At 42.9% G+C, this 63,866-nt stretch overlaps 1 protein-coding gene across 1 annotated transcript; it reads left to right on the forward strand.

Moving 5' to 3' along the window:
- Positions 13,665 to 34,715, forward strand: DHRS9 (dehydrogenase/reductase 9). Its single transcript, XM_005676006.3, has 5 exons — positions 13,665 to 13,839; positions 27,820 to 28,191; positions 29,391 to 29,649; positions 31,503 to 31,666; positions 34,094 to 34,715. The coding sequence occupies exons 2-5, from the start codon at positions 27,879 to 27,881 to the stop codon at positions 34,315 to 34,317; spliced, it is 960 nt and encodes a 319-aa protein (XP_005676063.1). The 5' UTR covers positions 13,665 to 13,839; positions 27,820 to 27,878; the 3' UTR covers positions 34,318 to 34,715.

A 63,866-nucleotide genomic window follows, 5' to 3' on the forward strand; every position in this document is an offset into this window, starting at 1 on the left:
GGCCTCCCTGTCCACCACCAACTCCCGAAGTTCACTCAAACTCATGTCCATCGAGTCAGTGATGCTATCCAGCCATATCATCCTCTGTCATTCCCTTCTCCTCCTGCCCCCAATCCCTCCCAGCATCAGAGTCTTTTCCAGTGAGTCACCTCTTCCCATCAGGTGACCAAAGTATTGGAGTTACAGCTTCAGCATCAGTCCTTCCAAAGAACACCCAGGACTGATCTCCTTTAGGATGGACTGGTTGGACCTCTTTGCAGTCCAAGGGACTCTCAAGAGTCTTCTCCAACACCACAGTTCAAAAGCATCAATTCTTTGGCACTCAGCTTTCTTCATAGTCCAACTCTCACATCCATACGTGACCACTGGAAACACCATAGCCTTGACTAGACGGACCTTTGTTGGCCAAGTAATGTCTCTGCTTTTGAATATGCTATCTAGGTTGGTCATAACTTTCCTTCCAAGGAGAAGGCGTCTTTTAATTTCATGGCTGCAATCACCATCTGCAGTGATTTTGGAGCCCCCCAAAATAAAGTCAGCCACTGTTTCCTCTGTTTCCCCATCTATTTGCCATGAGGTGATGGGACCAGATGTCATGATCTTAGTTTTCTGAATGTTGAGCTTTAAGCCAACTTTTTCAGTCTCCTCTTTCACTTTCATCAAGAGGCTTTTTAGTTCCTCTTCACTTTCTGCCATGGGCTTCCCTGGTGGCTCAGAGGTTAAAGCGTCTACCTGCAAGGTGGGAGACCCAGGTTCAATCTCTGGGTTGGGAAAAATCGCCTGGAGAAGGAAATGGCAACCCACTCCAGTATTCTTGCCTGGAGAATCCCATGGACGGAGGAGCCTGGTAGGTTACAGTCCATGGGGTCACAAAGAGTCAGACATGACTTCACTTTCACTTTCACTTTTCACTTTCTGCCATAAGGGTGGTGTCATCTGCATATCTGAGGTTATTGAGATTTCTCCCGGCAATCTCCATTCCAGCTTGTGCTTCTTCCAGCCCAGTGTTTCTCTGCATATAAGTATGTACTCTGCATATATGATGTACTCTGCATATAAGTTAAATAAGCAGGATGACAATATACAGCCTTGACGTACACCTTTTCCTATTTGGAACCAGTCTGTTGTTCCATGTCCAGTTCTAACTGTTGCTTCCTGACCTGCATACAGATTTCTCAAGAGGCAGGTCAGGTGGTCTGGTATTCCCATCTCCTGAAGAATTTTCGACAGTCTATTGTGATCCACATAGCCAAAGGCTTTGGCATAGTCAAGAAAGCAGAAATAGATGTTTTTCTGGAACTCTCTTGCTTTTTCCATGATCCAGTGGATGCTGGCAATTTGATCTCTGGTTCCTCTGCCTTTTCTAAAACCAGCTTGAACATCAGGAAGTTCACGGTTCACGTATTGCTGAAGCCTGGCTTGGAGAATTTTGAGCATTACTTTACTAGTGTGTGAGATGAGTGCAATTGTGCGGTAGTTTGAGCATTCTTTGTCGTTGCCTTTCTTTGGAATTGGAATGAAAACTGACCTTTTCCAGTCCTGTGGCCACTGCTGAGTTTTCCAAATATGCTGGCATATTGAGTGCAGCACTTTCATAGCATCATCTTTCAGGATTTGAAAGAGCTCAACTGGAATTCCATCACCTCCACTAGCTTTGTTCATAGTGATGCTTTCTAAGGCCCACTTGACTTCACATTCCAAGATGTCTGGCTCTAGGTGAGTGATCACACCATCATGATTATCTTGGTCATGAAGATCTTTTTTGTACAGTTCTTCTGTGTATTCTTGCCACCTCTTCTTAGTATCTTCTGCTTCTGTTAGGTCCATACCATTTCTGTTCTTTATCGAGCCCATCTTTGCATGAAATGTTCCCTTGGTATCTCTAATTTTCTTGAAGAGATCTCTAGTCCTTCCCATTCTGTTGTTTTCCTCTATTTCTTTGCATTGATCACTGAGGAAGTCTTTCTTATCTCTCCTTGCTATTCTCTGGAACTACGAATGTCACAATTTTAAACAGAAACGATGAAGAGTGATTAACTAGGGGCCCCTGGTCATGATCATCAAACCTCAAACTGAGATGTGGCCAAATAGAAGACTTGCAGCCGAGTTCAACTTGTAGCCAACTCTGACGGAGAAGTCGAGTCAGCTGCCATCACTGTAGAGACTGTCTTCTCATCCAGCCCAAGGGTTTCAGCAGACAGTATGTCAGAGCCCATCCTGGGCTCCCAGAGCCCTCTTCTATCCTGGGCTGTAGTCAGGTGTCCTTCTCTTTAAACCACAGCCCACCCCATACTTGCTGGTGTGCCACGTCCTCATTTCTTTATCCCCTGGACTGGGAATGGCACCCCACTCCAGTATTCTTGCTAGGAGAATGCCATGGACAGAAGAGCCTTGTGGGCTACAGCACATGGGGTCACAAAGAGATGGACACAACTGAAATGACTGAGCATGAACTTCTTTATCGGGATCCCCACGTGGCTCAGTTGTAAAGATTCCGCCTGCCAGTGCAGGAGACGTGGGTTCGATCCCTGGATTGAGAAGGTCCCCTGGAGAAGGAAGTGGCAACCCACTCCAGTATTCTTGCCTGGGAAATCCCATGGACAGAGGAGCCTGGCAGGCTATAGTCCATGGGCTTGCAAAGAGTCAGACGTGACTGAGCGTGCACATACTTCTTTATTGGGCGTGGAAGGGTGATTGCTTGCATTCTCAGGAATTCATTTCAAGATTTCACATGTTCCTTATGGGCATATTCTAAGGACAGTCACTAGTTGTTTCCACCACCACCCCTCCATGGACTGCTCTTTAAGTCTTTATTTTTGGTATAAATGAATGTATGTGTGTGTGCCTACACACATATATACCAAGCAGAAACAAATCTCACAATGTATCTATCATATTCTAAGTTGGAGCTTTTGCCTCTAAGTCGGAACTTAAGAAATTATATCTGGTGATCATGAGATACATGACATACTTTAAAAAAATGAAGAGTCACATGCTGGGACAACAGGGTGGAGAGATAAAGAGTCTGGGCTTTGATGACATAATTGAACCACTGAACCAACCCTGGAACCAAATACCTCCAGATTTCATGTACTGTGACATCATTGCTCTTATTATTTAAGCCACTACTACCAGGATATTCTTTCACATCCAGCTGGACACAAGCTAACAGATCCTCTTACATTCCTAGATAGCTCCAGAAATTAAATTGCATTATTATTTCTCAAGGAGATATAGGCAACTACACATAGACACAGGTATACCACTTTATACATTCTGAAGATTTGATCAGAGGGAATTCAGAAAATGGCACAAGAAAATAAGAAGAAAAAAAAAGAGGAAGAGACAGCCCGACTAAGTGACTCTGCAATGATTCACCTCAAATCTTCATTCCAACAACGTCTCATGGCCTCTCTGAGTGAGCCCCCACCTGAATGATTACTGACTTCCCTCTCCTCCCTCAGCCCTATTCCTGATGTGTCACTGCCAGCTCAGATACACTGGCAAAACATTAAGCTCTGCTCTCCTCCACACTCCTGCTTCCTGGATCCCCTTATTCCTATCAGCCTTGTAAACTACCTATACCTAGTTGAGTCAACTGTTAAAGGTGACAGTTTGTCCGTAATCTCACTGAGAAGGCTCTAGTGCTAATAAATGGTGCTATGACTTACTCAAAGCCTGGGTTAGCCACATCTTGGCCTCAGACCTTACGATGAAGCTGGCTTCTCCAACCTCTGCTGAGACTTCTACAACTACTTCGAACCTGAAAAAAATCATCAGCAGTGCTCAAACTGGTCGCTGCAAATAGCTCACAGTTAGGAAGACTGTGCCAAATAGTGCAGTGGCTAGTGAGGTATGGCCATGGCTTTATATAAGTGAAATCACAGATAAGCCTGGCACGATTGGCTACAATGTTTAAGGACTGATCTTTAACATCTGATTATATTTGGTTTATTATTTGAATATTCTTGGGTCATGTGTGATCGGACTGGTATTTCAATAAAAAGATAATGTATAGAAATGGCAACCCACTCCAGTATTCTTGCCAGGAAATCCCGTGGAGGAGCCTGGTGGGCTACAGCCCATGGGGAAGCAAAGAGTCAGATGTGACTTAGCAACTAACAACAACTAAACAATGATTAAAAACACCTACACCCTTTCCAAGCATGAAACTCCATTTGTTTCTCCTACAATATCCTAAGTTTCATAACATTCGTATTTAACTTTTATAATCAGACTAAAATTCACATCAATCTTAAAGTATATATATCTTTCTTCATTATTTCCAATGTTGCCTCTCAATTTTCACCTTCAAATCTTTAAGCCCCTTAACTACTTTTAACTCCCAACAGTGAGAACCTGCTTCCCCTTTTCTTCACACTCCACTGGATTCACATTTTTAAATTTCCCCTTGGAAGGGCCTGCAGCTGTGTTTTTTGACACAGCTGTTAGATTTTACCATAACTCCAATGTCTTTTGCCCTCATTTTTGTTTTATGTATATCATCATAACATTGATGAGAAATATGTCTTCATAAACTAATGGCCTTTTGAACTTCAAAGAGGAAAGATGGGGGAAGGGATAAATTAGGAGTTTGAGATTAATACACACACTACTGAGTATAGCAGTGTGTAAGGTGGCCAACAAGGACCTACTATATAGCATAGGGAACTATACTATTTTGTAATAGCCTATAAGGGGAAAGAATCTGTAAAAGAATATATATATATACATACATACACACACACACACATATATATATACCTACATATACATATATATGTGTGTGTATATAAATAGAACTGAATCACTTTGCTGTGATTAACCCAACATTGTAAATCAACTTCAACTGTAAATACTTTAATAATAGAAATTTTTTTTTTTAATCTAATGGGTTTAGCTTCTCTCCTTCTTCACTGGTAATTCCTAGTTCATCTTGAACACAAAAATTCTGCTCTTGCCCCTGGCTCATCTTGGCATTCAGTTCCTCCATCCCAGAGCAGTCCTTGAACAAACTGGATCATACTCCTGACACATATAAGGGGGCAAAGAACAGGGGAAAATGAGAGTCTGCTCCCATTGCTAGCATGCAGACAGGTGCCCAGGAAACACTTAATGCTGTTGCCCCCTGGGAAAAATCACAATAGACTGCTTCTGATCCCAAATCTGCTCTTTCTTTCATTTATTAACTCAACAAATATTCATTTATCATTGACTATTAGCTCAGTATCATGATAGGCACTATGGATAGAGATGACGAGCAAAATAGACATAGTCTTGTCAGGGAAAGCACACTGATTGAAACCGCCCACCCTGGCCAGGCACCATAGTAACCATTTGCATGAGTTGTTTTATGACAGGAGATCCTGGTAAGGAATACAGAACTAATAAGCCACCACCAACCGGAAGAGTTCGGGAAAGGTCGAAAGGAAACATCACGTGTCTGTCCACTTCCCAGAATCCCTCTCGCTAGCATCCATCATGGCTGAGCGATGTGTGTGCCACCAGGAAAGACTGAACTAGAATGATTGGCCAAAGACCACCCAGAAACTAATCCCATCACCATAAAACTCGAGACTGCGAGCCACACGGCACAGCTGTTCTCCTGGGTTCCCTCACCCTACTGCTCTCCACCCGGGTGCCCTTTCCCAATAAAATCTCTTGCTTTGTCAGCACATGTGTCTCCTCGGACAATTCATTTCTGAGTGTTAGACAAGAGCCCAGTTTCGGGCCCTGGAAGGGGTCTGCCTTCCTGCAACAGTCTCATGAAATTTATAATCCAAAGGAGAACCAATAATAAATAAATAATTATACAAGTAACCATAGAAATGATGACAAATTTCATAAAGTCTATTAAGAAAATGTTCAAGAGGTTTTTGAGAAGTGGGATTTAACTTAGACTGAGGCTTTGGAGAGGCTGGCCTAAGAAAGGGAGAGAGTGGTGTGGCCTGTGGCTGGATGGGTAGGGGAAGGTTGATCGTGCAGGACCTTGAAAACCACATTCATGAGTTCTGGCCCAGCAAAGGTATAATGGGATCTAATTTTCATTTTTAAACATTTACTCTTTTACTCGGGGGTCAGAGGAGTAGAGAGTAAGGGTCCTGTAAGGATCAACCTTATTGGAACACTGGAAGATAAGCAAAGCTTTACAGTAACCCACTAAACATTTAAGCAGAAGAAGGCCACTAAAACATGGTAAGAGAATCTGTAACATTTTAACTTAGCTTTACCCCCTCACACATGGTATTCTTCAAGATGGCAATTTGAATTCCAAGTATGAATGCATGATATTGGAGAGAGTAGAAAAAACCTTGTTCCCAAGGATTCACACTTGTTTTGACATGTCTGTGAGTTCCCTGAAGAACCACCACAAGGAGCTTGCCTTTGTTTCACCTGTCTTGCAATGCCCTCAGGGTGAAGGATGTTCCTCAAAAATACTGGCAGCCAAAGGAACAAGCTGCTGCCACCTGGGATGAAAATCAACAGTTGAAGGAAGCAATAAACATGATAAAAGGGAAAAAAGGCTGTGTAGTGAGATTCTGGGGAATAAAGGCTTTGAAAAACTCCTAAGGGTACCAGGGAATCTAGAAAGCCGAGCACATGCCCAGAGCAGCATCAATGCTCAGAAAAGATTTAAAGACTATAAGCTTTCACTTTTTTTTTTTTTTTTTTTTTTGGCCCTGTCAAGGCATATGGGCTCTTAGGTCCACAACCAGGGATCAAAGCCATGCCCACTGCAGAGAAAGCCCAGAGTCCTAAACACATTAGTCCTAATCACTACAGGCTCTGCATAAGCAGGTCGGCTTCATTAACAATATTGCCATTCCCATCACGTGATGCTTTGAATTCCAATTAGTTTATCAGCAGTTTGCTTTCAAGCTAATAATTCACGTTTTAAAATAAGCAACCATCAAAATGCCAGGTTTACTTCATTGCATTCAAGCGGGACATGAACATTACATTCAGAAAAGCAGAAAGGCTAGCAAACATTTCACAGATTTCAGTCAATGTAATGGTGTCAATATATATTGCAAACTAAATGAATCCAGATGCATCTAGATGATAAAGATATTTATGTTTAAAAACAATGATTGTTCCAGACATCGCAAACTTGTTGATGGTCAAGTTTGTGTTCCATATTATTAATATTTGTATTTCCCATAACAGCTGGGAAAGCATTTTGGATAAGAAATACATGAGGCCAGATTGATTTCCTTGATTAATATCAAAAACATTTGAATTGACATTGGGTGCTGTTGGCTAGCAAATACAGGCTCAATTCCATTATAGGGAAAGCTTTTGATGCATTTTGTAAAATAGTAATGAGGTATCTTACTTTTTAACATTATGACAAAGGAGCAGAGAAAATTTGAAATCACATTTAGAATGTAAAAAGCCTACAACAAAACTATGCTTTCCAATAGGTGGGCAGTCTGTTCTTAACAAGATATTCATCTCAGGCACAGGTTATAAGACCAGAAGCTAATCTCAGTATGGTCCCGTTTTCTGCAATGCTTTATTTCAGTATTGAGCTTTAATTCATGGAAACACTGATAAAAGAGATATGTTATATATCTCAAAGTAAGTCTTGCTTTTTAATTTGCTTAATTTAAAAATTTGCCAAAAAACTTTATATAAATAACAAAACGTGGTTATATCATGGTTTCAACTTTTTATAATGGGATATTTCAAACATACATAAAAGTAGATAAATTAGTATCCTAAAGGCCCACGTACCCATCACTCACTCCACCATCAACTTACAACTACTGGCCCGGCCACACCCTCATTCACTCCTTCCATGGTATTTTGAAACAACTCCCAGATATCATATTATTTCATCCATTAAAATTCAGTAATTAACATAAATGATATGAGCTCCTTTATTGATAACTCTAATACCATATCATATCTGCAAGATTAATAAAAACTATTTATCATAATCAACTATCCATTATTTAAATTTCCAACTGGTCCATAAAAATTGCCATAAATGGATTTATTATTGTTTTAAACTGTGTTCCTTCAGGATACAAATAAGGCCTGCATACTACAGATGGTTATATCTTTTAAATCTCCTTTCATCAGTAGATTCCTTCTCCATTGTTTTGTGTGTGATTTATTTTTATTGAATAATCAAGTTGTTTGCCCTTAGGAGTCCATCATTGGTTTATTGATTATAGCCCCTAGGATATAGTTTGACTGTTTCCTCTTTTCTCTATATTGCCTATAAATTGGTAATTGGATGTAAAGTCTCTATAAGAATCAGGGTTTTTGTGGGGTTTTTTTGGTTTTGATGTTTGGTTTTGCGGGGGGAAGTAGACATATTGTTGTAGGAAGGGGGAGGCCTCCCTTCAGGGCCCAGGAGTGGGCTCTTGTCTAACACTCGGAAAAGAATTGTCTGAGGAGACACATGCTGACAAAGCAAGAGACTTTATTGGGAAAGGGCACCCGGGTGGAGAGCACTAGGGTGAGGGAACCCAGGAGAACTGCTCTGCCACATGGCTCACAGTCTCGGGTTTTATGGTGATGGGATTAGTTTCTGGGTGGTCTTTGGCCGATCATTCTACTTCAGAGTCCTTCCTGGTGGTGCACAAATAGCTCAGCCAAAATGGATGCTAGCGAGACGGATTCTGGGAAGTGGACGGACACGCGGTGTCTCCTTTTGACCTTTCCCGAACTCTTCCGGTTGGTGGTGGCTTATTAGTTCTGTATTCCTTACCAGGATCTCCTGTCATAAAGCAACTCATGTAAATGGTTACTAAAGGGCCTGGCCAGGGTGGGCGGCTTCAGTCCATGTGCGTCCCCTAACAGTATGACAGGACTTTATCTTAGTTAGCACTGTGTTGAGTCAAATCATTTTCAGTCCAGTCTTTTAAAAATATCTTTCCCTGGAGGTCCAGTGGTCAGGACACTGAGCTTTCACTGCGAAGGGCCTGGGTTCAGTCCCTGGTTAGAGAATTCCCACAAGTCATTCAACACAACAACAATAACAAAATCTTTTCCTTTCTCTCTTGCTTTATCCCATTGTTGATTCACCTACACCACCCATCTACAAGTGACCAATAGTAACAACCCAGGGCATATCCCTCCATATTTTCTCCCTGTTCACTTAAATATCTTTATGTACATGCATATAGAGATTCCTGTCTGCCTTACAAAAAGGAGGTCATGGGAAACCTTCTGCACCAAATGGCAGAGCCATAATTTGTTATATTTCACGGCTTCAAAATAATATTCCATATACATATCTACCACAATTTACTTAGCCATACCACTCTTAGTGGCCACCACTTTGTTCCTGGATCTTGTTGCCACATCTTGTTCATAAGTTCATATTGGCTCTGTTTTTATAGAATGGATTCCCAGGACTGGGACTGCTGGCTCAAAAAGTAATTCATATTTTTTACTTTAATGAATGTTTCCAGACAGCTTTCAAAAAAGGCTGTAGTGGTTCACATGTCCACCAGCAAGGGATGAACTCACCCTTTCTCTGACAATCTAAAACAGTCTCAAGGAATGAAAAATAGTCACAGATGAGGGTCACATGTTGGGAGCCAGCAAGGGGCATTCAAGAAGAAGAAGAAGCTCTATGAGCTTCCTTAATCCACAATTAACCAATGAATGATGAGTGATTCCTCAATAGGAAAGGCCCTACTCAGTCATCCTTGCACCTCATGAGCCTAACACAGGCTGGCACAGAACAAACATTCCAGAAGACCTTAAAACAGGGTTCGAGTCCAGTTATCTCTAACTGCTGAAGGTTGTCTTTACCTCTTCTCCATTTCCTGGCTCCTAGTGAGTTCTTTCCTACTGGATGGTACTTGCATATTACACAATAGGATTTATGAAGCATCTGCTCTTGATTTCATTTGATTCTTTATCATCTCAGTTAAGATTCTGGGAAAAGGAAGTTGTCTTCGATAGGAAGAAACCAGTAAACTTAGTAAGAGGATCATTCGTAAGCCAGGGAATAAAAACAGTGTAATGCTCTACATGTGTTGGTCATACGAGAAGGAGTAACCACTTTCTACCCTCTGTGAGAGCCACATTTTTCTTACTAAACTTCCATGTTATTTCCCTCAAGTCTCTGTGTCGCTGGGAATCCCCAGTTCTTCCGTTCCTTTCCCTCCATTCTCGCCCATCTTCTCTTGCTCTTGAAGGACAATACTCACCAATATAATACTCCTCACCCCACATTTCAAACAAAGACCTCTTGTTTCAGTTGAAATGATGTGTTCTGCAAATAAGAATCTTTTTTCAAAGAATCTACCAAATGTACCCATGACTCCGTCCCTTATTATTATTATACCTAAGGATCTTACAGTGTAGGGAAACAAATGATTACCCCAGCTTCATCTTATTGTTGGGACAGTCAGGAAATGCCAGATGAAAAACAGAGTTCCTGGTTTTGACCAAGCCTAGCTATGCTTTATGAACAACATTTGGAATTAAGCTCCTCGGCATTAATTCCCTTGCTGGGAGTTCATCCCTTGCTGGTGGACAGGTGAACCACTACAGCCTTTTTTGAAAGCTGTGTCAGAAGCATTGTTGATATAGTAAGGGGAACCTATACAGTGAAACTACGAACCTGTTGACAAAGGGAGGAGGTAGAAATTTCAAAGTGTACTTTTTAAAATAGGAAGCCATAAATTCAATTCATAGTTATTCAGAGAAACACTCTGCTAGAGTGACCTTGGAGAGAAGACTATATTATTATTCAGGAAGAAGTTGGTCAACACGCAAACTCCATGAACAGCCTTGCCCCTCTGACAACTCTTACAAGAGTGACGCCAGCCATACTCCAGGAATTCGTTCTGCTATAGCCCACAGCACTGGGATTAGTCATTTTCTCCATTTGACTCCCATTTCAGGATTACCTGTGGCTTGGACCACCCCAGCACAGTGCAAGGACAATGAGCCTGATGGATATCACTTGAGACAGCCTCAGGTCTGGATAGTCTCCTTGTGTTTTGGTGTCTGGAGAAGAGTAGAGAAGGCATCCTTGGGCAGAAATCAGAGGGAAATATGGGGGACATACACATTTAGAAGAAAAAGGAGAGTCATATGTTTAGTGTTTTTTCTATGGCAGTATCTAGCTTTACCCCCATATAATTACATCCCAATTATCAACATTGACATTTACATTTGAATGAAGTTCACAATGCAGTCTTCTTTTTTAAAAGGAAATTGGAAAGAAAATAGAATGGCAATTTGGCTCTGGATTTTTTATATCACCTTTGATGACCAGAAATCTAACATAAGGAGAGTTCTGAATGAAAGAAACACCCTCATAGCCTTATTAAGGAATGAGAATGAAGCAAGTTTAGCACTTAAGTGAACTTGATGCAGATATGTTGCCAGTCCAGATAACACACTGCTAATAAATGATCACTTTAACTGAACACCTAAATAGGATCATTTGACAGAGGAAGCAAGTGTTCCAACCCTGGTGCCAGTGCTACAGAAGCCAAACTCCTAAATTGGGTCCACTGGAACTGAGGAATCCAGACACATGTCCAGAATTCTGCTTTATAACATGCAAATTAGTCAAAACCTCTGATTGTTTTAAAAGTCTATTTGGAAAGTTTTTAAAATGGGGCTGCACTAAAGATGACTGAGTCAGTGAAACCTACTAGTGTTTTCTTGGTCCTTCTTGAGTCTCTAGCTCATTACCACCCAGGTGCCTATGGCTGTCTCCACCTCTCAGGAACAGTAACTTGCTCGCATCAAGGGTCAGATGTTAATTGGTTGTATCTTTCTTCATGTGGATGTAAGTCAATGTACTATCTCTCAAAAAAGTTTCCAATTTAAGGCCTACTCTGACTTATGGAATGTCAAAGGGGAAGAACTATATTTGGACATTTTGGACACTCTAAATCTTTCAGTTCAGTTCAGCCACTCAGTTGTGTCCAACTCTTTGCCACCCCATGGACTGCAGCACGCCAGGCTTCCCTGTCCATCACCAACTCCCGGAGCTTACTCAAACTCATGTCCATTGCATCGGTGATGCCATCCAGCCATCTCATCCTCTGTCATCCCCCTCTCCTCCTGCTTTCAATCTTACTCCCAGCACCAGGGTCTTTTCCAGTGAGTCAGTTCTTCACATCAGGTGGCCAATGGACTGGAGTTTCAGCTTCAGCATCAGTCTTCCAATGAATATTCAGGACTGATTTCCTTTAAGATTGATTGGTTGGATCTCCTTGCACTCCAAGGGATTCTCAAGAGTCTTCTCCAACACCACAGTTCAAAACCATCAGTTCTTTGGTGCTCAGCTTTCTTTATGAGTCCAACTCTCACATCCATACGTGACTATTGGAAAAACCATAGCTTTGACTAGACTGACCTTTGTTGGCAAAGTCATGTCTCTGCTTTTAATATCCTGTCTAGGTTGGTCGTATCTTTTCTTCCAAGGAGCAAGCATCTTAATTTCATGGCTGCAGTCACCATCTACAGTTATTTTGGAGTCCCCCAATATAGTCTCTCACTGTTTCCATTCTTTCCCCGTTCATTTGCCATGAAGTGATGACAAAAATTTACCTAAGTAAATTTCAGTTTTAATGTTTGTTCACTTGGAGAAAAAAGGTCCCTGTGTAATCTGAAGAGTGATAGCAGTTATCTAGACTCTACCTAGACAAGTAAGTTCATTCATCCACCCAGCCCAATCACAAGAAACTGCCCTTTTCAAAGAAGGAACACAGAAGCTTGGGGAATCTGACACATGTAGCAATAAAGCAGTACGTAAAGGGACTGAAACTAAACGATCAGAGGCGTTTGTACCAGCCTGTGTGCCTAAGATATAGGTGGTCAGCTTCGGGGGCAGGGGAGAGGAGGTGGTGGTACATATTAGCGCCTGCAGCCTCAGCACTTCCCACTGCATTTCAGGATATGCCAGGTCAGCTGTGATCGTTTCTAAAATAGACCAATGCTGGGAAAGAAGGGGCATCCTTTCCCATTCCCAGTGGTCTCAGTATCTCCTTGAAAGTGAAAGTGAAATTATTCAGTCGTGTCTGACTCTTTGCGACCCCATGACCAGGCTCCTCCATCCATGGGATTTTCTAGGCAAGAGTACTGGAGTGGGTTGCCATTTCCTTCTCCAGGGGATCTTCCCAACCCAGGGATTGAACCCAGGCCTCCCACATTGTAGGCAGACATTTTACCATCTGAGCCACCAGGGTCAGTATCTCCTTGTCGTACCTTAAGATACAAATTAAGACTTATAAGTCCACTCTCCCATTACACTAGTTTTGATCTTCTTGCTTATCAGGGTGTTTTTTTAGGTGGTAAAAAGAACCATCAGGGACTGAGTCCCCCTACCTATTCTCTTAGAGAGGAAGGAGTACCATTAACAGGATGAAAAAAATAACTAGAGATCATGAACAAGAATCATAACTCAAAAGTTAAATAATTGAAACAACGTATCAGGCAATTTACAAAATGTCTCCATGTTAATTGTTCCAGTACTCACAATGAAAAAGGTGTCACTGATCATTTTTAAGTCCCTTCTAAAAGCTACTACATTTTATTTGCTAAAGATACTGCAGATTCCTTTGGAAACACATGACCCAGAGCTTCTTGGCTTCCTCCATCTGAAGAAGACAAATTTAGTCATCAACTCGAGTCACAGTGACTCACAGAGCGAGGAGGGAACCTGCAGACTCCTCACACACTTAAGTACTTTGAGCTTGACGGAAGCCCAGGCATCTCTACCTTAAGAGGATCTGCGAGGTCAGGGTGACACAATCCTTCCTTCCCCCAGCACAGCGGCCAGATCAGGCAGATTACAAGCAGCCCAGCAAGGTCACAACAGCTTCTGTGTCCCAGTTCATCTTAAATAAGGTAACCGTTGATGGAGTTCTGTCACTCACTCCTTCATTTCTCATGTCAGTCTTCAAACTGTCTTGATTTTCCTCACTCTTACATAATAAATCAAGTTGTCTTTCATGCTGTGGTCAGCAGTTGCTATTTTTTTTTTAATGATATGTTAGAAGGCTGTGATGGCCACTGGGTTCACCTCATCACAGAAAAAATCTCAATGCCACCAGAAACCTTGCCTTGAACTTCCTTCCCCAGGTTTCTCTTTGAATGTTCTTTGTCACCCTAGAGTTACAATTACATCTCCCTCTAGTTCATCTTTCTGTACCTATTTGACACCATCTATGAATCTTATAATTAATTGGAAACTGGAGTGGGGATGAGCTCTAAAAAGAGTGGGAATCTCAGCTGAGTTCCTGGTTGGAACAACAGATTTGCTACCAACTGCAGGTCAGGTCTGTTTGTCTACCTGCTTTACCAACACTTTCAGAGGGCAATTTAGGCAAATATACACACACACACTAAGCTGAGTGAGAAAGATGCTGTTTAGTCCAGGAGAAAGCAGGGATATTCCTCAATGCACATTTGATTCCTGGACACTGGGATGACAATAAGTCTGCTTCAGATATTCACTCTGTTTTATTATTCAGGGGTTGGAATTTTACCTGAAACTTCCAACATACAAATAACAGAGGGAGGAAGTCAGTTTAGTGGCTTCAAGGGCAATCCTTGTTAAAGGCTTTATGATCCAAGTGGTGGTGTGGTCTTTCTCAATGGATTGATTTTTAACAGCTGGGGGAAAAGTTTTTTAAAAAACACATTTTTAAATTAAAATTCAATTTAAGTTTGAACAAAGAGTTCTGAAATGTCCTGCTATACTCTTAGTTCCAGGGTAAGGACTGTGCTTGATTTAGCTTAGTAGGTGCCCTAAAAATATCCTTGGCTAGATGCTGCATAAAATGAGAATTAAATGTTGTATCATCTTTGCTTTATTTGTGATATTTGAAAAGTGTCCCCAATTTTTAGAACAAAGTTCAATATCTGAATTCAAGGAAACTTTATTATTTCATATATCAAATGGAAAATAATGGGAACTGGATTTAAAACTCTTACAATGAATGTCACTTTCTCAAGGTGTTGCCATTAAAAACTGCTCGAAGATAACTGAGATGAAAAGAAATATACTGAAGATTTCAACACACTTTCTGCAACTCTACATAACATTCTCTCTATATTGCAAGCTTCCTTGAAGCTTTGCATAACTGTAAACTATAATAACATTTAATATATCATGTGTTCCAGTTAGCAGTGCTTACTCCGCAACATAAATAAGGTAACCATGGCTTTAGCAATAATTCTTAACCTGCCAATAATATCAGAAAGTGTATTGGCAAAACAATAAACCTAGAAGAGACTGAGAATACTAAGTATTATTGCAGATGATTTGATGAATTATAATTTTAAAGTTTTGAGAGAAGTAAAAAGAAAATCGGAGATAGGTTTTTTCTTTAGAACTAAAAATACAAAACATAAACTCATCAGGTCTTCCCTACAAAAGAGTGGGCTGGCACACCTCCAGGCTCAGCCAGGAGACTGAAAGAGCCTGCAAAAGAGGCACTCCCCCCCACACACACACACTTCAGTGTCCCATTACACAGGCACACTGGGTCCTGAGGGTCACCTCCCTCCTGCAAGAAGCAGGATTCAAGAGGAACGTAACTAACGAAAGAGCTTCTTCATTACACTGTCTGAGGGAACTTACAAGGATGAATATCACCTCAACGATCTCATTGGGACACCATAATCATTCTTATTATTTTAATCTGATGCTCATGTAAGACTATTTTAGGTGAGATTCCTTGGCTCCATTTAAAATTTTTTTAGATTTCTGGGTGACCAACATGAAGACTTTCTTCACAAAAAATATCATTCATTAGTCATATGCTTAGTTTGTATCATTAGGCACAAATGTCATTTTTCTTAAAGAAATGTGTCACAAAAATCTCAGAATGGCCAGTTAGGTTAAATAGTGACAGAATTTCTTGATTCAATGAAAAGACAAAAATAAAAAGGAGTCTGGTGTCAGTTAACCAGGTTTATAATATTTATTTATTTATGTGGCTGTGTCAAGTCAGTTTCAATTTGTGGGATTTTGGTTGCATCATGCAGGGTCTTTCATTGTGGTGTTTGGACTTTGTGTGCAGATAAAAGAGAAAACTAGTTCTTTTTTTATTTCCTTTGTGTCTTTGAGGCGTGGTGGAGAATTTTGATAACATATTTTCATTTTCCTATCGACTGGTTGTGGTGTATGGGCTCAATTGTTGCACAATGTGGGCTTAATCGCTCTGCAGTATGTGGGATCTTAGTTCCATGACCAGGAATTGAACCCATGTCTCCTGCATTGCAAGGTAGACTCCTAACCACTGGACTACCAGAAAAATCCCAGGTTTACAAGATTTAAATGGACAAGGGACATACATGTCCAATGAGACTGCTGTCAACCTTAAGAAAGCTTGTGCAAGAGAAGCTCAGAAGGAAAATATTTAGAAAGCTTTTTGATAAATGTTCTCTATTTGATGTATTTTGATTTAAAAAGCTTAATTGTTAATTCACCTCAGGTCACACTTGCATCAAATTGAAAAAAATAAAAATAAAGATTCAATAAATACCCTAACAGACAGTGTGATTGACTAGATTCAGTATTGCTTTCTCTTTGTGAAGGTTTGTGGAAATAAAACCAACTGTTTGGGAGGAAGTAACTACATAGAACTCTACCTCTCTTATATAAAGTATACCTCATAATGACTCTGAAACATAGAGACTTTATTTTTCATCTTATTTTTTTTAAGAATCTCTCATTTATTTTTAAAGGGTAGAGGAAGATGAATAAGAGAAGTGAAATCAAAGGATCTTATTTTAGATATTTTAACCAAGAAGAGAAACCCAGGAAGAGAAAATTAAAAGAAGCAGAAGTAGACAAGGACAGCAACTGAGTTGTAATATTTTCCAATAGCTGCAAACAAGCGGTTACTCTCCAGCCCTTCAAATACAGATCAAAGAGAAACCTAGTTCTCCTTTTTTGAGTCTTTGTGGCGTCATGGAGAATTTTGATAATATATTTTAATTTTTCCTATTGATTAATAATGTGTTCATCTCTTTCTAGTTCCACTTTTCTTTCTCTCTCTGTCTTTTTTTTTTTTTTTAACACAGTTTAGGAGCTCAGAGATGAAATTTTTAGTTCTAGCCACTCTCTGGCAAATGATCTTATGTCTGACACTAACCCTACTTAGCTCGCAGAAGTATTTTGATAATTTAATGAGATAAATTTTATAGGAACTTTTTTCAGTAATGTTCAAAGTTATCTAAATGGGAAGTGTGACTATCTGATGACACGCAGGAGAAGGAGAAGAGGATGCCCTGATGATTCAAAGGGCTCAAAAACCAATCCAGTTATCGCTAGATGCCTGGTGCTCAAGTGAAACTTTCTTCTCTTTCTTTCTTCTTTCCTTCTACATGTGTTTACTTAGTATCAGGTATCATTAGGCGTGGTGGTGTAGAGAAGTGTACACACAGTCCAGACTCCCAGAGTTGAGTGGGAATCCCAGTAACGCTGGAGCAGACAATTAAAGGATGGATGTTGGGACTGAGTGGCCTGAAACAACACAATTCTATCTTGAGCCCGTTAACATGCATTTCTGAATTTGTTTCCTCATCCATAAAACAGAGATAATTTTACTGTAAGGTTTGAATGAGATAAATATTTCTAGATCTTAGCAGAGGGCCTAGACTGTGGTGAAGTGAAGTGAAATTCACTCAGTCGTGTCCAGCTCTTTGCGACCCCGTGGACTATACAGTCCATGGAATTCTCCAGGCCAAATGCGGGAGTAGGTAGCCTTTCCCTTCTCCAGGGGATCTTCCCAATCCAGGGATCGAACCCAGGTCTCCCGCACTGCAGGCAGATTCTTTACCAGCTGAGCCACTCAATAGATCATAGAGTTACTATCATTCCTACCTGGCTTGGTCAACTAGGAATCCCAAGGACCATGGCTTTCTCAGAGCATTCTTTGAATTCTGTAGTCAGTGGTACTCATCTGAAGGGCACCCCAGATGAGTTCATAGTGGTCCAAACTCAAAAGGCTCAGCTGGAATTTAGGCCTCATAAATGCTGTGAGTGCTCATTTGGTAATTTCTAAATTCACAAATGGTAACATACATAGATTTGGCTTTGCTCACTGCCTCCTATCCTCCTGATGACAAAAAGGCAATTTTCAAAATATGTATATTCATTTATTTTATTTATTTGGCTGCCTCGGCTCTTAGTTGCAGCATGTGAGATCCCTGTGGTGTGATGCACAAACTCTCCAGTTGTATTGCGTGGACTCAAATACACAAGCTCAGTAGTTGCAGCCCATGGGCTTAGTTGCTCCACACAGCATGCGGTATCTTAGTTCCCCAAACAGTGATTGAACCTGAGTGTCCTGCATTTAAAGGCAGATTCTTAACCACTAGACCACCAGCAAGGTTCCTAGGAAACTTTTTAAAATAATAGATATTAATGCTTACTGCAGCAGCCTATGAATTTATTGTTGTTCAATCGCTAAGTCAGGTCTGTCTCTTCGCGACCAGATGGACTGTGGCACTCCAGGCTTCCCTGTCCTTCACTATCTCCAGGAGTTTGCTCAGACTCATGTCCATTGAGCTGATGATGCCATCCAGTATTTATAAATAATAAAAATTTTCTGGTAAGACCATAAAAAATATAAGCTTTCATCAATATGTCACTACTAAGGAAACAAAGACTGAATTTCCAGTCTGGGTTTTCAGCAGTTTCCAGCAGTTCTGAATACTGTACTGTTCTGGACCTCCAAGACAAGGAAACACTAGACCAGCAGTTCTCTACTGGGAGGAATTTTATTCCTAGGGGAACATCTGGCAATGTCTGGAGACATTTTAGGTTGTCACAACTGGGGAAGAGGACTACTGGCATCTAAGTGTCAGAGGCCAGGGTGGTGCTAAACATCCTGTAATACACAGGAGAGACCCCCCACAATAAAGAATTATCTGACCAAAACTGCAAAAATACTGAGGCTGAGAACCCCATGCTAAGACTTGAGCAATGCATACAGCAGCCAATCCTGCCACATGACAAGGGTCTTTCTGTGTGCCCATCATTTCATTTCACCGGGTACTCTTCAAGGCGGGCTTCCCCAGTGGCTCAGTGGTAAAGAATCTATCTGCCAGTGCAGAATATGCAGGAGACATGAGTTCAATTCTTAGGTCTGGAAGATCCCTTGGAGGAGGAAATGGCAACCCACTTCAGTATTCTTGCCTGGAGAATCCCATGGACAGAAGAGCCTGGCGGGGTATAGTTCATACAGTCATGAGTAGTTGGATAAGACTTAACGACTAAATAACAACACTCTTCAAGGTAGAAGTTATCTCTATTTTACAGATAGAAAATGGAAATGAAAGTAATATAACAATTCACCTAAAGGCCCTCTGATGGTAGAGGAACTGAACCTGAAACTTGATCTGCCTGATTCCAAGGCTTCAGCACCTAAACCCTGATTTAATGTCTCTTGTGTATGTGTGTGTGTGTGTGACCTTGGTCCTTGCTTTCTAAATTTTTACTGGCAAATTGGCTAGTGTTGATTTTGGCTGAAGAAAACACTCCATGACCTGTTCAGAGGACATACGCTCAGAACTGCACCCCAACTCATGCATTGAGCTATAGGGGCTGAAGATCTGCTTTCTCTTACTCTGTTCTTGGCCTTGATGAGTCAATAAGCTCACAGTCCCTGGGTGCTAGAGGGACCCTGCAGACCTAGGCACTTCTTGCTGAGAGATTTGTACGCCTACTAAGCAGGGAGATAAATTGGAAATACAATTTCCAATAAATGCTGTGAGATAAATTGGAAAACACACAGAGATGCCAACAACCCAAGCAACCAAAGTCAATGCCCTGACTGAATTGCTGGCACCAACGACCCATATGGAGGTGACCACAGCTGGCAGAATAAGGCTGATGCAGCCCTGTGAGTTGCTGTTACTCATTTACTTCCCAGTGGTCAGTGAACCAATCAACCATCAATCAGCTCCTGTGTACAGGTCATGTTCTCAGCAACTCTGACTGACCGAGGGTTATTACTCAAAGGTGGCATCTTGGCTAAAATTAGAGGACAAAGGTATGTGTTGGTTTGTGGCTGACTTGGTCCAATGACCTAGAGGTGTGTGAGCCTTAGGGACTGAAGAAGAAGCAGTATTTTTGCATGGTAATCTTTGGGGAAAGGGCAGACTTTGCAAAGCTCTAGGTCAAGCCTGGCAGTCCTTGGATTCAGGCTGCAGGCTAGGACACCAGCATCTGAAATAACCCTCAGCCCAAAGGAGTAACTAATGAGGACAAGACATTTTAATGTGAGCCCATCCCTAACAACTAAAACCTCCTCTCTGTTTGCTTGTCACCCGGGAAAAATTGGTTTGGCTAGGGAAGGAGGAAGTTGAGGGGGGAGATGGATAAGATGAAGAGGGAGAGGGAGTCTGACTGATTTGGTCTGAGTTTTTGCTTTCCTCCAGTGGTTATGAAGGTGAACTTCCCAAAGAGAAGAAGGCAGAAAACTTGGTGTCCAAGGTCACTAGACTCTGAAGTTCTGGATATGAAACTTCTCACCTATCCTGTGCATGGAACTCAAAGCAGTCAAACGAACACTTTTCTCATTAAAAAAAAAAAAAAATCATTTTCCTTTGCCAAATTTTGAACTTTTTGGTTTGAATTAATTTCAAATTTATGGAAAAGTTGAAAGAATAGCACAACCCAGAATCCCCAGATACTGACATTGTACCACACTTACATTCTTATTCTCTCTTTAGAGAATGTACATATTCTTAATGTTTGTTTATATACATATTTTTATTATTTCCTAAACCATTTAAGAGTAAGTTGGAGACATGGTGCTACTTAATCCTTAAATACTTCCATGTGTATTTCCTAAAGAGTAGGACATTTTCTACATAATCATAGAAGTGATCAAAACTGAGAATTTGATATTCATGTAATATTTATTGTTTATCAGATCTACAGAGCTTACTCAAATTTCACTTGTCAACCTAAAAATGTTCTATTTGACAAAAGAAAAAATGATTTTCCAGTACAGGATCAAAAGTTGCTATTGTCTCCTTCATTTATTTCAGCTCTGATCTTTATGATTTCTTCCCTTATACAAACTTTAGGGTTTTTTGTTCTTCTTTTTCTAGTTGCTTTAGGTGTAAGGTTAGGTTGCTTATTCAATGTTTTTCTTGATTCTTAAGGGAGGTTTGTGTTGGTATAAGCTTTCCACTTAGCTCTACTTTTAGTGCCTCCTGTAGGTTTTGAATTGTTGTTTTCATTGTCATTTGTTTCTAAGTATACCTGGATTTCTTTTTTGACTTTTTCAGTAATACGTTGGTCACTCAGAAGTGTATTGTTTAGCCTCCACGTGTTTGTGTTCTTGGTAGATTTTTTCCCCTGTAGCTGATATCTAGTCTTATAGTGTTGTGGTTGGAAAAGATGCTTGAAATGATTTCAATTTTTTTTTTTTACTTTATTTTACTTTACAATACTGTATTGGTTTTGCCATACATTGACATGAATCCACCATGGGTGTACATGCGTTCCCAAACATGAACCCCCCTCCCACCTCCCTCCCCATAACATCTCTCTGGGTCATCACCATGCACCAGCCCCAAGCATGCTGTATCCTGCGTCGGACATAGACTGGCGATTCGATTCTTACATGATAGTATACATGTTAGAATGCCATTCTCCCAAATCATCCCACCCTCTCCCTCTCCCTCTGAGTCCAAAAGTCCGTTATACACATCTGTGTCTCTTTTGCTGTCTTGCATACAGGGTCGTCATTGCCATCTTTCTAAATTCCATATATATGTGTTAGTATACTGTATTGGTGTTTTTCTTTCTGGCTTACTTCATTCTGTATAATCAGCTCCAGTTTCATCCATCTCATCAGAACTGATTCAAATGTATTCTTTTTAACGGCTGAGTAATACTCCATTGTGTATATGTACCACAGCTTTCTTATCCATTCATCTGCCGATGGACATCTAGGTTGTTTCCATGTCCTGGCTATTATAAACAGTGCTGCGATGAACATTGGGGTACATGTGTCTCTTTCAATTCTGGTTTTCCTCGGTGTGTATGCCCAGAAGTGGGATTGCTGGGTCATAAGGTAGTTCTATTTGCAATTTTTTAAGGAAACTCCACACTGTTCTCCAAAGTGGCTGTACTAGTTTGCATTCCCACCAACAGTGTAGGAGGGTTCCCTTTTCTCCACACCCTCTCCAGCATTTATTGCTTGCAGATTTTTGGATCGCAGCCATTCTGACTGGTGTGAAGTGGTACCTCATTGTGGTTTTGATTTGCATTTCTCTAATAATGAGTGATGTTGAGCATCTTTTCATGTGTTTGTTAGCCATCCGTATGTCTTCTAAAAATATGGAACGCTTCACGAATTTGCGTGTCATCCTTGCGCAGGGGGCATGCTAATCTTCTCTGTATCGTTCCAATTTTAGTATATGTTCTGCCGAAGCGAGCACTGATTTCAATTTTTTTAAATTTACCAAGGCTTGATTTGTGACCCAAAATGTGCTCTATCTTGGAGAAAGTTCCATGTGCGCTTGAGAAAAAGTGAAAGCTGCTGTTTTAGCATAAAAAGCCCTATAAATATCGGTTAGGTCCAACTGATATAATGTATCAGTTAAGGCTTGTGTTTCTTATTAATTTTCTGTCTGGTAGATCTGTCTGTTGGTATTAATGGAGTATTAAAGACCTGCACTATTATTGTGTTACTGTCAATTTGCCCTTTAATAGTTATTAGCACTTGCCTTAGTATTGAGGTGCTCCTATGTTAGATGCATATAATTTATAATTTTTATATCTTCTTCTTGGATTGATTCCTGGATCATCATGTAGTGTCCTTCCTTGTCTCTTATAACAGTCTTTATTTTAAAGTCTATTTTATCCGATATGACTATGGCTATTCCTGCTTTCTTTTGATTTCCATTTGCATGGAATATCTTTTTCCAGCTCCTCACTTTGAGTCTGTGTGTCCCTAGGTCTGAGGTGGGTCTCTTGTAGACAGGTGGGTCTCTTGTATATATAAGGGTCTAGTTTTTGTATCCATTGTATCTTTTAATTGGAGCATTTAGTCAATTTACGTTTAACATAATTATTGATATATATGATATGTATGGGGCTTCCCTGGTGGCTCAGACAGTAAAGAATCTGCCTGCAATGCAGGAGACCTAGATTCAATCTCTGGGTCAGGAAGAGCCTCTGGAGAAGAAAATGGCTATCCACTCCAATATTCTTGCCTGAGGAATTCCATGGACAGAGAAGCCTGGTGGGCTACAGTTCATGGGGTCACAAAGAGTTGGACACGACTGAGCAACTAATACTAATTAACTAATGATCCTATTACTATTTACTTTATTCTTTTGGGTTTGTTTTTGTAGGTCTTTTCTTTCTCTTGTGTTTCCAACTTAGAGAAGTTTCTTTAGCATTTGTTGTGAAGCTGGTTTGGTGACGCTGAATTCTCCTATCTTTTTTTTTTTTTTTTTTTTTTTTTTTGCTTATCCGTAAAGCTTTTGAATTCTCCTTTGAATCCGAATGAGATCCTTACTAGACAGAGTAATCTTTGTTGTAATTTTGTTTCTTTCATCACTTTAAGTATACCTCGTCACTCCCTTCTGGCCAGAGTTTCTGTTGAAAGATTAGCTGTTAGCCTTATGAGAATCCTCTTGTGTGTTATTTGCTGCTTTTCATATTTGTTCTTTGTGTTTAATTTTCATTAGTTTGACTAATATGTGTCTTGGTGTATTTCTCCTTGGGTTTATCCTGTATTGGACTCTGGGCTTCCTGGATTTGGATGGTTATTTCCTTCCCCAAGTTAAGGATATTTTTGACTATTATCTCCTCAAATATTTTCTCATGCCTTTGTTCCCCCCCTTCTTCTGGGATCCTTATAATTCATATGTTATTGTGCTTAATGTTGTTCCAGAGGTCTCTGAGACTGTCCTCATCTCTTCCTTTTTTTTTTCCTTATTCTGCTCTGCTTCAGTTCTTTCCACCATTCTGTCTTTCCCCATTTTTCTGCCTCCAATAGTCTGCTATTGGTTCCTTCCCTTACTGTAGCACCAAGACTTCACAGGGATCACAGCACAGAAGACAAAACCTCAAGACTAATGGTGAAAACAACACTCAATTGCCAAGAGCACTCAAAGAAACTCACACATTTACAAAAGGAAGAGAGAAAAAATAGAATGAAAAAAGGAAGAAAATGAGAAATATATGAAAAAGAAAAAAGGGGGGAAAAGATTAAAAGGATATAAAAGGGGAGAAGGGGGAGAGAGGGGAAAAGAGGGGAAAGGGGAAAAAAAGAAAAAAAAAATGTATATAGAGAGCAGTAGCTCCACCTCCACCTCCTAGGAAGCCCTCCTACACTGCACTGTTCTTTGGACATAGCCTCTACTCCTATGCGTACTTGCCTCCAATGTCCACAGTTGCCAGAGCTAGGGTTTTTTTCTTTTATGTGTTTTTTCTTTTTTTCTTTCTCTTCTTGTCCTTTTGTATATTCCATAGGCACAGAGTCTACCTAGCTGGTTGTGTGGATTTAATCTGCAGCTTGTACAGCTGGTGGAGAGATTTTCAATCCTATTCCTTAGCCACTCTGCCCCTGGAGCTCAATTGGGGTTTTATCCTCACCACTGCATGCAGGTTCTCCATGGGAGTTCACTCCTGAGGCTGCCCTGGAGGACTTGGGCCTGCCCCAATGAGGACCAAGAGTGGAGGTATCGCAGCTGCTTGAATTGTGGGGACCCTGGCAGCACCGCGCCTGCAGGGGAGGCGGCGGCCACAGGAGCAGGAGGCACGGCACTAGTGAGGCTTTTGCCTTCTAGCCTCTGGCAGCTCTGCACCAGCGAGGACTGGGCACAGAGGTGGCACGGCCGTTCAGAGTGTGGGGAACCTGGTGGGGCCAAAATTGTAGGGAAGCCAGTGGCCATGGGCATAGGAGATAAAGTGCTATTTGACTCTTTTTCAGGGGCTTCCCAGGTGGTGCTAGTGATAAAGAACCCACCTGCTAATGCAGGAGACATAAGAGACATGGGTTTGATCCTTGGGCTGGGAAAAGCCCCCAGGAGAAGGCATGGCAACCCATTCCAATATTTTTGCTTGGAGCATCCCATGGACAGAGGAGGTTGGCAGGGTGCAGTTCACAGGGTCACACAGAGTGGGACATAACTGAAGCAATTTAGCACATAGAGTCTTTTTCTAGCCTCTGGAAGCTGGCATTCAAAGGACTTCCCTAGCTGGTCCTTCTTTGTTGCTTGGTGAAGCAGGTGCTCAAAGGGCCCTCCTGGCTCTGATCTTTCTCTGTTGTTTGGTGCATCAAGCCCCCCAAGGACCACCATCTCTGGGGTCTTGCTCTACTGGTCAGCTGCTGGCTCTGGCCTGTGGGGAGAGAGAGAGGCTACAGTGGTGACTCCACCTCCTGCACATGCTTCAGCAGTAGGGCCCTGCCTCCGTGGCTGCCCAGCTCTCCTTCAAGGGCACTCCCACCGTGATCGCCTCCCTCACATCCCTTCAGGCCATCTCCTGCAGTCACCAGCAGCCCTCACTTCGGGATTGCTCTCTAATCCCAACGGTCCAGCTCCCAGCGACTGCGCGTACAGAGGGACCTGTGTCCTGGACAGGTAGGGCTGTGGTTCTCTGTTCCATTCAGAAAGTCACAGATCAATTGATTCACTCTCCAACAGCCTCAAATGCCTCCTCTCTGTCCCAAACTATTGCTCTGGTGTGGGAATCTCACCCCTGCTTTAGTTCCTTCACCCCCTGAGTGCAGATCCAGTCCTACTCATTCTCCTAATTTTCCCTTCCTTCCTTCCTTCCTTCCTCTTACTGAGTTTTGTGTGGATCCATATTCCTTTCCGGTGATCAGGCACTCCTGCCAGCTCTCAGCTGGAGCTCTGTGAGATCCTTGGATCTGAAGATACATCCCTGATGCATCCATGGAGAGAGAAGTACTCCATGTCCAGCTACTCCTCTGCATTTTGTCGTCTCTGTAGCGTTCACTTTTATCACTTGGTTCAAGTGGTATCCGTCAGATTTCTCCACTGTGAGATTACTATTGCTCTCTTTTTGCTTAGTACGAGCCTTATGCAGAGATTCTTTGAGATTCTATAGCTACTGTTTCTCATCGGAATTTCGCCCACTAGTTTAGAATTGCCTGGGACAGCTGTTACTTTGTCAGCTGCCACATGATGATTTGCTAATTCCAATTTTCCTTTTACATTTATTAATTGGCATATTAATTATCCTATAAAATGAGGCAAGTAATGAGCCCTTTCTAACTGAAAATGCTACGAAGAGGATCTAGTGAGACCTATATGCAAAAGTGAAAGGCAGAACGCTTTACGGAAGTAAGCCATTGTTTCACTATTGCTCCCTCAGGCCTGCCTGCCAGCAGCAAAACCCTACAACGCAGAGTTTCCACTCGCAGCTCTGCTGCTGCTGCTGCTGCTAAGTCACTTCAGTCGTGTCCGACTCTGTGTGACCCCATAGACAGCAGCCCACCAGGCTCCCCCATCCCTGGGATTCTCCAGGCAAGAACACTGGAGTGGGTTGCCATTTCCTTCTCCAGTGCATGAAAGTGAAAGTGAAGTCGTTCAGTTGTGTCTGACTCTTCACAACCCCATGGACTGCAGCCCACCAGGCTCCTCCATCCATGGGATTTTCCAGGCAAGAGCACTGGAGTGGGGTGCCATTGCCTTCTCTGACTCTCAGCTCTAGGGCACATTAAACCCCATGAATATCTGCATTTTTCACATAATTCCCTTGGGAGTTTGGATTGCCACAAAGGTTACAGAATCCATTTGGTGAATATAGTCAACTTTTAGTTATTCAACAATTTTTTATCAAGACCTAGGCTTGAGCAAAATGCTATACTAATTGAATGTATAAACATGAAATTTCCTTAAAATGTCTAAATATGAAATTTTGCAAGAGTCGGTTACACCACTCCACCCCTCAAAATTATATATTTTAAATGTATTTATTTATTTGAAAAGGGGAAATCTTGCTACATAGACATCGACTTGCAACAAATCAATAATTCCTACAGAGGGAAGATTTGGAAAAACTATACCAAATTTTTAAGTCACAATAGTCTAAAAACCTGACTGCTTTAGAAATAGTCACAGCTATACCACAAGAACCAACTAGTTTGCACAAACCTTCCTTTTACCTCTGACTTATTTTTATTACCCATTTTTTCCTTCTTTAGCTATAGATCTTTCAGCAGGAAAAAAAGATGAAAGCAGAGTCCAAATTTTCCACGATAAGTGAAGATATATTGAACTATTTTTATCTGAAACAATCTATTCCTTGTAAAATAACAGAAATAGAGTTGTGTGTCTGTGTGCATGAGTGTGTGTGTATCATTCTATCTGTGTTTATGTTCATATTCCTTATTAAGCAATGAAATATTTGCATATATATAGAGAGAAAAAAAAGTAAAATCAACCCAATGACCCATGTCAATTTTGCCAGTTACTTTCTCTGCCACTTGGGAAACCCTTGTGGCTTAGTGGTAAAGAATCTGCCTGCAATGCAGGAGACACAGGTTTGATGCCTAAGTCGGAAAGATCCTTTAGAGGAAGAAATGGCAACCCACTCCAGTGTTTTTGCCTGGAGAATCCCATGGACAGAGGAGCCCGGAGAAAAACAGTCCATGCGGGTCACAAAGAGTCAGACACGACTGAGCACACACACGCACATATGATAGGTGTAGTTTAACACTTAAATGGCCATCTTCCCAACCAAACAAGAGTTATTGTATTTTTAACCATCTATGTATCCATCCAAATGCATTAAGATATCTTAAGTTCATCACTCTGGGTTATTATGCCCTAATGGTTCTAATTTGAATTTTCTTTCTAATTTTGAACACTCAGGACGCCATCTTCTTTTATTGTTCAAGAAAGAAGTGTCCTTGTCATACAACAGGAAAAAAATGCTCTTTTGGCTCTTAGCCCTTCTGATCCTTTGTGGTTTTCTGTGGAATTATAAAAGACAGCTAAAGATCGCAAATATCACTGATAAGTACATTTTCATCACTGGATGTGATACTGGCTTTGGAAACTTGGCAGCCAGAACTTTTGATAAGAAAGGATTTCATGTAATTGCTGCCTGTCTGACTGAATCAGGATCAACAGCTTTAAAGGCAGAAACTTCAGAGAGGCTTCATACCGTGCTTCTGGATGTAACTGACCCAGAAAATGTCAAGAGGGCTGCCCAGTGGGTGAAAAACCAAGTTGGGGAGAAAGGTGAGTGATGTGAAAATGAGGGGAATGGAGGGGGTGTTGAGAAGTAAGCAAAGCTAAATGAAAGTAAATAGTCTGATTTTAAATGGTCTTTCCAAAAAAAAAAAAAAGTCTGCTAAATACCAGTTGTGTACTGGAGAAGATGAGGGAAAGTTTAGACTAGCCCTGAATATTTCTACATTGCAAGCTGTCTACATGCATGAGAGACACAGCCCATGTTATGTTCTCAAATGTTCACATGGGTGAATTTAGAACTGAGATGATTGTGTTAACTGGTCTTTTTCTGTGAAGTGCTACTCTAGCCACTTACATAGCAAACTTGGGGCCAAAAGCTACAGTAGATCCTGAGGGCAACCCTTGAATTGCCATCTGGATATCCAGGACCATCTTCTGACTGCAAGATGGTTCCAGAGCTCACACAATGTCACTGGGAAAGGAAGAAAATAGTCTGGCGATCTGAGCAAATGTGTCTTAGGCAGTCGTGGTAGAATAGGGAGTCATCGGACCTCATTCTGCATTAGAGTCTGCAAAGATAGGAGCATTCTGAACTAGAAGACTTTTTATTTTATTTCCTTGAATGAAGTTTGAAATACTCTCATGGATGAAGATATTTGAATCCACAAAGGAAAAAACAAACAGATGTGATTTTTCTTTATCACATCTTCATCATATAGTTGAGACTCTGAACCTCAAAAGCAGTGGTTTGATAAGGCTCCAAATAATATTTTAATGCTTGAACGCCAAACACTTTTAACAATGTTAAGTGTTTCCCATCATAAAATAAGACAGGTGAATGATTGGATTTTTACCAAAAAAATAAATGTGAAATAGATCGATGTTGTTCTTTGTCTACAAAAACAGTTCATAAGCTTTCTCTGGCTATGCCATCCAGCATGATAGGAAAATAGAGCAATCTCCTCATATCTGAGATGAAAAAGTCTCACTCAGATAGTGTTTGACATTCTAAGCAGAAACAGAAAAATTGTGAGGTTGGTTTCCAGTAACAAAACTTCAGCCGTTTCAGTTTAACCTCCCACCCACTGTACTATCACTTCCCCAAACTGCAAGTATTCAAAGCAGGAAGGAATGTGACCGGAAGGAGGAAATGGCACCATCAGATAAGGCAGAGCTGTATTTCCATCAAGGATGCCTATATAAATGTGACCTTGTGCCACACCTCCTTCCCTTCCGCTCTGTTCTAGGTCTCTGGGGTCTGATCAACAACGCTGGCATTCTTGGTGTGCTGGCACCCAACGACTGGCTGACGGTCGAGGACTACAGAGAACCTGTTGAAGTGAACCTGTTTGGACTCATCAGTGTCACGTTAAACATGCTTCCCTTGGTCAAAAAGGCTCGAGGGAGAATTATCAATGTCTCCAGCATTGGGGGTCGGCTTGCATTTGGTGGAGGGGGCTATTCTCCATCTAAATATGCAGTAGAAGGCTTCAATGACAGCTTAAGGTAAAGCAAACATGGGCATCTTAGCAAATAATAACCACTAACACTCACTGAACATTTATCAACCAGACACTCTATTTAGTGCTTTAAACTATTCCCAATTTATGATACTGAAAGTCAGCCCTTGACACAAGGGTTTGAAGCAAAAAATAAGGAAAAAAAAATTTAAAAAGTGAGAAATAAAATATAAATGATACCACTGAAGCTAAGAGAGATGAGATAACTCCCCCAAGGTCACCCAGCTGTCAAGTGGTAGAATAGGATTTGAACCTAAATCTTTTAAAGTCTTTTCTCCTTTTTGCATTAATGCATATGTGAATAGTGGTGGCAAATTTGTATCCAACAGATTAGCTTGTTTAATAGTTAGGGAATCACAGAGAGGAACTAAATCAGGTCTCTCTGTTGGTATTACTGTCAGATGCAGACACAACAGTGATATCTTATTTAAAACCCTCAGTAGAAAATTATCTGATAAAGTAATATCTTAGTGATGCAACATTTTTTCCCACTTGTTGCAAGTTCTGGACTCAAATTTCACACACTATAGCTGAGTGAATGGTAACTGTCCCACCTCTACCCTAAGGACAAGAAAGACAGCTTTCCTCTGATGCTTCTATTTCCAAATAAAACTTAGAAGCTTGCTACCCTGGAGAAGGGAATGGCAACCCACTCTATTATTCTTGCCTGGAGAATCCCATAGACAGAGGAGCCTGGCGAACTATAGTCCATCGGGTGGCAAAGAGTTGGACAAGACTGAGTGACTCACACACACACAAGCTTGCTAATCTAATGTGAAGATTTTGCTACCACGAGAAAGCACTGACTACCTCTTTTTGCTATGGGTCACCAGAGAACTCCAGAGCATAAAGCTATTAAAGGACCAATTTAATAAAGTCCTTCAATTCAGTGCCCCAGGCATTAGTTTCTTTCGGTTTATGATGTCTGAGGTTCACTCTTTGGGTTTATGATGTCTGAGGTTCTCTGGGCTTCTCCAATCTGTAGCTTTATGCCTTTTCACATATCTGAGGAGGTTTCAGCCATTGTTTCTTCAAACATTTTTTATCTACAATCCACTCTTTCTCTTCCTTCTGGGATTCTAACACAAATATTAGACCTTTTGATTTTGTCCCACAGATTCCTATGGTTCTGTTCACTTTGTCAATCATTGTTCTCTCCGCTGTTCAAATTAGGAAATTTCTAGTGATCTATCTTCAAATTCATTGACTTTCCTTCATCTTCTTCATTTTACTAATGAGTCTAGCCAGTAAATATTTTATTTTGGTTAATGCATTTTTCAAGTGTAAAATTTTCACTTGGTTCTTCTTTATCTTTTCTCTCTTTTCTGAAGCTTTCTAAATTCCCATTTATTTCAGGAGTGTCTCTCTCTTGGAGCATGTCTGTAACAAGTATGTTAAAGACTTTGATAATTCCAACATCTGTGTTACTTCGGCCTTGCTAAACACTTGATACAGCATGAAACTATGAGTCTTATTATATTCTGGGGAGAATGTTGATAGGTTTCTGTTGTTATTGTTGTTTTTAGCAGATAATTGACCAGCTTGTGTTCAGGTCACAACTTCCAACCAAACTTCTGTGGTTTTTTCCCAATGTTTGTTCACTTTCAAAGACTTTGCTGTGCTATTCAGATGTGTCCCACATGTATACTACATAGTAGCCAGTCTGGAATGTGGAAGATGATCCATCCCATAGTTCAGTTCCTCATCTGCAAACTGAGATGAGGTAGAATATGATGCTCTTTCCTGGGCACACCATTCTGTGATTCCGTGAAAATATTTATAAGCAAAAATTATTCAAATAAGCCTGAATTAAATGTCTTCAACTGGCTCTTTTCACAGGAGGGACATGAAAGCTTTTGGTGTGCATGTCGCTTGCATTGAACCAGGATTGTTCAAAACCAATTTGTCAGATCCAGAAAAGGCTGCTGAAAAAAAACTTGCCATTTGGAAGCATCTGTCTCCAGACATCAAACAACAATATGGAGAAAGCTACATCAAGAAAAGTGAGCTTTGGGGTGGACCCAGGGTCCTATGGGGTTCATTGTCCTAGACAGTTTGAAAGAGACTCGAACAGAAAGGAAAAAATAAGGTTATCACGGTAATACACCAGTAGAGATCTCAAATATAGATCAGGAGTCCCTATTAATTAGTGTCATCTCTTGCTCGTGTTTATAAACACTTACTGAGCATTTACTAAGTGGTAAGTTCTATACTAAATGCCTTATGAATTGTATCATTTATTCCTCAAAAGAACTATAGCAGCAAGCAGAGGCTTGGAAAGGGGAAATGCCCTACCCAAGTTTATACAGCTCCTCAGAGCAATGCCTGGACTGGAGCCCATGGTCATTACATCTACACAAACCACCTCTTTTTGGTGATCACCTACCACTCATTCAAAGACTCAGACTCTGACTAACTTACAATCCAGGTGACAACAGAAAGTAACCAGATGACTCTGAACACTGAGATTTACAACATGCAAGAAACTCCATCCTTTATTTCTGAGACACAACCCAACAGCCTAGAAGGAGTGCTAGATAGTACAGTCTCTAACTGCTCGAGAAATTCAGCACAGGATCAAAGCATTTCTGGCTAAGAAACCTTTATAGGAAAGGTCAGGTTTGAACATGACCTAAACAGGAAGAAATTATTAATATTTGGGTGGAAGCTTTCCGCAGCAGGAACGCATGGCAGTGGAGATGGAAGGAGAAATAAGGTAAGTCAGACTGAGTCAAGGCTGGAGGAATAATCATAAAGGTTAGATAACAATGACTAACACATAGTAAACATTCGCTATATACTTGTCACCATTCTAAGCACTTTACACAAACTCTTTCATTTAAAGCACCCAAACAAACCCTCTGGATTTTACAGAAGCAGAGGCACAGGGATGTAACTTGCCCAAAGTAGCACAGCTAGTAAGTGGAAGAGCTGGATTTGAACCCAGATGGCCTGACTTGGCCATCTATTCTCTGCCATGCACTGTAATGGGAATGAGGCTTTGAGGAACTGCTGGAACTTCCTGTATCAGGGCTCTTGCCTCCATGTCAGTCTTCCCGGCCCTATTAACATTTACTCACTAGTCCTCAAACACTTACTAAGCTCCTGCTTTGAGCCAGGAGCTCCACCTGGCCTGGTGTCACCCTAACCCCAGCTGTGATCCTGCCTCTTCTTTGGCGGGCTTAGGTAAGACAGCCAGCTGTGGCAAGGTTCGAGGCCAGGAGTATTCAAGGTGGAGCCAAGCCTAGTCACATCTACTGGGGGAGAATGACTGACTTCTGCAACTACCCCACTGCACACACGCACACTCACACACGCAGACACATGCATGCAGGTACATATATGTCAACTAGAACGTCTGGTTTGACAAACCTCGCAGTGCTGACATGTCACTACATATCAGGTTACGACCACTGCCACTAAACGCTGTTGCTCACTCACCGACTCCGACGCCTCTAAGTTCGAGAACAAAATCCCTCATTGAAAAGAGCTTTCCCTGTTTGATGTTGAAATTGATATTTTCTAGATGCCTGAGAATATATCATCAACTTCTATCTCAAATTTTTTGACTTGGCCTCTGGGTCAGGGGTCCTTTCTCAGAATTACAAAAGGCTTAGAGCCCGATTTTGTCCTGGTTGCTCTTATTAGAGTTCTCCAAGCCAAGACTTTGAGATCAGCGAGACTCATAGATCCAAAGCAGACCACAAATTTAAACTCACTTTGCTTCGTTTCCCAGACTGGAGTCGTAGGAGTTTAAAATAGACTTAAGACTTCTGAGCTAACCTCAGTTAGGCTCTTGGAACAGCTTGTGGCTACTGGGAGCTGAAGTAAAAAAGATTTAACACAGTAGATTTTCCCTTGAGGATACACAATTTAAAATATGTTTTAAGAGCTTAGGAGGAATGCTTCAAGCCATCACCAGTCACTGTCTCTTTAAAGCTATCTTGGCTCATTACTCAAACAATTCATTTGCTGAGAACCAGGATACCTTTAGCTTCCTGAGTCAGGGCTTTAGTGGATGAGTCTCTCTTTATTCACTGAATTATAGAGGCACGTGCTATATTAGTGCACACATACATGCGCAAGCACGTGCACACACATTTCCTATATCAAATTTGTTTTAAGAAGTACTGTGTTTATACTACTACCACCATGTTTATACAAACTACTAACTTCCTGGGTTCTGGCTTCGAACAAGCTCTCTAGGAGATTCTGCTGCTCACTCAAGTCTGAGAGCCAACAATCTACAGAAATCACTGCTGCTTCCTTTTCTGAGGAATAGATAAAAACCCACCACAAGCGGACCCAGTTATAATGGCAAATTCAAAATAAATTCCCTCACTGCGTCCTCCCCTTTGCAACCTAGCTTCACACTCCCCTACTCCCCTTCTTCCACAGGGTAAATGTGCTTCTGTCTCTTTTTTTTACAGGCCTAGAAAAATTGAAAGGCACCGCATCCTTTGTGAACGTGGATCTGTCCCTGGTGGTGGAGTGCATGGACCATGCTCTCACAAGTCTCTTCCCTAAAACCCGTTATGCTGCTGGAAAAGATGCCAAAACTTTCTGGATCCCTCTGTCTCACATGCCAGCAGTTTTGCAAGACTTTTTATTGTTGAAACAGAAAGTAGAGCTGGCTAATCCCAAGGCAGTATGACTCAGCTGATGACAAATACCTGCCCCAGGCTGTGAAATTGGCTGATTTCTAGGACACATCTCCTCAATCTCATTCTTTACCTAATCCAAACTGGACTCATTTAGATCAAACTCCTTTTGGTAAAAAAGACAGGCTGCCACCATCACCTTTGAGGTCCCAGGGTCCCTCCTTAAATTTTTCTTGAGAAGATGGGCAGGGATGGCACCTGCCCGATATTTAGTCTTTGCCTGCTGGTTATAATGTATGGAAAGTGGACAGGCTTTCCCATCCAAAATGATTTTTCACCCGTGCCTGTCCCATGCTTCTAATCCATATCACTTAGAGTGACTCCTGAATGTTAAATATTTGTTTCTGATCAAAATATTAAGAGATAAGTAAAATAATTTCTTAAAGGGGGATTGGATGTACTATCTTGCTGAGAATAAGGTTCTGAAGGACTGGAACCCAGTTCTGTGAGCATCAATGGGGGCAGGAGAAGAAAGGGTAATGGGGCATTGTGAGACTGGTAGAAGCTAAGGGGCAGCAGAAAAATGCTAGGTAAGAGTGCAAGGAGGAGGGAAGGAAAATGAGAGAAGGAATAAGAGGACTGAAAAAGAGAAACAGGTATAAACGTGTGGGTAGAGAGATTCCAGGACCACCATCTGCGGATAGGTGGTAACAGCAGAGGAACTTGTCATTCCAAAAGAAGAAAAATGTAGAGCCTGTGTTTATCCTGAGGCTTGTAAATGTAATGAGACATAGACTCTTTTACAACTTATACTTGAGATGGTTGGGAAATCCAGTATGTGAGGTGTCTCTAAAGCCCCATGAAAATAGAGAGCTAAATTCAGAGACTCTCTTGTACCGGCAGTTACGGTGAGAGCAGGCCTTCTGCTGGCTCATTTAATGGTTCTAAACTGGATTGACTCTGAACCCACACCCCATCCAAAAGAAACTGCCTAAACAGATGCTTCCCCAAACCCCAGCACCCAGTATCACTCACAAAGGTTGGTTGAATATTTATATGAAAAAACCCAAAGTGTCAAATTTTAATATCTGTTGCAGGATAATATGGGCTTCCCTGGTGGCTAAGATGGTAAAGAATCTACCTCTTTGCATGGTAAAGAATCTACCTCTTTGCAGAAGACTGGGATTCAGTCCCTGGGTTTGGAAGATCCCCTGGAAAAGGAAATGGCAACCCTCTCCAGTATTCATGCCTGGAGAATCCCATAGACAGAGGAGTCTGTCGGGCTACAGTCCAAAGGGTCGCAAAGAGTCAGGCACAACCGCGCAACTAACATACTTGGGCAACCACAGAATAACACAGAGTGAAAGAGTTGGGGAAATTATCTAGTGTGTATATGTGTGCATGCATGTGCACACACACACACACACACACACACACACACACACACTGAATTTACTGTGAAGAAAATATTTAATATCTGCTGCTTAAAACCATGTTCTTTTGAAGATGTCAGTAATCCTATTCATTTTTACTCACCTTTCTGAAAACATCTGCCTATGAAGGAGTTTCCTCCTTTGACATTTACAACATATTGATGACTTTCAAAAACAAATTTCCAATGGTATCAGGTCCATATGTTTCATTATTTTGAGAAAAGATACACTCATCCATTTTACATGAAAATGAAGACAGTCACAGCAAGAATCATATAGAAAAATTCTCAAAAAAAAAAAAAAAGAAAAATTCTCAAGCAAAGTTATCTCAACTATCCTCACTACCTATCAGTGGACTCATCTCCATCTTGGTCCTACAAGGCCCAGAGACCATTCCACCTGTACATCCCTGATTTCTTCTGGTTGGAATTAACACTAGGCGACTGTCACTCATCTTGTTCTTGGAGATGAAGTTCATCCACATCGTTTGCTGAGGCTTCTCCTTCTCACCTTGAATTCCTAGATCTTGGGTTCATTTCATTGCTTTAAAAATATCTAACCTGGGACTTCCCTGGTGGTTCAGTGGCTAAGGCTCCATGCTCTCAATTCAGGTGAGCCTGGGTTTGATGCTTGCTCAGGGAACTGGATCCCACATGGCACAGCTAAAGATCCCACATGGCACAGCTAAAGATCCCACATGCCCACAACTACGACCTGATGCAGCCAAGTAAATAAATATTGTAAAACAAATCTAGCCTGCTGCTCCCCAACCTTCCAGGCCCCTAGGGCTGCCCAGACTTTTAGAATCTTCCAGAACCTCCCTTGCTGAACTTTCCACTGTGTAGTTGAGCTCGCGTGCGTGCATGCTCAGTCATGTGTGACTTTGTGCGACCCCATGGACTGTAGCCTGCCAGGCTCCTCTGTCCTTGGAATTCTCCAGGCAAGAATCCTGGAGTGGATTGCCATTTCCTTCTCTAGGGGATCTTCCTGACCCAGGAATAGAACCTGGGTCTCCTGTAAGAATCTCTGGCAGGTTCTTTACTGTCTGAGCCACCTAGGAAGTCCTGAACTTTCCTAATGGTTATTGCCTTTGTTATGCATAGACCTGACTTCTTTACTCATTTCTCCATGTAGTTACAATTGATAACTCCCTGTTTCATCCAACTGAAAAAAAAATGCTATACTTAAATAAATGCTGCCAAATTATGGTATCACTTCAAAATAAAACCAAATATATTCACCCAAGCAACTTTTAAAGCTTTTTCAACTAAATGAGGAGATGAGGGTATTTGAAGTAGAAAGGCATAGTCTCAACAAAAGCACATGACCTAGGAGGGAGGGAGGGAGGGTCACTGCACCAAAGGTCTGAAGTATAGGTTTCTAGACTTCTCCCCATCTCGCCATTGCTTCTTATATTCTCTGTGCTCTTGGGAAAATATCATATATTTATCAATAATATTTTGGTGGACATATGTGCTGGGCTTTCTGCTAAGCCCTGGCCAACAGTCAAGAAAAAGACATAGTCCCTTTCTTAACAGAGCTTAAGGTAAACCAGAAGTGGATGAAGCTGGAGCCTATTATACAGAGTGAAGTAAGTCAGAAAGAAAAACACCAATACAGTATATTAATGCATGTATATGGAATTTAGAAAGATGGTAATGATGACCCTATATAAGAGATAGCAAAAGAGACACAGATGTAAAGAACAGACTTTTAGACTCTGTGGGAAAAGGCGAGGGTAGGATGATTTGAGAGAGTAGCATTGAAACATGTGCATTATCCTATGTGAAACAGATTGCCAGTCCAGGTTCGGTGCATGAGACAGGGTGCTCAGGGCTGGTGCACTGGGATGACCCAGAGGGATGGGATGGGGAGGGAGGTGGGAAGGAGGTTTAGGATGGGGAACGCATATACATCCATGGTTGATTCATGTCAATGTATGGCAAAAACCACTACAATATTGTATAGTAATCAGCCTCCAATTAAAATAAATTAATTAAATTTTTTTTTTTAAAAAAGGTAAACCAAAGACTGAGGGCACTGCTCAGGATACCTTAGAGGGGCTTCTCCAGGAATTCCTGGTCAAGATGAATTGAGGAACTTCCCTGGTGGTTCAGTGGCTAAGACTCTGCACTCCCAATGCAGGGGGCCTGGGTTCAATCCCTGGTTAGGGAACTAGATCCCACATGCCACAACTAAGTCTTGGCCAAATAAATTTTTTAAAAAAAGATGAATTGAGATATCATCTTCTACCACTTCAAGCTAGGGAGGTCCCTCCCCACTTAGTTTAGAGGGACCAAGAAAGTGTTCCAGATCTTCCCCTTGATCTGATCTTAAAAGCCAGCTCTGTCTGATGTAGCTCTATGTGAACAATACATTCAAACCTGGAGTTTCTATCTCCCTCTCTCCACCAACTCTTCCTGGGTCCAGCACCAAGTACCATCAATGTTATCTCCTAGCTGCAAAGAGACCAACCAGTCCATTCTAAAGGAGATCAGCCCTGGGTGTTCTTTGGAAAGAATGATGCTGAAGCTGAAACTCCAGTACATTGGCCAATACATTGGTGAAGAGTTGACTCATTGGAAAAGACTCTGATGCTGGGAGAGATTTGGGGCAGGAGGAGGAGGAGGGGATGACGGAGGATGAGATGGCTGGGTGGCATCACTGACTCGATGGATGTGAATTTGAGTGAACTCTGGGAGTTGTTGATGGACAGGGAGGCCTGGTGTGCTGCGATTCATGGGGTCACAAAGAGTTGGACACAACTGAGCTACTGAACTGAACTGAACTGAAGGAGATCTCGGGTCCATCTACTCCTCTTGACCTCTAGGGCAACCATCTGTCCAAGCTTCTGTCATCTCTTACCTCAACGACAGCATATTTACTCTGTGTGCCTTCAATGGTTTCTCCTCACTGCAGTCAGATTGCTCAAAATTAAAGTCTGATCTTGCTGCTTTTCTCCCCACTTCCACTTCCCCAAACTCTTCAGTGTGTTCCCATTGCCCTTTGACTAAGATTAAAATACATGACATAAACCACATTGTCCCAGCACACTTCACAAACCTTCATTTTAGGCTACTGTCTTCATTTTGCCATCCGAGGACCTTTGCCCATGCTTCTCCCTAGAACGTTCCCATTTTACCTGCTTGTCTAGTTTCTTCATCCTACAGACTCAACCCCTTCTCGGACAAGCCCGTACAATTCCAAATTCCTACCGCCATCTCTTCGTTCCAACGACATTCCCATCTTATACATTCTTACCGCAGTCTGTAATTTACTTCAAGGAGCTTATAACACTCTGTAATTATGTATCTGTGTGACAGGTAAGTGAGGCAATATTGGCCTTTCTTATCAAAATTTATAAGTTTCATGAAATCAGGACCCACGCTGGTTTGCTTATCTTCCTATTCCTTTGACTAGCAGAGTGCTGGCATATAGACCAGTGTTCAGTAAATATGTGTTGAATAAATGCAGAAATAAGCCTGTGTTAATCCTTCCAAGGTGCAGTCTAGCACTTAAGATCAAGCTTGCCAGCTGCATTACGTGTGCTGTCAGTGTGTCTTTTCAGACAAAATCCTGTAACTTCCTCAAGCCTTTGAGTATTTCTGCAAGGGTCTCCCTAATGCTGGTTTGTTGCCATAGAGATTTCTCATGACCTGTTGGTCCAGAGACACTGTGAAGGAGCCTGTGTCTAAGTTGAGACTTAGGGTTCAGTGGTCACAGAAAAAGGGAGCATCAGACCTCATTTTGTCCATTTTTCTGCCTGTAGGCAGGGCATGTCTACGTCATCCAGGCTGAAGAGAATCCCTCTCTATTTAAAATCTCCCCAGAAACTCTGAAACTTCTGTGGGAAACCCAGCCCAACATTTAATGAGGGAAATTTCCAGGAGCGTCTAAGAAAAATTATCAGTTTCAGCGCTTCTCCACTCTATTAATCCCCAAAATTCTCAAGAACACAAGATATCTCAGTCTCATCAGTGTGGAGGGAAGAGTTAAGCATTTTCAAAATTAAAAGTTTTTTTTAATATTTATGAATTATTTGTGACAACTTAATCTACACCACTGTTTATAAAGATAATACTGGCCAACAGTTTCATAAGTTTTTGCGAGTTGAAAAATAAGACAATTCTGCTGATACACTGCAGGCATTCTTCAACTCTGTGATTCACTTCTTTTTTAAAAAATATAAATTTACTTATTTTAATTGGAGGCTAATTACTTTACAATATTGTATTGGTTTTACCATACATCAACATGATTCACTTCTTAAAAAAATATGAGTAAATCCATTCTTCTATATGAGGCATTAAAATTACTAGGGTTCTAACAAAGCTAGTGGAGGTGATGGAACTCCAGTTGAACTCTTTCAAATCCTGAAAGATGATGCTGTGAAAGTGCTGTACTCAATATGCCAGCAAATTTGGAAAACTCAGCAGTGGCCACAGGACTGGAAAAGGTCAGTTTTCATTCCAATCCCAAAGAAAGGCAATGCCAAAGAATGCTCAAACTACCGCACAATTACACTCATCTCACATGCTAGTAAAGTAATGCTCAAAATTCTCCAAGCCAGGCTTCAGCAATACGAGAACCGTGAACTTCCTGATGTTCAAGCTGGTTTTAGAAAAGGCAGAGGAACCAGAGATCAAATTGCCAACATCCACTGGATCATGGAAAAAGCAAGAGAGTTCCAGAAAAACATCTATTTCTGCTTTATTGACTATGCCAAAGCCTTTGACTGTGTGGATCACAATAAACTGTGGAAAATTCTGAGAGAGATGGGAATACCAGACCACCTGACCTGCCTCTTGAGAAATCTGCATGAAGGTCAGGAAGCAACAGTTAGAATTGGACATGGAACAACAGACTGGCTCCAAATAGGAAAAGGAGTACGTCAAGGCTATATATTGTCACCCTGCTTATTTAACTTATATGCAAGCTGGAATCAAGATTGCCGGGAGAAATATCAATAACCTCAGATATGCAGATAACACCACCCTTGTGGCAGAAAGTGAAGAGGAACTAAAAAGCCTCTTGATGAAAGTGAAAGTGGAGAGTGAAAAAGTTGGCCTAAAGCTCAACATTCAGAAAACAAAGATCATGGCATCCGGTCCCATCACTTCATGGGAAATAGATGGGGAAACAGTGGAAACAGTGTCAGACTTTATTTTTTGGGCTCCAAAATCACTGCAGATGGTGACTGCAGCCATGAAATTAAAAGATGCTTACTCCTTGGAAGAAAAGTTATGACCAACCTAGAAAGCATATTCAAAAGCAGAGACATTACTTTGCCCAGTAAGGTCCGTCTAGTCAAGGCTATGGTTTCTCCTGTGGTCATGTATGGATGTGAGAGTTGGACTGTGAAGAAGGTTGAGTGCCAAAGAATTGATGCTTTTGAACTGTGGTGTTGGAGAAGACTCTTGAGAGTTCCTTGGACTGCCAGGAGATCCAACCAGTCCATTCTGAAGGAGATCAGCCCTGGGATTTCTTTGGAAGGAATGATGCTAAAGCTGAAACTCCAGTACTTTGGCCACCTCATGCAAAGAGTTGACTCATTGGAAAAGACTCTGATGCTGGGAGAGATTGAGGGCAGGAGGAGAAGGGGACGACAGAGGATGAGATGGCTGGATGACATCACTGACTCGATGGACGTGAGTTTGAGTGAACTCTGGAAGTTGGTGATGGACAGGGAGGCCTGGGGTGCTGTGATTCATGGGGTCGCAAAGAGTTGGACACAACTGAGCGACTGAACTGAACTGAACTGAATGCAGATTCTGGTTTAACAAGCTTTCTAAGCTCATTTTACACATAGCATCTGCCCAGGAAAGAGCCAGATCACAGCTCTTGCCTGATTCATCCCTGAAAATAAATAGTGCCCTAGTCTGAAACAGGCCTTGCAAAGCAACGCAGCATCCTGTCACACTGTATACCAGCAACTGCCCTGAACAGTTTCATTTCAGCTCCTTTTGAGAAACTGGAGATGGAAAGCAATCCCTATAGCTGCACAGCATAAGCTCTGACCAAAGCCAACCAGTCTAACACCTAAGTTAAATATTTACTCTCAATCCTCTAGGTCTGTTTTTCCCTCTGATTTATGGTGACTAGAACTTAAGCATGATGCCACCCAACTAATGATGGTAACTTGGATCAAGTAATCCAAGCAACCTGGGTTCCCACTGGTATAATAAAAATATAATGATGGTTATTTAACCCTGAGTGCATGTCAGGTTCTTAAAGCATTTGTACATTGCATGAATGATTTTACCTAACCCTAACCATCTGGATTCCGCCTTACCTGCTTTGCTTCCCTGGTGGCTTAAATGGTAAAGAATCCACCTGCAATGTGGGAGACCTGGGTTTAATCCATGGGTTGGGAAGATCCCCTGGAGGAGGGCATGGCAACCCATTTCAGTATTTTTGCCTGGAGAATCCCCATGGACAGAGGAGCCTGGTGGGCTACGGTCTATGAAGTCTCAAAGAGTCAGACACGACTGAGCGACTAAGCACACAACCATCTCTTAGATACAGGTTTTTGGTGGGTTGTTTTTCTGTGTGTGTGGTTTTTTTTGTTTTTTTTTTTTTTGCTTTTCATTGGTTTTTAATTGGTAAGAACACAACATAAAATCCCCCCTCTTAACAAATGAAGTATACAATACAATATTGTAAACTTAGGCATGATGTTATACAACAGATCTCAGGAGCTCAGTCATCTTGCATAAATGAAATTTTATACCAGTTGAAGAACAGCTTCCCATTGCCCAATCCCCTCAGTCCCTGGCAACCCCCATTCTACTCCTGGCTTCTATGAGTTTGACTATTACCTCATCTAAGTATTAACATGCAATATCTGTCCTTCTGCGACTGGCTTATTTCACTCAGAGTAATGTCTTTTAAGTTCATCCAAGTTGAGGCATATAGAATTCTCTTCTTTTTTAAGGCTGAATAATATTGCACTGTGTGTATACACCACATTGTCTTTAATCCATTCATCTATAGGTGAATATTTCTTTTGTTTCTCCACATTTTGGCTATTTTTAAACAGTGTTACAATAAACATGGAAGCACAAATATCTCTTCATGATTCTGATTTCACTCCTTTTGGATTAAATGCCCAGAAGTGGGACTGCTGGATCATTTTTAATTTTTTGAGGAAACTTCATAGTGTTTTCCAAAGCAACTGTACCATATTACATTCCCATCAACAATGCTTAAGCATTTCAGTTTCTCTACATCCTCACCAACACCTATCTTTTGCCTTCTTGACAACAGCCACCCTAACAGGTGTAAGGTGATACTTCATTATGGTTTTAATTCACCTTATTTGATGATTAGTGATATTAAACATCTTTTAATGTACCTGTTAGTCATTTGACTATCTTCTTCAAAGAAATGTCTATTCAAGTCTTTTGCCCATTTTTAAAATCGGGTTATTTGGTTTTTGGCTATTAGGTTGGAATAGTTCCTTATATATTTTGGAGGTATGTTTTTTGGAGACAGTGAAATGAAGTCACAGAGGGGTGAACAATTTGCCCAGGTGTGGGCCAGTGTTCAAACCCAGGCAGGCTGATGCCAGAACTCATGCTCAGAACCACTGTAATTATATAGAAATTGCATCTTACAGAGTAGTTTTCTAAACTTCAATACTGGATCTACAGAAGCAAAATCTCTATTAAATTAATCTAACATGAGTATTGCCTAGCCCATAATGACTGTGGATAGAGAAATGCATAGTTTTTAGCATATATAAATACACACTGTTTTGTTTTCCTAGATTCTATTTTAAAAAGTTTCTCACTTGTGGTAAAATAACAAAAGCACTTGTACATCATTCCTCAGGTGCTTGAAATCTTCTATCTAACTGTATTTTGTTCTTTCTTCTTTCTTTTTTGTAGTTGATTTTATTTATTGTTGTTGTTTCATATATTTATGTGTAAATAATTTTCACTAATCTTAATAAAAGCCTTAGATGATCTGTCCTGACCCAAGATCAACTCTTTGAATCTCTAGGCTTTTTTTTTTTTTTTTGACTTTTATTTATTTATTTATTTATTTTATTCTTTTTAATTTTTTTAATTTTATTTTTACTTCATTTTACTTTACAATACTGTATTGGTTTTGCCATACATTGACATGAATCCACCACTGGTGTACATGCGAATCTCTAGGCTTTTAAGATCAGAAAAAGGAAAAAGGAACAGCAGAGTAAGACCCTGTGAAGCCTATGTTTCCCTATGGCTGTATTTTTTGCAATGCAGAGAAATAATCCTCTAAATACCACTTGGGGGTAATGGGGTGGACAGTGATCCTACTGATCCTAGTCACTGTGGCTGCCACTAGCCCTGGAAATACTAATGAGAGAAATGAGGGGATCTTAGCTGGACCAACGTAGCACTTGGACCTCCTACCACTAACACACTGAAGATATTACTAGGAATGTAGCTGGACACTCCGACTTGGCTGAGCAGAACATGTAGCTTAGACTGTCTCACAGAGTAACTTCCACTAACAACATTCCCAGTAGGACAAGTTTCTGCTCCAGTACCACTGAAAAATGGGACGATCTCCACCTCCAATTACCTTGTTGACAAGCTCTAGTTAACAGAATGTTCTTCATTATTTTTGAGCCAAAAATGATCAGTGGAGAGGAGAGGGGGGAAAACGGCCACTGTTTCTACAGCCATCATGATAATAATAGTGTGACCACTGAGCCTTTCAAATGAGTCAGGGTTCACCCAGAGGACTGTTCCTGCATTTTCTCACCTAATCTTCACAACTATTACACAACAGTCACTTTTACTGACCCATCTTACAAAAGAGGAGCCTAACGTCCAAGTCGCTTTTAACCCTAACAGTTCCTACATTTCCTCTTCAAAAAAACAAGAGAAGAAGAAGAGAGTGAGAGAGAAAAATTAACAGTGGACTTTAATCCCAAAATGTTTTCTTCAAGTGTTTTTCTGGAACTCGATAGCCATCCTAAATGAAAAGTGCTAAAGTTCTGAGTACAGAAAGCATAAGGCTGCCTCCTGGCCAGTGAACCCCCTGGCTCCTTCTCCATGTTCTTGAACCCTTGAGGGAAATGCAAGCTCTTCTCATTTTCCTACTTACTCTCTACCACTGCTGCTAATACCCTTCTAAGATGCTTGGGGCTGGTGCACTGAGACGACCCAGAGGGATGGTACGGGGAGGGAAGTTGGAGGGGGTTCAGGATTCACACTGTATACCAGCAACTGTATACACGTGTATACCTGTGGCGGATTCATGCTGATGTATGGCAAAACCAATACAATATTGTAAAGTAATTAGCTTCCAATTAAAATAAATAAATTTATATTAAAAAATAAAAAAATTTATATTAAAAAATAAAAAAGAAATTCAAAAAGAAATTCTGCTTTGTTTTCATAAGCAGAAATACGGTTATCTCCACACTTTACAAATTCCAGTGCTCATTCTGGATATAAGGGAGTCTGGTCAGAAAACTCTCTAAGGGACTTCTCTGGCGGTCCACTGGTTAAGAATTCCAGAGTAGGGAATGCAGGTTTGATCCCGGGTTAAGGAACTAAGATCACACATGCCTTGTACCACAGCTGGATAAGTCTGTGCACCTCAATGGAGAGCCTGTGTGCTTCAAGGAAGATCAAGTGGAAAAAAGGACAAACACTCTCCAAACACTCAAGTCTTCTTCATGCCCCCTCCCTCCACTGGCATGCCTTCCCTTCTAAAGGGAACAGAATCTGACCCAAGTTCTGCCCCAGAGAGAAGCGCTTTTACCATCAACTTAGATGAAGAGATTCGTCAGCTCACCAGAGGAAAACCATAGAACAGAATCTGGGTCTAGAATGCGTCTGTGAGTTTTCACCAAAGACTGGCAAGACAAAACGATAAAAGGGAGGAAGCAGGGCCTCGCTGTCGTTCCAATAAAGCAAGCACGGGACTCAGAGCCATGTCGTGGAAGTGACTGGGGCATTTCATGCAACATCAGCTCAAAGTGAGGCAACAGTGTGACATAATGATGTGATGATGTAAAAGCCCTCCTCCACCACCCCTCACAAGGAAGAAAAATGTAAATGATGTTTCAATCTTGGTTTAAACTTTAAATTTACAACATAGAGAGTAAGGTTGATGATGGCTATGTCTCCTCCCAACTGCTCAGAGCGCTGGTAAAATTGAGCCTTCACTGACCCGAACCCCACTCTTGTGTGGCCACAGATATTCGGAAGAGGGGGGCCGGGAAATCGAGTAGGAGCTGGAGCAGAGCTGAAAACTCTCGTGTTGTTTACTTGGAAGGAGAGCCTGAGGGAAGACAACCCACCTGAAGGAGTCTCCCTGTGAAACAAGAATTAAACTCATTTCCAGATGGCAAAGAGAAAGGTCCAGGGTCGTGGGTGAAAGTCACCTGAAATTCAAGTTCAGCATCATATAAGGAGGTGTTTTTTTGCCAGTAAAAGCTTGCCTGAAGCTAAGCACAGCTGGTGGGTGAGCACAGGAAGAACAGCACTTGGGGGGAAAATGCTGGAGAAGGGATTCAAGTAACAGGGGGTTGGGGTGGCTGACTTGGTTGACGTTTGCAGACTCGCAAACCTAAGAATCTGTGACTGGAGCAAGGGGCTTTCCTCAGATATAGCATATACCAGTAAAGACAGCAAAGAATTCCCAGTCTCCAAAGCCTGAGGAAGCCATAGGCCAAATGTCTCTCACCCAGCTTCTCACAAGGTCTGGAGTACTATTTCTTCAAGCCTTGAAAGCTGTCTTAGCCTCTGACAAGGGGAAAGAAGGGGGGTCGTGCTCAAAGAGGCGCTCACAGACCTCAAGATGAACTTCAGCTGAACTTCATACCATGCCCAGAGCCCAGAAGGATTCTTCGAGGTTCCAAGGAGCTTGAAGTGTCCATGTTTTTGAATAGTTCAAATACTCCACTTTCAGGAAGAGATGGAAAGAGAGGGAGAGCTAAGCTATAGTAGGAAAATCAAAAGAAGGAGGGACAATATATATTTATCTAGTAACTTTTTAATTGAAGTATAGTTGATTTACAATGTTGTATTAGTTTCTGCTGCACAACAGTGATTTGAGATACCTATATATATATTTAATATTATTTTCCTTATGGCTTATCATAGGATAGGGCATATGATTTTATGTATACAGTAGGACATAGTTGCTTATTTGTTCTTTATATAATAGCTCGCATCTGGTAAGCCCAACCTCCCAATCCATCTCTCCCCTAACTCCCCCACCCCACCTTAGCAACCAGAAGTGTGTGCAATTATCCAAAACATGGACTTGCTTTTTATCAATGGATGAAGTTTAAATAAATTGAAGCATTCAGTGTGTATAGTAGAAACCTAGTTTTCTTCCCACCAGGCCTCTAGTGCCTAGCTAGTAGCTTCTCACAAGGCCTTCCTGAGATGTGTAAATAACTATGGACATAGAGTCCCCCCTGCACCCATTTTTACACAGTGGCAGCAGTGCTGGACTCCACACACTTTCCTCCACAACACATTCAAACATTAATGAACAAGAGTGTAGAAGTCTTTAAAACAAGCTTTCAGTTTCCTGTGTAAATCTGACCCAGGCTTAGGCAACAGGCAGCTGTGAAGTCAGCATTTCATTTCTTCAGCCTTAAATCAACACATGAATGCATTAAATCATGGTGCTGTTACTCTTTCATTAAACACACCTTAAAGTTTGTACTCCCTACAGCCTGGTTTCCTCTCTGATTTAGTTGCAGCAGTGCTCTTTATCTTGAATGAAATAAGAAAGGAGATAATAGTGTTAGTTGTAAATAGTTCTTAAGAACGCTGCTTACCAACATGAGCAGTTCCAAGTGGAATCACCAACGCATTGATAAATGGTGCTGAAGATAAGCTCCTCTACCAGAGGCTAATTAACTCTTGAAGGAAACCAGTTTGAAAACAATACGTTCTCTTGGGGGATATCTAATTCCTCAATAGTGTTTGATACACTGAGAGTTCGTTCCATTTCATCAACAGCCAAGGGTTCTAAGGTTAGACACTGACTGAATCCTTCCTTTTCTTCTTTTTTTCTTACTTTTGTAGATGAGAATCTAGAAGTCAGCTAACTGGATTATTGACTAACAGTAGCAAATGAGGCATTAACAAAGTTACTCCATTTGACTCCAAGGCCTGTCGGAGAGTTCCTGTTAAAGTAAACTGCCCCCTTGCTGATTATTACTTCAGAATGACAAAGGGGAGATGTTATGGCATTGAATTAGGTCCCCCTGCAAAAAAGATATGATGGAGTCATAACCTCTGGTACCTCCCAATGTGACCGTATTTAGAGATAAGGTCTTTACAGAGGAAATCAAGTTACAGTGAGGTCATTAGAGTGGGCCCTCATCCAGTATGGCTGATATCCTTATAAATAGGGAAGGTTGGACATAGACCCACACAGAGAGAGAGAAAACAACATAACGTGAAAAGACTCAGGGAGAAGGGCATCTGTAAGCCAAGGGGTGGAGCCTGGAACAGATCCTTCCCTCACGGCCCTTGGAAGGAGACAACCCTGACTCCTGGCCTCTAGAACTCCTGGAAAGACAATACATTTCTGTTGTCTAAGCCATCCAGTAGAGCTCACAGGGAGTGCTCAGTCACTCAGTCACATCTAATTCCTTGCAACCCATAGACTGTAGCCCGCCAGGCTCCTCTGTCCACGGAACTCTCCAGGCAAGAATACTGGAGTGGGCTGCCGTTCCCTTCTCCAGCGGATCTTCCTGGCCCAGGGATTGAACCCGGTCTCTTGCATTTGCAGGCGGATTACTTAGCACTGTGCCAAAGCTACCACCATGGGCTACTTTATTCCAGAACCATGGGATATTCTCCACATGGCATTGGTCTGGCAGAATCTTGGGGTGAAAGTAATATGTAGGTGCTCACCTGGTCCGCCTTCTTCCCTTTAAGCATCGTTTCCCAAGGGAGTACCTTTATAAAATTGTCATAAATCTGTTCAGAAGTGCTTCACAACTGGTTGAGAACAAGGACTCTTGGATCAAGCTGCTGGAGTTAAAACTAAGCTCCAGCCTTCACACTAGATTCACCCTGAGCAGGAACATAATTTCTCAACCTTAAATTCCTCATCTATAGACTGTCCCTCAGATGGTTATAAGAATTAGTGAATGCATATCAAAGATGATTAGCACAATCCTCAATAAATGTCAGTGATTGTTCATTTGAAATCTTCTCAAATCAGCCTTGGTTTATGGCAGAACTTACTGTAGGTCAGCCCCCCTCTCAGCCTGTTTGGATCACTGGCCAAAGGCAAGATCAGTGACTTTTGTTCTCCCCCATTGTTTAAGTTAAGTGTAATAAAAAGGGATTGAAACTACAGCAGAGCCCTCAGAGTAATGACAGGGGAAAGAAATCAGACATGAAAAACACACACACACACACACACACACACAAAATATCCATTGGTCACTGTTTTCCCAGCACACACCCCATGGAGAGTCCTCGCCAAGGTGCTGGGACTCTAGAGGAAGTCAGTCCAAGGTGCAGGATGGACCTGGCAAAGCTTCAGTTACTAGAAGAGTGTTCCAACAGAGAGAGCAGAGCCTCTAGGCCCTTCAGATCTCTGATCTATTGTCTAAGTTCAAAGAAAAGGGAACAGATGCCCTGAAAGATGAGAAGACTTGAGCAACATTTTCTGTCAGAGCAACCACAGAATGAGGCTCCGATAAGAAATAGGCTGCTTCTCCTGTGAGAAAGATGGGACACCCCAAAGCAGGACTCAATAGAAATCTAAGGTCCCTGACTCCAGAAGAGTTGCAGAAACAAGATAGCGATGATAATATCGACGATGATGATGACATCCATAATGCTGGTACCATATATTGAGCAGCTACTCCACTCACAGCAAGCACTGTTTTCTATGCAAAACTACCTCGTTCATTTCTCACACAACCACCTTGCAAGGTGGTTACAAAGAAGATGAGAGCTCAGAAAAGGATTCTCAACTTATGCAGCACCTAGAGCAGCTGGGTAGCGGTGAGGACCATCAGCTTGTATGTAGAACGCCTCTTAGAGGCAGACCCCAGCAACAGATGCTGCCAAGGGCCCTTCTCACTCAAGGAGCATATATTTTTAGATTATCCAAGCCACAGCACTAAATTATATCTCTTACCAATGAAATCAATCTACTTGGTCTTCCATACAGAGTTTTGAACTGTGAAAATCATATCAGAAACAACCACCACATTCATCTTGGAAGAATGGGCTCTCAGACAAAATCTTCAGTGGCATTTGGATCTGGTGTTGATTGCTTCTGCACTATCAGAATATTGCTGAAATCATCGCTTTTCTCCTGGGTAACATAACACCATTTCCTCTTGTACTTTTCTAATACAGTGTCATGAAATGCAATGGAAACCACAGGAAATGCTGTGGTTGGTTATTGAACTTGAGCCATCATGATCAACTCCAACACTCTGACAAGGGCACTGTGGAAAAAAGTAAGGTGAAAGTGGGCTATGTAACATGATCAGGAGGTCCTGTCTGTTTTTAAGGGACAAGAGAAACATCATTTAGGGGACATGACTTAAAAGTCTTGGTTACAAATATCCATTTAAACCCAAACTAAGTACAAACCAAGGGGACCCCACTTGGGACACCCTCCCAGAAGACTTATGCTAGACAGAGGGTATATGAGGGGGTGCCTGCACTTGGCGTATTTCCTAGTAAGCATTGTATTGGCTCCAGTTTAGGTGACAAGTGTTTCCTGATCATCTTCTGGTTTCAGAGCCAAGTTGGGAGCTGGCAGAATGTCCCGTTGCAGAAATACAGACCCCTCTCTGTATTTCATCCCTTGTTGTTGTTCAGTTACTAAGTCATGTTTGACTCTTTGTGACCCCAGGGACTAGCCCTTCAGGCTCCTCTATCCAGGGGATTCTCCAGGCAAGAATACTGGAGTGGGTTGCCATTTCTTCCCCAGGGGATCTTCCCGTCACAGGGATCAAACCAGCATCTCTCATGTCTCCTGCATGGCAGGCAGAGTCTTTATCACTGAGCTACCTGGGAAGCCCCTAGAAGGTTAAAATAACAATTGCCCTTCCATTTCAGCAGGAAGTGAAGTAAGACCACCTGTACTTCTGTAAATTGCCAAGGAAGTTTCCAAAGGTACCAGATGAACCCAAAACCAGTTAAAGGAGAAAGAAAGTGAATGAATAATAGTCCATTAAAAATAGTGGACACACTATTAAACACTTTTTATGTGACTGTGGACTGTAACGCATTATCAGATATAATCTCAACATTATGATAAGTGCTATTAAGATGCCTTATTTTACAGGTGAGAAAACTAGAGATTTGAGAGAGGCTGGCTCTCATGCCCAAGGACCCTACATACGCACTCGCACATACACCTCTGACTGGCCTGGACGAGCAGATACTTGTGTGTCTCCACGTCTGCTGCCCCTTTCCACACACATGACCAGTTTCCACAATGACCTGATCATGTGTTCTGCTTAATCCTCTTTCAAGCAGTTAAGGCCACAGTCAGACAAGCTCGTCTGTGCAGTCTGTAGAGAATCCCCCTCTTCCCTTGCCTATCCAGGCAATCAGTCACCTCTCTTTCTTCCCTCCACAGTGACAATGGAAGGCAGAAAAGCGTTTTGTGATTAAATCCCAACTCCTCTGTGACAGAAAAGCTGTCCCAAATGAATGACGATAGGAGGAAAACTAGAAGCGAAAAAGACTTGATATTTGCTGTGAAGATATTCTGATATTACGTTAGAGTGGGTCACTAGGAAACTCTATTCACGACTTCTAGTGAAGCCGGAAGAAACACATCAGCAAGACGAGAGTTTGCTGTCTGGAGGTCCTGGTGCCTCCATGATGGCCATTAATGGATTTTCTCACTGGCCAACAGGGAGGGCATGCCTGAAGGCTCAGCTGTGTCTCATAATTGTCTAAGTGCAATGGCCACATCTCAGATGGAGATGGTCGCATGAGCTACTTTAGGGTCAAATTTAAGGGAGACCGACTTTTAAATAAGGGTTTGGGAAAGAGGTTAGGGAAAGGGGAGAACCAGGGGTGAGAGAGCCAGGCAGCAGGCGTTTTTCTTTTTTTTAGTATTTATTTACTTGGCTGCAGCAAGCGGGACCTTTGTTGCATGGGGGTGGGGGTGGGGAGGTCTTTAGTAGTAACACGCTAGGCCTAGTTTCCTGACTAGGGATGGAACCCAGGCCCCCTGCATGGGGAATGCAGAGTCTTAACTGCTGGACTGCCAGGAATGTCTCAAGACCACTTTTTAAAATCAATTAAAGCAGCAAACCTGGTGGCTCAGATGGTAAAGAATCTGCCTGCCATTCAGGAACCTGGGTTCGATCCCTGGGTTGGGAAGATTTCCTGGAGAAGGGAATGGCAACCCACTCTGGTACTCTTGCCTGGAAAATCCCATGGGCGGAGGAGCCTGGTGGGCTGCAGTCCATGGGGTCTCGAAGAGTCAGACACGGCTGAGCGACTTCACTTTCACTTTTCACTTTCATGCATCAGAGAAGGAAATGGCAACCCACTCCAGTGTTCTTGCCTGGAGAATCCCAGGGATGGGGGAGCTTGTGGGGCTGCCGTCTATGGAGTCACACAGAGTTGGACATGACTGAAGCGACTTACCAGCAGCAGCAGCCAATATTCTTGCCTGGAGAATTCCATGGACAGAGGAGCCTGGCCGGCTACAGTCCATGGGGTGGAAAGAGTTGGACACAACTGAGCAGCTAACACACAAAGCTACAAAAAACAAATTAAAAACCCACAAACCTTTATAATATTTTTATAAAGAAATAGTATATGCATGAAGCCAGCCCACAGAGCTGTGTGTCAAGTGAATTGGACCCAGGGAGCTGTTTCAAATTTGGGATGAGGGACAGGCATGAGGCAGAGGGTGCTGGGGTTTCCTGAGAGGCAGCAGGCATTTTGTTGGCACTTATTCCTATCACCATTCTGAAAGTGACTCCATCCAAAAGATTAAGTGTTTAGTCCAAGAAGTTAGGAGTTGAGCTCTAGTCTCTTTAATTCCCAAAGTCGATGTCATTCCACTGCGCAGACCTGGTCCCCTCATGTTGATTCTCAGAAAGGATACAGTCAGTCCTTTGTCCAAGTGGTGTGGTGCAGGACACTGTGGCTTCCCGGTCAGGCGACTGGACAAGCCACTTATTGCAGCCAGCCCCATCCCTGCCTCTACTCCCCGCAACAGCTCTGGCCCCAGGAAACAAATAGAGGCACATTGAGATTCCGCTCCTGACTCCTCACACCTGTGCCCCATGTTGGTCAGGAACAAAGCATGCAAGGCCAGTACTGCCATTTGGCCACCAGTGGGCGCCAGATACTCATAAAATCCCTGAGATTCCCAGAAAGGACCCTGTTTAAACTGATTGAGACGGAATACAATCTCTCTACCCCTGAGAAATATCACTTCCAACGGATTAAAATCTCCTGTTTCAAGACGAACTCACTTCTTCGTTTCATAGCTTTTCCTACTGAAGAATTCCTCCTTGTAGACTATCTAAATCCGATATGCTGTAGTTTTGTGCTGTGAGAACACCGTAAAAAACAAGATTTCCTCTGTCGGACAGAAAAGTACCTTTCTCCCAGCCCCCTATTGCTAGCTTCTAGGATAACCCAGAAGCTTCTACAGCTTTCCTTGTGGCTCAGATGGTAAAGAATCCACCTGCAATGTGGGAGACCTGAGTTCAATCCCTGAGTCGGGAAGATCCCCTGGAGAAGGGAAAGGCTACCCACTCCAGCATTCTTACCTAGAGAATCCCATGGACAGAGGAGCCTGACCGGCTACAGTCCACGGGATCACAAAGAGTCCAACATGATTGAGTGACTAACACTCCCAGGATAACCCAGAGTAACATAGAAAACATCCAATGATGGTGATCAAAAACACTACAAGGCATACAGGAAAAACACCTGTCATCTCCAAAGTCCTGTGCCTCTCTGGTGCCCCCAGCTCACGTGCTTACGTGTCTTTAGGAAGAAAGGAGCGTGGACAGGTGAAGTCTGCTCCTTGGAGAAGGTGTCTTTCATTTCACCCGGGGAAGACCAGAGAACCAGCAGAGAGAAGCGGAGGGAAGGGCAGGGTGCTCTCCCTCCTTAAGCCTCTCACAGTGGCCCCAGGTGCCCCCGACGTGCTCAGGCCTTTCAGGGCTGGGCTCTTGGCAACAAGCCTTTGAAATAACCAAGTGCTGTCAACACAGGTTTGACATGAATATGCAAATCAGAATATTCAAGTCTCCTGCTTCGTGCTTTTGGATCTTTTTAAAAATCCAGCCACTAACCGTGACTAACAAGAAAGAAAGAAGAAAGAGAAAGTAGTCTGACCTTCACTTGGCCTCTCCCACTGACCTCCTTGTGCTGGAGCCAAAGCTCTTTCCAGACCAGGGAGAAAGATGGCTCGAGTCTTGCCAAGAGGCCAGGACCACTGCTGTACTGAAGGCATTTGCCTCCCCTTCTCACGCAAGCTTGGGAATGCAAAAACGGGCCCTATGAGGTGCTGCCAATCAACCTCAGTGCTCTATTGTTGTCACTCCCAAGATGGATCGGAAGCTAAAGTCTGCTGCAATGCCCCCATCAGCGTATTAGGGGAAATCTTAACGAGTAGCGTCTGTAGACTTGCCAGGCTGCTAATTGTGAATATCATTTCTTCACAGTCCCTCCATCCTGTCACTTTGGTCCCAGTAATGACTTTGGCTCCCGTATTTCTTCCTTTGTTTGCCTGCTCCCCAGAGATGCACCTGGAGGGGGCCCCTCCAGAGCAGGCACGTCTCTGTAACAAGATGTGACAATGAATTTGGGGAATTCTCTGGCTAAGCATAATTATAAACAAGAATCCGACATCATTATCCACTGCTTTGCGGAGACCCAGAGTGAGTGCTAAGTCTCTCTTGCTCCTCCCTCTCTGAGGTCTGGGCTCACAGCAGGTGATGCGTGATTAACTCAGGGGCAAGTCCACCCTGCCTGTGGGGGAAGACACATTTAGAAAAAGCCGGAATCGGCTGTCAAACCAAACCTAATATAAACAGTTGCATGGTGCGGAAACAACAAAAAAAAAACTTCCATTCCTAGAAGATGAATTATACCCATGTTCAAAATTCCTGGCACTCTTTGAAAGGAATCAGAGTTTGTAGATATTTCTTTGCCTTGGTATCCTTGGGAAGCAGGGGGATTCTGTTGTAGGAGATGTAGGGCAGAGACCAGGCAAAGACTATGTTGTATCTGCTAGTGCAGAACCAGGGCTTCCCAGGTTGTGCTCCTGGTAAAGAACCCGTCCACCAATGCCGGAGACATAAGAGACATAGGTTCGATCCCTGGGTCAGGAAGATCCCCCACAGGAGAGCACGGCTATCACTCCAGTATTCTTGCCTGGAGAATCCCATGGACAGAGGAGCCTGGTGGACTACAGTCCATGGGGTCGCAAAGAGTCGGATGCGACTTTCATGCCTTTGCCTTTGGTGTGAAACGCAAACTCTTGTGCACCTCCTGCTGCTGGGGCCACCCGCCCCTCCGTGAAAACCTTCTCCAAGGCCTTAACACCTTTTAACATTTCTTGGGTTTTAGCTCCTTATTGAGATGGGGGCGGGTATTAGGAGTCACATTTTTTAAGGGCCGGGGTGTTGTGTGGAGGAGGCCCAGGGACTGGGAATGAACTTCCAGAGGCATATTAGGAGTTACATTTTTTAAGACGGTATGGGAGGGGAAGGGGAGGCGAGGCCCAAGGACTGGGAATGACCTTCCAGAGGCGACCCAGAGCAGCACAGCAGCCCTGGAGAGTCAGGATCTCCTGGCAGCCCAGTGGGCGTCTTCTGATTGAGCAGACATACTCCTCTGCTCACTACCTTTGGCTTTTGGTCATCCCCCACCTCCAGTAAGTCATCTGAGTCCCCTTGGGGCCCTCGAGCCCTCACTGGGCAGGGACACCAATAGCCGTTTTCTGACCATTCCCCCTGATGAAGTGATGCCAGGTGAGTTTGAGCTGTTCCCAGTGAGTTCCCGGCCTTGCCTTGTTAGTGTGGCAAACCGATTTAACCCTGGTGGCTCAGACAGTAATGAATCCATCTGCAACGCAGGAGACCAGGGTTTGATCCCTGGGTCAGGAAGATCCCCTGGAGAAGGGAATGGCAACCCACCCCAGTATTCTTGCCTGGAGATTCCATGGACAGAGGAGCTTGGTGGGCTATAGTCCATGGAGTGCAGAGTCGGACACGACTGAAAGACTAACACACCCGAAGAGCAGCCAGATCATTCCCACTGCCTCCATCCCCTCTCCCCGCCCTCAGTAGGTGGGAGAAGACCCCCATTATAGTAAGGCCCCAAATTTCAAAAGTCATGTAATCCAGAAGTGTCTTTATACAAGTAGCTCCAGTTCTGACAGTAGCCAAGGTTATATCCAGGCAGGGTGGGTGAGGTTCAGGGTCCTTCTGGGTGCCAGGAGGCTGTGGGCACCCACAGCCCTGCCAACTGCCCTGTTCCCAGCACCCCCGTTCCCCGAGGTGGCCCGCTCAGCCCTTGGATGCTGTAGAAGGATTTGTCATCTTCCCATCTACCCCCACAATGTAACATGGCCTGGTCACTGCTCGCCCAGGAGAAGACCCCTCCCACCAGCACAATCAATCTTTGAGAGCTACTTAAGAAAGGACTTCTCTTTCTGGGCTTCCTTAACACCCCTAGTGTTGCACATCTTCCTGTGGCCTTCTGTGCTCGTTTCATAAGTGTCTTTCCCAGGACATGTGGCCAGAGCGCCCTTGGGAACATGCCTGGGAGAAAATATGAACACTTTGATGGCCCGTCTCACAATGTTCCTTGAAACTCAGCCAAGCTTTGGGCCAGCTGGCGCATGGCTGTCTCGTCAAGTGAAGCTCTTCCCCTGCTAGACCACTTCCTAGCACGTCCAGGAGGCGAAAGCTCTTTGGCCTCCAGTTTGCAATTGGAAACCAATTGGAGACCCTCCGATATATTCAAGAATTCAAGAATTTTCTGCGCTGGAACCGACTGTCGGCCCAAGAGTCTGCTTCCATTCTGCTTGGGGGTCTGTGAGGTCTCTAGTATGCAAGCACAACTCCCCAGTGGCCCCACCAAAATCAAGCCCTGATGTGTCTGGACTCCCGAACAGAGCACAGAACGGGTTTCATCCTGAGACCAATGCCATTCATTATCTGCCTGGAACTGAGAATGAATTTCCCATAGAAACAAGGTGCCAGCTGGTGGTCCAGGTCCCTCTCTAGCGAGCAAGAGCCCAGGGGCCCAAAATGTGGCTCCGCTGTAGAACTAACTGGACTAGGCTCCGTTCTGGGAGAGAGAAGAATACAGAAAAGGGAAAAAGGACTTTCTGCTTTCCTGGCAAATTTCCTAAAACAAACTCAGCACGTATTGTCTTTTGGCTCCCTGCCATTCCACCCCCTCCCCACCGCTCCTCCTCCTCTCCAGCACCTAACAGCCACTCTTCCAGGATTCCAGGATTCCCGCCCTTTGAAATCCCCAACCCCCACCCCTCTGCAGGCACCAGGCAAGAACAGTGGAATCTGCCACCACAATCCCACGGTCCCTCTCATAGGTATGCCATCTGCTGAGTCATCGAAGGAACCCAGCCAGTCAGATCTCGACCAAGTGCGCCTGGGCCCTCCCGTGAGTGTGCACAAGAATGCCTGGCGCACATTGTGATTTGGAAGCAGCAGGCTGGAGGGAGACATTCCCAGCAGAGTAACAGCAGCTGTGTTGCTATGAGCCCTGGCTGTAACCCAGGCCGTGTGCTGTGATTGGTCAGTTATTTCAGCGCCAAGAGTGAGCCTTGGGACTACAGCCCCGCAATGAACAAATGCCCCTGTCCTCACGAAGCTCGCATTCCGGTCGTCTCAGTTCGTTTGCATAATAACCTAGGAGCCTGCTACTATCACACTGTTTTACTCAGTTAAAAAGAAACAAAAAAATAAAACAAAAGTGAAACAAGCCTGAGGTACCTGGAGATTAAATCATGCTCTGCAGGAATACGCTGGGTAAGTAATTAAACCCGGACTCCAGGCCAGGCTTCCTGCAATGCCTGAATCTGTGTCTTCAGCACTGGGCTTGGTGGTCTGGGAACTGCAGTTCCTCACCAATATAGATGGGCTCCAAAACCCCGGTTTGATGGCCCGGGCTGTTCACACTTCTGTCAGGCCCTCTTCCTTGTCTTCTGAACTCACAGACTCGTAAGGGGTCCCACTTTTCCTACAAGCTGAGGGGTGAGTGTATTTGTGCTTAGTCAGTCATGTCCGACTCTCTGCAATCGCATGGACCGTAGCCCACCAGGCTCCTCTGTCTGTGAGATTCTCCGGGCAAGAGTGCTGGAGTGGGTTGCCATTTCGTCCTCCGTGGGATCTTCCCGCCCCAGAGATTGAACCTGAGTCTCTTGTGTCTCTTGCATTGGCGGGCAGACTACCACTAGCACCACCTGCCCTAAGGGGAGAGTAGGGGTGACTGGAAGGCTGGGAGCCCTGGCTCATACGTCAACAAGGTAGGGGTGGGGAGGCTGTCTTTATGACCACGACCTCATGGATCTAATTAGAGGTTTTCTCAAGCCTCCTTGAAGCCACAGGAAGCCATAATTATCAAAGGGGTAAGTCGTGTTGTAGATCACTCCATTTCCAATAAAGCATTAGGATAATAGATTCATTCAAAAGCTGTTACCTGGCATCTGAAGGACTGGTATATTTTATGGAAAAAAAAATTAGAAAATGTAAATTTCCTTTGCAATCCAGTATGAAACATGCACACTCACTAGTCAAAGAGCTAAAGACGCAAGTGGACACGTAGAGGGACCAAGCCTCCAGCGAGGTCAGAAAGTAGGTCACTAAGTCAAGCACAGTCTCGACTGCCCTGAGCTTCTCAGGGGCCGCTGGTGGTAAAGAACCTGCCTGCTAACGCAGGAGAAGTAAGAGATGCAGGTTCTATCCCTGGGTTGGGAAGATCCCCTGGAGGAAGGCATGGCAACCTACAAGCAGAATCTCATGGACAGAGGAGCCTGGTGGACTACAGTCCATTGGGTCGCACGGAGTCAGACACGACTGAAGCTACTTAGCAGCAGCAGCAGCAGAACTTCCTAGAACTGAATTTCTGTTTACTTTTTTAGGGTGATTCATTGCTCTCCAAAGACGAAAACAAACAAACAAGCCCAGGACACACCTCTGCTAATACGTGATCTCAGGGAAATACCCTTTAATCTACAAGATCAAAATTCCACTCTTTCAAAAGATAAAATGTTTGGTGCCCACTATGGCAACCCACTCCAGTATTCTTGCCTGGATTGTTCCATGGACAGAGGAGCCTGGTGGGGTACAGTTTATAGAGTTGCAGAGTCGGACACAACTGAAGCGACTCAGCAGCAGCAGCTCAGTTTTACGTTCTATATCTCGGAAGGTAGTTGGGAACATGTGTCATTCTGTCAGCAAAAGCGTTCTGACCCAGAAAGAGGACTCCCACTCCCTTCCCTGCCCCCTAACCTGGAAGGGCAAGCCCCTCCCTGTCCCCTCAACCTCCTTCTCTAAGGACTAACCTCATGCCCATCAAAGGCTGCCACTGACAACTTAGCTGGAAATAAAACTAACAGAGAAGAGGAGAAGGGAAGGTCAGAAGGTGAGGCCAGAGGGAGAGGCGGTTAGGAACCTTCCTCTGGAGATTATTCTTGTGTTGGCTGCCCTGCCAGGAGGTCTGGCAAACGGAGGACCAGGCCATCTTTGTTTCCAGGTTGATTCCTTGTTTGCTGAGTGCAACACAGTCCTGGCAGGGAAATTGTTCTATCCTATTCCATTCTGACAAATCAAGTATGCTATAGGATATGGTGACAGATGAAAGTTCCCGATCCCCACTAGGGGCCTCTGCACCCACCCCCCAGATGCCAAGGGCCCAGGACTATGGCCTTTGATGGACTTGCCCGCAGCCATTTAGCTGCCTCAGCCAAGGATACGGAGGTGTGATGGAGACTGAATGTTTGTGTTAGGGGACCCCTGACCCCAGTGTGATGGCATCTGGAGGCGTGACCTTTGAAAGGTGATTAGGTCGTGAGGGTGGAGGCTTCATGAGTGAGACTGCGCTCCTATAAAAGAGACCTCAGAGAATTTTATTCCTTCTGCCATGTGAGGATGCAGTAAGAAGACGGCCTCTGTCTGTGAAGCAAGAAGTGGGCTCTCACCAGACACTGAGTCTGCGAGTGCCTTGATCTTGAACTTCCCAGCCTCCAGAACTGAAGCAAATCAATTTCTATTGTTTGTATGCCACTCGGTCTATGGTGTTCTGTTACAGTGGCCCAAATAGATTAACACAGGGTGGTAGGTGACCAATGCCTGGCTGATGAAGAGACCAAAGGCTTGGCCCCAGCCTCAGTGAAGGCTGACTCGGAAGGACCATTCCCAGCGCCAGAGCATCCTGTGCCATTGGCTGAGGCCTCCACGGCAACTGCATCTGAGCTGAGCTTCTCCCTCTGCCCAGCCTGCCTTCGTCCACCCATCCTTACGACCGTACACATGGCTTTTCCACGACATTCATGAGGTCCCATAATATTAATATTTAGTTTCTTAAAGGGATAGATCCAAGCATCTTTCATATATATATATATATATATATATGAGAGGATAAAGGGAGTCTTTTTCCCAGTTCCTTCAACTTACACATTAAGTGTGTAAAGGAAAAAAAGTGTGTGAGTGGAAAGGGTATAGATTTCCTATCAGTTTGGATCTTTAAAGAACTTCTACTACCATAAACATCTCTCCACCATGAATACAGTTATGCTACGTCACCTGGCCTTGGGGTGACCCTGCTTGCAGACAGATGGGTTTGGCAGGTGGCTCCAGAGTGTTCGCTACTTCACATGAATTGGGAGAAAGACACCCCCTAGTGTCCAGTCTTCGGTGACTCTCTCCAGTCATCTTCTCAAGGGAAATCCACTGGGTTGTGAAATTTCAGCAGATGGGAGTTTAGAGGTCATTCCACCCAGCAATATCAAACCCAGAGCCTATCGACTTTTACAGAGCAAAAATGGAGCTCTTCAAGTTATTTTCAATACCTTTAAAGCCATATTACATGGCTTACCCTTCAATAGCCTCAGCTAACAGGCTTGCCAATACCAATAAGTCAATTTACTCATGAGCCCAACAACTCATCAAGCACCTGCTAGATGTTAGACCCTGAGGACACAGAGGAGAATTAGGCAGATAAATTGCTGGCCCAGACAGATGAAACCGAGTAAACAGACTTATTGCATAGGTAATGGTGGCTAAGACTAAGAAAAATAATCTGTGGTGGGACACAGGAAAAGAGAAGGTGGAAACTAGGTGACATGGACAAGCAGAACCTCACTGAAACTGAGAGTCTGATTTGACTAGATTAATAAAACATGGGACGCAAGGTAACTGTTACTCAATAAATATAATTCTTCTTACAAATAATACATTCAAAGCATGGACCCCATGGAATTAATTAAGGAGGATCTTCTTTTATGAAAGGCTTTAATGTGGTAATGTTCTTTAGAAAATAAAACAGTTTTCATTTCTTTATTAAAGTACAATGTTTCAGGTGTACAGCAAAGTGAATCAGAGACATATATATGCATATACAATCTTTTTCACACTCTGTTCCATTTTAGGTTTTTACAAGATACTGAACACAGCTGTGTGTACTATAGAGTAAATACTTGTTTATTTTATGTATAGTGGTTTGTATCTGTTAATCCTGTATTCCCCATTTACCCCTACCCCACTTTTCCCTTTGTAACCTAAGGTAACCTAAGAAAGCACAAGTTTGTTTTCTATGTCTGTGGGTCTGTTTCTGTTGTGTGATCAAGTTCATATGTATTGTATTTTAGATTCTGCATGTAAGCAATATCATGGGGTATCTGTCTTTGTCTGACTCAGTTCACTTAGTGTGATAATGTCTAGATCCATCCATGTTGCTGCAATGGCATTATTTCATTCTTTTTATGGCTGAGACTGCAAGGAGATCCAACCAGCCCATTCTAAAGGAGACCAGTCCTGGGTGTTCTTTGGAAGGAATGATGCTGAAGCTGAAACTCCAGTACTTTGGCCACCTCGTGCGAAGAGTTGACTCATTGGAAAAGACTCTGATGCTGGGAGGGATTGGGGGCAGGAGGAGAAGGGAACGACAGAGGATGAGATGGCTGGATGGCATCACCGACTCGATGGACATGAGTCTGAGTGAACTCTGGGAGTTGGTGATGGACAGGGAGGCCTGGCGTGCTACAATTCATGGGGTCACAAAGAGTCGGACACGACTGAGTAACTGAACTGAACTGAGTGTTTCACTGTATACATATACCATACCTCCTTAGTCCATTCAACTGTCAATGGACATTTAGGTTGTAAAGCAATGATCTTCTATCCCCTTTTAAGAAACAACAAAAAGCAGGCAACTTTCTGAGATCACATTGCTAAATTTTGACCAGCTTGGAATAAGACTTGGGTCTCTTCCTGCCTGGAACAGGACTCTTTCCATTACACTGTGTTTTAGGTAGAGATGAACTGGAAAAAAGCACTGACCAAGGTTAGAGATGTGGCTCTGGGTTGAAGCTCCTGGGTTCAGAGGTTGGCTTTGCCACTACCTAGCTGAGCCATCCTGAGCTGCAGTTTTAATTTTATAACTCAGTTTCCTCCTCCGTAAAATGGGGATGCTAATAACAGTACCTCCCTCAGCTTGGTGTACCCCCTAAACAAGAGCCTGTGTGCAGAACAGATCGTGCTAACTGCTCTGCAGACCCCAGCTATCACAGGCCTGGGGTCCTAGCCAGCGTAGGCTCAAAAGGCCAGACATCCAGGCTGGTTTTGTGAGTGGCTCTCTGTGCCACTGTCCTGTGCAGAACACTGAAGTTTTAGAGCGTGAGTGGCATGAGAGGGGGGGAGCCTTCCTACCTACATAAAGGTGAGCTTTCAGTGATGGCTCATTCCCTCTCAGTCATCTTTCTGGAAGAGCATGAGCTTAATTCTTCAGATGTCTTTTACACAACATTTAACCATTCTGTTCAATGAAAAGCCTTTGTGAGTCCTAGGAGCTCAGAAGAAAAAAGTCAAGACACAAATTTAAATGGCACTTGATCGTGACCAACTAACCTCACACGCATGAACCCTGAACCACCCAGCGAAGTAGGCCGAAGACAGACGTGTTTGTAAGAGCACTCTCCTTCCACTGGCGGTTCAGGATTTGATGGATTTCTTTCTTGCCGTAGCCCTTAGGGTTTTTTTTTTTCCATTTATTTCCTTAGCTAACATTTGCGTGTGTGCTTAGGCATTCAGTCATGTCCGGCCCTTTGAGACCCCATGGACTGGAGTCGGCCGGCCTCCTCTGTCCATGGGGATTCTCCAGGCAAGAATACTGGAGTGGGTTGCCATGCTCTTCTCCAGGGGATCTTCCCAACCCAGGGATCAAACCCGGGTCTCCTGCATTGCAGGTGGATTCTTTACATCTGAGCCACCATGGAAGCTCAGCTAACATTTATTCAGCATTCATTACGTGCCAGGTGCTATGTTAGGAGCTTGGATAGAGAAGTGAAAGCTGGTCATGGTCCCTGGGAACTGACATGGGGTTGGAGAGAGAGAGAAACAAGAAAAAGGATTATTAAATGTGCAGCAGGACTAGAATGGAGGTGAGCTTAGAAGGTCCTGTGAAGGCAGAAAAAGGGTGTGCATCTTGCTTGATTAAAGAAAGACACACACGCGCACACACACCATTCCTCCCTGCCCAGAAAATTACAAATAACAAATAACAATTAGGGTAGGGTTAGCTGTCTGAGCTGTTTGACTCTACCACACATTTGAGGCAGAGCTCAGAAAAATCATTTAGGCTGCTTTTCACATTTTTCTGCCTCTTTTGTTTCTCAGAAACAAGAGCCTTGCCGGGTCAGACACAGCAGGAGACGCACCAGGAATATTGAGCCTGTCCTGGCAGATTTATTTCTCCACAGAATAAATCGAGGCATTGGTTCATTCTATATTTAAATGCTAATGACTGCGTGAAGAAAAGGTTACTGCTGGTGGGCACAGCTGGGCTAGGCTGGTGTGGCCCTTCACAGAGGGAGAAGCCAGCACCCAGCTGGGGAAGGAGCACCCAGGAGCCAGCCCAGCACATGAGCTCCCTCGTGGGACCTCTCCTCCAGGGGCTCTTATTAAATCACAGTTTCATTACCTG

Source organism: Capra hircus, chromosome 2 (genome assembly GCF_001704415.2).
Source record: "Capra hircus breed San Clemente chromosome 2, ASM170441v1, whole genome shotgun sequence".
In the NCBI taxonomy this organism is placed as follows: domain Eukaryota; kingdom Metazoa; phylum Chordata; class Mammalia; order Artiodactyla; family Bovidae; genus Capra; species Capra hircus.

Coding starts and splice junctions, on each gene's coding strand:
- DHRS9 (XM_005676006.3), top strand. CDS start 27,879: ATGCTCTTTTGGCTCTTAGCCCTTCTGATCCTTTGTGGTTTTCTGTGG. Junction 28,192..29,390: donor AAACCAAGTTGGGGAGAAAG/GTGAGTGATGTG, acceptor GCTCTGTTCTAG/GTCTCTGGGGTCTGATCAAC. Junction 31,667..34,093: donor AGAAAGCTACATCAAGAAAA/GTGAGCTTTGGG, acceptor TTTTTTTTACAG/GCCTAGAAAAATTGAAAGGC.